Raw genomic sequence first — 72,089 nt, 5'->3', positions numbered from 1 at the left:
GCTTATCCAGAAATATCACAGAAACCACCAAGTGACAGTGGTAACTTGTATCCCATGGCAAGTCCACACCTTCCCACTACTGACAGGAAAAGGCATCAGGGTGGCTAGCACAAACCCAGCAGCGGCAGCAGACAAGGAAGTGATGAGAAAGACTTCACCTCAGGCTGACTGTAGTTCTTTTATTTGATATTTTCCCCCATTTTCCTTCAGCTGGCCTCTGATTTGCTCCTCAGTTGGACCTGAGGTGACCTGTCATTTCCAGGCTGCAAAGACAAGAAAATGTACACTGCTTAATCACACTTCTAAATGGACCTTGTCACTTTGCTGAATTGGTGCATTGAAGGTGTCTCACTGTTGTAGCTAATTCCCTCCACAACACAAACAGCTCACGCCAGCTGGCCAATGTTCATAACTACCTAACATTCATCCCATCTAATTCCTAAAATGAAAACAACTTTGCAGTTAGTGCAGATCACTACCAGTTCATTTCTAGCAGAACAGCTCATCTAAGTGCTAATAGAAGCTGTCTTTGATCACCAGTATAGTCATGGAGATTTAGACTCCAGTTGAAGTAATTATTTCCTTGACCAGTATAGACAAAATGAAATGGTGCTGAAGATTGAAAATGCATGGAAGAATATTTTCATTAAAAACTGAATATAACCATTTAGCAATTTTAATTAGAGTGGCATCATTTGCATTGCTCTAGTTAAAGCTTTACTGGTATTTCTAGTATGAGTAGACTTCCATTTATCATAAAATCTCAATATACATTTGCAGGGGTGAGATAAAACTTGACAGAGTGTATTAGCTTGGTTTTAATATGTTTTTTAATGCTTATTTAATATATATTCAGAGTAGGTAGAAATTTAAACCCAGCTTTGTGAGGAATTAAATGTCCCTCCTCTAGAGCTGTGTTGTATTAGAGAATCTTTTTAGCATTAACCAAAGGAGTTTCCTGCCCTGAAAAATATTTTCTGAGTTTTCAGGGGTTTCCCTACTTTCTAAATTATGATGAAGTCAAGATTGTGCCAAAGTTATTGACAATAAGAACTACCAATAGAAAAATTAGCATTGCCTTAAACTAGCTGGAAATGCCAGCATCTGATTCTCTCTCTTGATGGTGGCAAAAAATGTATTTCTGATTCTCTGCATCCATAGTCCATGGCTCACTACAGTATTTGGGGCTCAGTCCTCAGAACTTCTTGCACTGCTGTGTCCCTTGATGACTTCCACACCAATCCTCCCAGGGTCTCTTCTCTAGATTTGCACATGAATTTTGCCTGTGAACTGAGACCTTTTCCTGGCCTGTGGGCATTTGCCACCAGCTATGGTCCAGCTACAGCAGCTGTAGTCCAGTCTCTTCACCAAGGAGCTCTCTTCCTCATCACAGTCCTCTGAACACCTCCTGGGGGTGTTCACATACACTTTTTGGGGAAACACCTCTCTCCAAGTAGCCTTCCAAATGGATAAAAAAATTCCTATGGTACTGTCATTCTGCTCCTTTTTGTCCACTCACACATGCTGTCTAGACATCTCTCTTACTTTTTACAAGCACTAACAAGAGGCTATAACTATTTCTGAGCACTGTTATGCCAGATTGCTTGGCAGTGTCCCAGGCTACAGTGTGCAAGTGAGCAGAGGCTGTGCAGGTTCACCTATGAACTAAAGATCAAATTTTTGTGTGAGCATGGTGATGGGCAATCCCATTTCTGGTGCACAAAGGTAGTGGCTGCACAGGTGTTGTCAGCTGCAGGTGGAGAGTAGAAACTGGTCTCCATGGAGTAAAACTACATGTGCCATGCCTTCACTGAGCTTTGTGCAGAAAGGTGGGAAGAGAGCTTGCACAGAAACTGTCCCAGTGTAGAAACATTTCTGAGCTGAGGAAGGTGACATGCAAGGAGAAGCAGCAGAGAAAGACTGAGGAAGGGCAGGCTGGTCAGAAAAAATACCTCTTCTTCCTTTCACACATCTTGGCAATCAGTGTCTTCTGGTTTGCATTTAAAGAACACCTTGTTTGTAATTTTTCTATATATTTATTGGGAAAAGAAAAAACTTTGGAATTATGGCAAAAGCTCTCCTTTCATCAGACATGATAGAGTGAATGCAAATATTTTGCTCAGCTCTCCCAGTTTCTTTTCTTTGCAGGTAGCAGGGAAATAACTCCCACAGACTCAAAAGGGTCGCCTATGCTCAACTAAAGATTTGAACCAATTCCTGAGATTCCACTTAGGTTTTATCCAGGTCTTCCCCTTTTTTTGTAGATGAGACAAAAGGTGATTAAGTACAGGTTGTGCGTGCACAGAACCCTAAAGGCAAACAAAATTTGACTACTGAGATGTGTGCATCCCTTTCAGGCAGAAGGAATAGAGCTGAAGGCTGATTCTGTACTTCTGAACTCTCTGAGTTATTTATCTTACTCCAGAGATAGAGCTGTGGCACTGCCAATGCAAAGCAGCTTTCTCTTATCCATACTGACTGTCACAGAGACAAGCCCCACTTATTATCCACATCCACACTGTGGTTACATATTCCAGCACTAGGTGCTGGGAGATTATTGTGGTGTAGTTTTGATTTCCTAAGAGGTACTGTATAAGTGATTCTAGAAAGTGTCCAATAGATAATTGTGGGACAGCTGCCCTTCTACCACCAACTTCAGGTACTGAAGCTATTTTTGCCTGACCACACTGCCAGACTTGTCAGCCCTGGACACCAGTGTGTTCTTGTGGTGCCAGCTGAGTCAGCAGAATTTTGGATGTCTACCATTTGCTGAGAATGTCACCCAATGTGCAAGGGGGAGCCAGGCAAGGCAGGTTTGGGTTCTGCTCACAATTTGTGATGTTCCCCTTCCTTTCTGCCTCCTGGGGACTGACTCAGCATATCAGAGGGACCAAGGTTCTCCCAAAATTGTTCACGAGGCCCCCAGAAGTGCTGTACCTGTTGTTCATGAGGGAGTAACAGCTAAACAAGCAGCTCCTCTCTTTGTTGGAAAGTTCCCTTCTATGTTGCCATGGGTATGATGACCTCTTTGTAAAATCCTTTTTGTCCCTTTTAATGTAAGATCTCTACTATGATCCCTACATTTTGATCCATACTAAATATAATTTTAAATTAATTACTGTTCTGCATGTATCTTGTGATCACCAAACTGTTCTGCAATTTAGTTTCTTCTGATTCACCTTCTGCCAGTCATCAACCAAATCATAATGTTAAAAGCAAGGAGAAGGAAAAGCTGATTTGGCTGAGTGGGTTTTTCATTTGTTTCCTGTTTCCTTGAGAGATGTTTTAGGCCACAACAAAGAGCTGAAATGTATGTGGTGAAAATAGCCTACAACCATGTTCCCACATGCAAGTGAAAGAGATTCAGAATTTCATCAGTAATGCTGGAGAAAATTTTCCATGTTAACTCTCCAACTTATTTATTCATCAGCAGTGCTTGTTTACACAATGTATGGAAGGAACAAATTCTGGGAATAATAAAAAATACATTTGGGTAAGAAAATGAAGCCTGAACTCCAAGTATCTAAGAAGAAGTCATTGTGTGAGGGGATTATTTCTACTTTTTTGATGACTGTGATAGGTGTGTATTTACAGACCTCCTTTAGATATTTTCCTTTAGAAAATATCACCTAAGAGCACTGTTCTCCCTCTATTATTTGTTCTTGAGAGTCGCTTTTCCCTGACAACAGCTCCATTTTAGGCAACTAATGTGAAACCTCTGTGGGTGGATCTGAAGATTGAGCACATCTGCATTAGTGTCAGAGTGGCCAAAGACAACAGCAGAATCTCACTGTTGTGCTGCAGTCCCCAAAATGTTCTGCTTTTCTCTCAGCCAAGGCCTTACTCCATTTCAGACTTTGCCTTTAAGATGCACCACACCACAGTGGCAAACACCTTTACCCACAACATAAGGAGTAATTTGTTCACCATTTTTCTAGAAAGAAGATTAAAGCTGGACTCCCTATTGTTCCTATCTGGTTGAGCAGGGAGAGAAGATAAACTTGGGTTTACAATACCTTTGTCAGCAACAGAGATGAGGAGAGACATATTTTGTTTTGAAATAGTTTGTGGTTTGTCCCCCAGATGCTGCCATCCATTCCCCCTGGGCTTTGACACCATGAGGCAGCCCCCAGCATGGCAGCTTGTGGTTCTCCATTCAGGAGGTGGCATCCAGAGGACATGGTGAGGGTCATTTGGCTCCACACAAACACCTGGGACATGGGAAGTCTGAGCTGAGCACTCAGATGACTTAAATTGGTGTTTCTAGAACAAAAATCTGAACAAAGAGCAGAAGTGTGTGCAGGGGCGAGGGAGGGGGGCTGTTGTTAAAATGCTGCTGTAACTTAAAAGAAAGTAAATAGTTACAGTGCTTTGTGCACTACTATTTGCTGCATCATTAAACCTCCCCTGAAGCCTTGCTATTGGAAACTAGATTTAGCCAGGGCCCATTATGAGCCCAGACAACTGTACAAAATTGCCTGCTTTTTCATATAATGATGCCTAAAATATTTAGACCTGTGTGCCTCAAATCAGGCATCTCCCTATTTATATTCCTAAATTAGAGTCCATTTGTTATTCATGACTTGCTTACCTGTGACAAATAGATTGGGTTGTTCATACAACCCATCTTGTCCTTTCTCAGAGGAATTTATTGTCATTAAATATTCCTAATTTCCTTGCAGTGCACTGTACTTTCTGGAATGTAATCCATTCCAGAGGTTTTGACATTTCTACTTGTCTGTCTCAGGTGGCAACTAAATATGAGAAAGGCACTAGCAAGAGCTGGGTTTTAAAAAGTCCTCCTAAATATTTATCCAAATTTAATCAATTTCTATAAAAACTCAGTATTGGAATCAGTATGTGGTGTTAGCAGAAGGTCAAGTTTTGAGTTTGCTGAGAGATTACCTGACTGCATCCAAAGAGCACAGTAAAGAAAAATGCAAAACATGTAAAAGTATTGACAATATATTGAAAGCATTTAAAATGTATTTCAGAGATGAGATGTCAGGACTTTTCTGACTGATTTTTCCAGCTGATTTCTCCCAGTTACAGGCAGTCACCACTAAAAATGTACCTATAGCAAAACTTGATCTGCTTAAGCCACTTTGTTGGCAACAACATTTTTGTTGTTCACCAAATAATGACGAAGCTTTGAGGTAGAAATACATGTTTCTTGGAAGGGAGGACATATTCTATCTTCCATGGTTCTGGTGCTCCCACTGCCCTGTGTGTCCCAGAGAGCCCAGGTAAGCCATGCTGGCTGTCATCTGGATGCCTTTCCTTCACACCAGCGTGGCTAAACCATGTACAGCTGGGGAATGCATCCTTGGGCTCCCAGAGAAAATAAGTGATGGAGGATTTGCAGTGAGGGGTAGCTCTACAGTGCTGCTTCTGGGATCTGCAAATTCCCTCCTTTGTGTTTGGATAGAATAAAATCCTTCCTAAATCTCAGTATTTCCTCCCTGACCTGTGATGTCTGATACTGGGACACAGATATGCTGATCAAAAGGCCATCGCAAGCTCCTATTGCTTCTGAGGGGCTTCTCAGCTCTCTGCCAGGCACATGTCTCCCTCTCTGGGGGATGTCTGCATGAGTTCTGTTTGCAGGACTGGGGAAGCCTTCCATCTCCTCCCGGATGGACAGCCCTGCCTGAATTTCCTCCTCCCTATCATACCCAAATCTGGTGCTTCTGATACAGCTGATGTAGGCAAGCTCAGCTCTAGAAACACTTACTGCTGGTGTGGCTGAGGTGCTGTAGGGCTTACAAGGCTGTGCTCCAAAAAGTCCCCAGAATTCCCCTTTCACTTACCTGTGAATTTCAACAACTTCACAGGTATCTCTCATCTCAACCACCTGCAAAACCCAGCCATCCCTTGGGGCATCATCTGTGACTTGTGTCAGGTGCCTGTGCTGGCACCTGCCACATCCAGCAAGTGTTCTCTGTTCTCTGCTGTGCCCAGCAGTGTCCCCAGTGCTGTCCACTCAGCCAGGACTGAGCTGGAACCCCATGGCTCCCTGCAGCACTGCAGGGAGAGGGGCAGAGCTGCTCCTCCTTCCAGCAAAGCTTAGGGTGGGAAGGAAAAAGGAGATCATATGAATCCAGAAAAACACTGTTGTTCCATAAAATGAATGACACATTCCCTTCACTTGCAACAGCTGACAGCAGCAGTTTGCACAGCAGGAGCAACTCCAGGCTGCAGTACATGACCAAACACACAGGGCCAGTCGTTTCTCTTCTTGGTCAAGTACAAGCTACTGTTCATACAGGAGGCTTATTCTCCCTCCTTTGCAGCTCCACACCACTGAAACAGAAAGTATGGGCTTATAAATATTGTGTAATTGAATCTTACTCTGTGCACTGTATGCTGTCGGTGGCCTTTTCTCTCAGCCACACATCTTTCAGCACTTGCTGCTGTGATTCCACATTAATACCTCTGTCTGCTGCTGGAATGTGCACTCACTTCAGCAGCTCCTTCCAACAATAGCACTATTAAAAATAATGAAATGTCAGGTTGTGCTACTGTGCATCTAGATCCATTATGGAAATGTGCTGCAGGTTGGTAGCAGCCTGAGCCAGTCCTTCATTTGGCTTTCAGAGGGGGACATCCAGAGAAAGGCATCAGTGGTTTTAAACAGCACCTGGGTTCCTGTCCATGGCTCACCTTTGCCTGAGCAGTGCTTCTCCCAAAAGATGTACAGGGTAACACTTTAGTGGAAGAGGTGCCAAACATATCTTGCTTTTTTTACAGTCCTTCTGTTGGTAGACAGAACCCCTGCTATTTTTATCCCCCAGAAGTGTGTGAATTAAAATGAAATGAGAGCAGGTTGTAGGCTCTAGAAGGAGCAGACTGGCATAAGATTTCAGGAGATTGGCGTAAACTGAACTAATAAGGTAGGAAATTAAAATGTAATGGACACTGTACAGTCAGTTTTAACTACTGTTCACTATACTGCCAGACAGATCAATAATATTCTGTCATTACTGATTTCCACTGCAGATAGATGGAGTGTTGGGGAAGGAGCAACTAAATTATGGGAAAGGAGCAACTAAATTATGTAGAAGATGCAAGGAGCATGAAGAGTCAGGTAACTGGAATTTCCATGCAACATATGTGCTTGAATTCTCTTAAAACAGGCTAGCCTGATTGCACAGACAAGTTCATTTCCATCTATATTAATCCTCTCACTGGGAATTCTCCACCTGCTTCTTCTAAATAATCCCAGGCTAAACAAGATGAGCCTAAAGGAATGCAGACTAGGCAAAGGAAACACTGCTTGGTAGTGACAGGGTGTGAGATATCTCCAGAATTACATGCAGAAATGTTCTACCCATCCCATTTGATTTGAGCCTGTGCTGGTGTTACACAGAAAATAAACCTGGCTCTCCCTCTGTGATCCCACAGCATCTCTTGTGACAAGGATGCCTGGGCTGTGTCACCTACCTCTGTGTTGCATCAAATACTCATGGGTGCACACAGGTGGACAACAGGACCTAGCAATGGCATATAAAAGATACAAATGGCATAGACAGTGGCACATAAAGTTGTTTCTGAGCAATCTGGGATTCCAGAGGGAACCATCTTCAGATGCTTTTGTACCTCCAGGATCATGACCCCCTTACTGAATAGGGCTGACTCACTGCCCATTAACTCTTTCTGTGTGTGTTGAAGCAAAACATCAGAGCAGCATTGCCCTGCACACACACTCTCTGTATTCCCCAGCCACAGCCATGAGTAAAACAGACTGATCACATGAGGGCCATGAGAAGGAAGCAAAGCTGTCAACTTGTCAGGGATTTTGACTGAGCAACAGCCCTCAGCAGCTGGGATGCACCTGGGAGCCCATGCAGATAATCAGGCAACCACCAGCAGCAAACACAGCTCAAAGAGTGTTCCATGTGTGCTTGAGAAACACATGATCCATGAAAAGCCCCATTCCTACCAGTGACGTGGCTAAGCTGGGCTCTGTCATGTCAGAAAGTTTATAGAGAAGAGTCAGAAGAGCAGAATCACAGCAGATAAGTAACTTCTTGCATTATCTGATGGTGGTGGGAATACTTATTTAACCAACCCCAGCTGGAAGCATGGGAAGGATTTAATTGCTTGATTACTTGCAGCTGCTGTTCTAAAATATTAGAACATACATGTTCTCAAAAACTCTGTATAGCTCCTTGACCCATAATTTTTTCTGCACTGTTAGATCCTAATATATCTTCAATTTTTGGTGATAAACCCCTGAAATTTAGTGACCCTCTAACTGGGCATTGCCACCTTTGTTGTGTTTTAGGTAATGTGGAACATTACATAAACATTTATTACAGAACAGGCAGGAATAGAACACATGATGTCTGAATGGAAATGGTTGCTGCACAACTTGTTCCAAGCATGTGATCCATGATCCCTCAAACTAAGCAAGTTTTCTTATCAATTTCAGCCCTCAACATCACCAGTTAATCCTTTGATATCAGCAATGGCAGTGTTTTCAAACAGCATCTCAAATCAATGGTCCATCCCCATTACAGTCAGGCTAAGAACCACACAACATCCCCAGCTAACAGCAACCTAAGCTAATGTTACAGCAGCAGCACAAAAACACACTGTCATAAAATTTACAGGCACACCCCCAGGAAGCAGGATAGATATCATTAAAGAATTCCTGTGGGATATGGTAGCAAAAAATAAGTCCAAGTTTGGGGAAATTCTTTGGGAAAAGAGTAACAAAATGACTTCACTCATGAGGATTTTATCAACAGTAGCTATTGCCTACAGACAGCTTCAAACATGAGCTGCTTTGAGTGCTGAGTGTGAAACTGATTTTGCTTTTCACCACTTCAGCCACATTTTTTCTTTTCTGTGTAATTTCTTTGTGTTCATATTTCAAATCATAACAGAGCACTGTTATTTGCTTGATGTCTCAGCAAATGTTTGTTATTAAGCTGAGAAGATACAGGCTTCCAAGGTCTTAAGATACTGTTTCAGTTATTTCTCATCTAGAAACATGAAAATGATTTATGTGCATTTCTTTGTGGTTTGTCAGAATAACACTAAATTACAGAAAAATAAAAGAAGGGGAAATCATTCAGTCACTGTACAATAAGGGACTGAATTGCATACTTCAGTTTTTAGCAGAGAAATTCTGAATGTATTCAGAGATACTGACTGCTGTACTGGACTCTCCCCATACATGCAAAATCACTAAATAACTGATAAGAAATTTGAATGAATTCTTAACCAACTCGGAGTTTAAATATTGACTGGATAGTCATAAGCAAAGGGTTTGTAGGAGACATCCTGTTCTATTCACTTTATTGTGAGTAAAAAAAATTCCATAATTAATTTTAGGTGGCATCTAAATAAGAAGTATTTCATTTTCTGTCAAGAATAGTCTGTGTTTTGTGTTTGATCACAGTTTAATCAACACTGAGGTCTTTTACCAGTCCAGACAGGAGCCCACAACAACTCCTATGCCAGTAGTGAAATACCATTGAAAATCAAAATTAGAGGTACATTTTATGGAATTTTGAAGCCCCTTAACCACAATTGCATTTTTTAACATCTTCTTCCAAATATATATGCCAGGAAAATTTATATAATGGTTCACCAACTTGCCATCTCTTCTTTTTTTAGGAAACCCTCTAAAACAGCCAGAAGAAGTGAACACATCTTCAGTCAACATGCAGCATCTTCACACAGCATCTTTGGGTGATCTGAGCCCTGTGAAAGAAGAGGGGTCCTCAGGCAGTGCACAGTGCCTGGCAAAAAGGCACTGCAGCTCCATTGCCCCAGGGAAGCTGGGCTGAGGCAGGGTGTGACAGACACTTTGCAGAAACCACAGCTCAGAAGGTGAGATCCAGGGGAGTTGGAGCTTGTATGCTGTAGAGCACAATGCCAACCAGACAGGCTCTAAGCAAGTCAAAAGCCTGTGACAAACACCAGCCTTGGTGGAGCATTGGTTGGGATATATCACACTAAGGTGTTGCTAAAGCATTAACCAAAGCAGATTCCATACATGCTGTGAGCAGTAAATGAGATGCCTGTGCAAGAATGAGCTATTGAGGTTGGAGAGGTGCTACAACACAGCATCCTGCTAAATATGCCTGCAAAATAACCAAGGGGGAATGATGGAGCAAGGGGGACATTTGCTGAACACCTACCAGTGCCACTGAGAGAGATGGCAAGAACACACCCCGAGTAAGGCACACTCGTAAGACAATACATGATTATTTTGAGCACTGTACAAATAAACAAGTCACAAACAGACTTTGCCCCAGCACAGCAGAGCCAGAACACGCTGTGCCCATAGCATGCCACAGACATTAACAGTTTGTCTGCTGGATGTGAGTGGGTTGGAGCTCTGTCCTCTGGGCTGTGCTCCCAGACTGGCCCTTGCGGCTGAGCTGACGCTGCAGTGGCTCTGCTTGGAGCAAGAAGACATCACTGACAGCACCAAGCAGCACATCACAGCTCCAGGGTGTCTGAGTCTGCACTACTGACATGTAGACAAAAAAGGACCAGAGAACAACAGCAAACTAATGACCAACTGACTCCTTCTTGCTGAGGAGTATGATTCTGCCAAGTTCTGATTTTCAGTAGATTTATTAGGACAGCATTTTTTAAAAGGGCAGCTCTGTTTTTCCCTGCAGAAATAGCATTTGTTTATACCTCAGGGTCCTACTAATGGCCAGGGACCACCCATGAATAACATAAGCCTGAGAATATTTCTGAGAAGCTCAAACATAAAATTACACATTATTTACACTAGTATTTTTGGTATCATCTGTCAACTGTTAACTGCAGAAGTTAACCCAAATAAATGAGGATGCTGTGTTGTTAATTTGCTTATGAGAAGTAATTGCAGTGCAGTGGATTACTGGTTACTGACAGCACAACAGATCATCTTTTCAGAGGGAATTATCTCCTTAGGAAGGTAACAGAGTGTCATGCAGAGCTCAGAAAGAGGCAGTTTTGAGAAAAGGACTAAAAAGGACTATGGTGAATCTGGTGAGTCTCTCTTACAGCATCTCATCGTAGCCAGCACAAGGTGCTTCAGAGAGAGCTGCAAGAGCCCTTAAAATGGGTTTTGAATCACTCTAGTGCTGAACAAGGACCTGTTTTAGAGTGGTTCTGTAGATCCCTGTTTCTGAGCAGCCAGCCACCACGTAAAGATGGACAAGTGGGTGGGAGCAGCCACCTGCCAGTACAAAACAGCACCTCTCAAACCTGCTTGAACAACATTTCTCTATGCCCTCCTAGATTAGCATCATTCTGCTGCCCTGAGATTAGGCTGACTGATCAGCACTGCTTTTGTTTGCTAGAAATCTGCAGAAGAGCTCAGATTTGCCCCCAGCTTTAGGATTTTATAGGATATGCAGGAAAGTCTCAAAAGGTTCTCAATCTCCACTAGGTCATGGCTACCAGAATTACTCAAAAGAAGTGAGATTCATTCCACTTCACTGTACATATCCACACGTTAATCATCTTTAGCTAAGCAAGTCACCCTGGGCTCCCTTCTGACTCGGTGGAGAGAAATGGGCCCCTCCAAAGGCAGCTCATTTCATCTTCCCATAGAGGATGCCTAAGATGGATGAGATGAGTTGCCTTCTGGAGGTGTCTATTTCTCTCCATTAGCTATACAGAGAGCCTGAGGTGATGTGCTTGCACTCTGATGATTAACTCACAATGTCAGAAGCTAAAGGCAGATGAATCCCACGTGCAGTGCATCAGCATTCGAGCAGCCAGCCCTGCAGACAGAAGGGATGGGGTTACAGAGCACACTGTTGATAGCCACTCTGGTGGCTCCTTCTAGCACTGCAGAGATGTACCTGGTGACATGTCCAGTGACCACCTAGAAAAGAAATAGCAACTTAAATGCAAATAATGGATCAGGAAAGGAGAAGGACAATACGTTAAAGAAAGACGAAAAGAAATGTGCGCAGATAGCAACCAGCCCATAATTCCCTGCTGGGTGTTTTCTGCCCAAAATATCATGGCTCAGCATGACCAGTTATATCTGAATGATACAGAACTGAAGTAAGGCAAACTGTGGTTAGCCCACAAGATGGTCCACACTACTTTTCCCTGTGCATCCACAGTCCTGCCATGATGGATATTTGGTAGGCTGAACAGATGCACGCACACGTATCTGAATGCATACAAAGTCTTGTCTGAAAGGCATGTTCCTTTCCATGGCAAGACATTTGTGATATCTGAAAAGAAGCAACTCAGCAGGCTCTACATCATCTACTTACAAATATGCCCAGCAAATCACTGATCAGGTTGGAGGAGTATTGCTGGGATGCAGTAAGAGACGATCCAGTTATAGTGATTCCTCCCCACCATGAAAGCTGAGTACTCATCCCCAGTATCACTTTATAGAAATTAAAGAGTCCTCTTATCACCACTCAGAGCTGGGCAGATAAGACACAAAACTCTCTTGAGTACCAGCCTGGTGCCATAATTACTGACTAATGCTGCCTCTGTAGCCTGTCACAAGAACAGTTTTTGGCAGTCATTTCAGCTCTTTTCACAGTCACATGAAATTAATTTAATTAGTTTTTAAAATCTAAAGAATAATGGGATTTAATTGACTTAATGTGAAACTTTCTGGGCTGTCATTCCACCCAGCTTCCGATCAACTTGAAATCATTCAGCTGTGAGTGACTGATATTTGTGCCTTTCATTGAGAACACTTTGTCTCGGTTAAAATCCTTCCTTCCATGCTTAATTTTTGCATAATATTGCTTTTATTTTTCAGTCTCTGTTTTCATTGTCTGATACCCTGGATGAAGAGCTCTCCATGTGGGATTGATACAGCCAGCTCTTGCTCCTGGAAGTTTGTTTTTTACCTGTAGCTGCAGTATTTTGGGGAAAGTATTTTAGGGAACTCTACATTTTAGATATAGAGTGGCTGCCTGTGACACATGTCAGAATGGAGTCAGACAGCAAGTTGTTTTATACAACCATGCACGTATCTAAATACATATCATGGTGCTGGCCCTGCTATGAACACATATCAGCCTTATCATCCTCCTCTAATGCCCAAACAGAAGAGATGTAAGAAACTCTATGGAAAATTCAAGACAAATTTTATTCAGCACAGATGACCATAAAAATGCTTGGGAATCTCATTCCTTTGTTGTTAAAAATTTGAGAAGCGTATTATCATCATTAATGAGATCCAGAGATTGTTCTTTATCTATGTCATCTTCCACTGTCATTTTAGATCATGGACCTCTCCAGAAGTCTTGAATGCACTTCACCAGAAGGCACCAGGACAGATCTCTAATTTTTCTGTCCCTTTGGTAAAGTGTGAGAGACAGGAGCAAAGAGTTAGTGAAGAGATTTTTAAACCAACCCTCCACATTAAACACAAGTTTCTAAAGCTGTGCATAATAATACCATTTCTGATTAGTGACAACCTCATTAGAATAAAACAGAGGTTCTTTTACTTCCATTCTTCACTTCATAGCATCCCATGAATCCTTCCTTCCTTAGAAAAGTAAAAGCCTTTTAAGACTCTCCTGTGGGATTTTATCCAAATTATTTGGTATGTGGGAAAGCTTCCATCCTACCTATTTTGGTGGAAGATCTAGCATCGAAGTTGCACTTGACAAAGTTAACATTACTAGAAGAAATTATGTCATTCTCAGAGGGAATAACTACTTGATTTTGAGCCATTGATGGCCGCTAAACTCTCTCTATGGTACTTCCATAGGGTATCTATCGCTCTGTACAGTGTATACATTGCAAAACTGAGCGACTCCACTCCCGTGTGTTCGGACAGCGTGGACGCAACGCTACAATCCCAAAACAAGCTCGCAAGCCCACATGGTTCTCACTCCAGCTCCGCCTGCTCCAGGAGCGCATCTCCGGTATCGGTCAGCACCGGGTGATCAGGGACGGACTGCGAAGAGCGGGCAAGCCCCGAGCAGGCTCTCCCGGTTCCCAGACAGTCCCCGCATCAGGTACCAGCCCTCGGAAGAGCCCTGCCGCCAGCACACCTCTCTCCGTGCGGCTGCCCGCACCGGGGCGGGCTGATCTCCACCGGGAGCGGGCTGATCCAGCGCCGCAGCTGGGCTCCGGGCAGGGCGGCAGCTGCAGCCGCCCCCCGCCCCGACAGAGCCCCGACAGGGCAGCGGCAGCGGCCCCGGCACGGGCCCGGCAGCGGCCACGGCCGTGCCTGAGCAGCGGCGGCAGCCGCGGGCGGGAGCAGCGCCGGGGGCTTGGCCGAAGCGGCGGCAGCCGGGCCGGGGCAGGGTCCGCCCGCTCCCCCGCCTCGGTGCCCGGCAGTACCCAGCAGTACCCAGCAGTGCCCGGCGGTGCCCAGCTGTGCCCAGCGGGCAGGCGGGCGGGCGGGCGGAGGTGCTCCTCGGCGAGAGCAGCGGGGAGGGGGCGGTGCCGTGTTTCCACCGCCGCGGAGCGGAACGGAGCTGCTGCATCCTCATCCTCATCCTCATCCTCATCCTCATCCTCCTCCTCCTCTCCCCTCCCCCGGCGCGACCCCGCCGGCTCCCCCCGCCCAGGGGGCGGGAAGGCAGCGGGCTCTGCCCGCGGTGGCGGCGCGCCCCGAAGTGGCTCCGCACGGCGTTTCCCCCCCGCCCGCTGCCGCCCAGCGATAAATCCCGGTGCCGGGGGCAGAGCGGCACTTGGCGGCTGCCGCGCTGCGGGGAGGCGGCGGAGCTCGGCCCCCTCCCCGCGGCGGAGACCCCCAACAGGAGCAACAGCAGCCGGAGCTCAGGTGAGCGCCGGGGCTGGGGGCGGCGGGAGGAGGAAAGGGGCCGTGCAGGGGTCGCAGGGAGCTGCGGGAGTGTGCGGGACGCTTCCTCTGACACTCCCCGCTGCTGCCTCGAGGGGAGCGGCTGCGAGGGGGAACCTCGCTAGCACAGCGGCGTGCGGACAGCAAGATGCTGCCTATGGTTTCTCTGTGAACCGTGAAGTTTTCCTTCGTGAGCTTTGTTTGAGGCGGGTCCCGGAGGGCTCCTTGAGGGCTGCGGGGCTCTGCCCAGGGCTGTGGTACCGCGGGAAGCTCGGAGAGGGGGTGAGCGGCGGGCGCACCCCACCCAGCGCGGCTTCCCCCGCAGCCGGGGCTCCCGCGGTCCCGGTGAGCAGAGGGCTCTCCGGGGCTGTCCGGGCATCCCCCGTCTCTCTTCGGGGTGCTGTGAGGTCCTCTCCAAAGCGCCTCTCAATAGGTAAAAAGGTCAGTGCTCTCCCCTTGCTTTCTCACACCTGAGTGGGGGCTGAATGGTGAAATGATGCACAGAATGTGAAAATAGTTAGTCTCAGTACTGGACGAGGTAGACTGTATTCCTCGCTTCAGGAATGGACCTCCAGGGGCATGAAATGCAGGTGTTGAGCTGTTCATCTGCCTGATAGTCCTTGTGACTCAAAACGAGCAGCAGGTGGAATCGAGACCTTCATTTGGCTACAGGCTGTACAGTCCTTCAGTATCTAGAGAGATGGCGAGCAGAGGTGAGGGTTCATTTTATTGTTTGTAACCAACCTTACACTTAAAGTTTGAGTCTACAGCGACTAAAAAACATGTTCTTAACAGCATAAGGCATTTAATCTGTATTTAGTTAATTCCTGGTGGCTGGGAATCTTACAGAAAAAAGTCAGGAATATTCAGTTTCAAAGGATTGGAATTGCCATGAGATCATACATTGAAAAAATTGGGGCTCTATGGTAAGAAAAAGAAAAATGAAAAACCCACCAAATCTGCACCTCTAATGATGCACTAATTTCCCATAGAGAGACATGTAAAAATAGCATCAACCCAGTAAAGTGCTTGTTAAATTCAAGTGAGGGCTTACATACTATGAGCTTCAGTGGCATTACTCAGAAGCTAAAGGCGAGGCTGAAGGCAAATGTGCTTCTGTGATTCCCCAAACCAGGGCTTAAGTACTGTTCAATGAAGTATTCAATTGCATGAATCACACTCATTCAAAGTTCAAGGCAGACCAAATCAGGGAAAACATGGACTGAACAGCATTGTCAGCCTCTCTGCACAAGAACTAGGTAACCACCAGCCCTGTGGATTTTTCCCGGCTTTTTTAGGAAGTCTTTAAGTATAGAGTGAGCAGCTCTTGACTGTCTTGAAATGTGGATTGCAATCTCCTAGGAGCCAATATCCCTTCATGATCATGGATTGGCTTTAGCCTACCTTTGCATTTCAGTCATGTCTCAAACTTTGGGACTTGGGAGGGCACATTTTATGGTATCTGCCCAATTTAAAAAATACAAGCACACAGAAAAGCTCTTATTTCTGAAAACCATTATCTCAAATTCATTTATAAGCACCAAAAGCATAGATTGTCAGGCACAAGATACATAGATAATTTTCAGGAACCACAGCACTTGCCAGCATGGAAAAAGGACAGCATTATATAATTAAGATGTCCAAAGAGTAGCATTTATTTCTAAATATCTTCATTCTTCTGTGAGGTACTCTTGGATTCCTATGAAATTAGAGAAAATTGTACTTAACTGTTCCCTGGTTTTCCTCTGTTGACAAAGTCCTGTGCATGGTGAAATAATCTGTATCCTTAGATATCTTCCCATTCTTTTCAGGATGCACAAAAACATGCCTGTCTTAAGAACTTTAATAAATTTAAGATATATATTTGCTTGTATTGTTATTTAACAACTTCAGGAGTGTACAGACAGAGGCAGTGTTGGGTTTGCTGTTCTGAGCTTCAGCCTGTTGCTGTTGATAATGTGCCTTTGTTGATGTTGGGGGCAATTTTTCGGTTTTTCTTTTTCTTTTCTCTGTAAAACCCACTAGCTTCACCAAGTGGCCACCTAAAGACAGTGGATGTCAGCTTTAAACTTTGTGTTTCCCTGATCCTGGTATTTCTGCTGAAATCCTGGTGCCCCTTGCTGGCAATTGCATTAGTAAGTAAAGAGGAAACTGGCAGCAGCCCCTTTCTGACTGAGGGGTTTGGATTTAGCATAACCTCCCTATAAGAATGATATGTTTAAGGCATAAGGATCTCTTCCAGGACACAAAGGAAGCAGTCTCGTATATTAAAAAGGGAGGGGAAAAGTTCCCAATGCAAACAGCAAGAAAAGCCTTAAATCCAAACAGTTGAAAGCTGTTTGGAGTGTCAAACACATGGAGTACACCAGAAGAAAGAAAAAGGTCACCAGGCCAAACTCCACTCCATTTAATTACATTAAGTCTGTCAAATTAATCCCTGGCACAACTTGACTGAAAATATTTCTCTGGGTCTCCTCTGCAAAGTTACTAGAGTATTAAAAAGGCAAGCACCTATTTCTCCACATGTTCATGTAAATATGTCTGTTTATGATCAGCCCTCTCAACAGCATTTGGCCTGTGTAAAATGAAACACCTGCCCAAGATTTTACTTCTGCAAACAGCTGGTGGATTAGCCCTTCTAAACCTTTTTACACAGAAAATTTTGGGCTCTTGACAGTCCTGGCAGTAACAAATGTGGGTTCTGTGGAGGCCACTGTGGTGGGAAGTTCAGCAGGTCCAGATGAGGTCAGAATTTGAATGTAGCTGAGGTGAAGTAGAGATGTGATCTGCAGAAGTGAGTTCAGGAAGGACAGGTAGGGAGCATCATGCTGAGCTGGGAATAATCTGCTGCACAAATGTAGTATGGAAAGCAGCTTGCCTGGTAGCACTTCTGCCACTAAAAAAAAGCAGTGCTGAGAGAAAGCCAGACTTTCCACCATGCTGCACAAGGAGGATTGCAATCTACAAAGTATGTGGTGGGATTTGGTCCCACAGCTCGATGTTGGTGAGGTCTTGGCTGAAGGAGTCTGCCACTTGGGACACAGCTGTCAATTACCTGGTGAGGGTGCAGGGAAGGGCTTAAAAACATGGCCTGAGGGAGATTAATCAGGCTCTTTAACCTCAAGAGTGAACTGAAGCAAGATGTGCTTGTGGCCTCCAGATTTCTAAGTCTGCTCCCTGTGCAGCCAGGATGGACCCAAGCCCCCCTGGAACCATGGTGTTGGACCTGCTGAGAAACTTCCCACAGGGAAGCAGCAGCTGTACTCCTATCCAGGCAAGGAAACACCCTGAAAGAGTGACAGGGTATATCCTTAGATATCCTGGGCTTGGGTACCCTTGGCAAGGGTGCTTTTGTAACAGGGAGCTACTCCTACAAAGGGGTGTTTTTCTTTAGTCCCACAGGCAGCAAAGTCATCTTGGGCAAAACAAAGTTTGGGTGTCTACATTATTTAGAAACAGAATAAGCACCAACATCCACCCCAACACCTAACTCCTCTGCTCACATGGAACTACCCTTTTCCTTACTGTTTCCTCAAATCCAGAATGGGATCAAGGAGCCAATATGCTGAAAGTAAGGCCACCCTATTGAAGACAAAGCTTAATCTTACAAATGGCATTTGCCAAGGCTGTGGCTGATGCACAGGGCTTTCTAAATGCCAGTTGTCTTTGCTGGCTGGATCCTTTTGCCCAGCTGGCAGCTTCTGGCAATATATAATCTGCCTGCTCTCCCTGGAACTGCAGGGAAATGCCTCACCAGGTGACTGCTGGGGGCAGGGGACATGTCCACTCCTGCCTCTGCTCTGGATACCACCCACACTGCCAGTTTCCTTCTCCATCCCCTATAAGCACCCATTGCTGGGCACTTCCCTTCCCAAAGGGCCTGTGGGACATGGGGTACAGCTTCTTCCTGCCCAGCCCCATTCCTGCAGAAAGGCACAGAGGGACGTCTCTTTTGGGAGCAGGCAAATCAAGTATTTGTCTGTTGCAGAAGCTCATAACAAAATTGCCTTTCAGGGTCACCCATGCTCTCCCAGGGGTCTGTCTGGGATCTTAAAAAATGGAGTTCTTGGTAGCACCCAAACCATCATTCACTCTCTGTGGCACTATCAAAATATACACAGTGGTACCATACCAGCAGCTCATCAAATACAATTTAAAATGTTCGGGGGGCAGTGTATTGCAAGTCCCCAGCATTGTCACCTGGTTACTACCACTGGAAACCCTGTTCCTTTACACTTCTGGCCAAATGCTGTGGCATCAGCCTGGCAGGGAACAGGATGCACTGAGACCTTTAGCACCACACTTGGAGAATTATCCCTTTTTCCTTGCAAGTACAGATATCCTGGAGGAATATCATGCTGACAGCTTCTAATTATGCTACTGGTTGATTTACCAATTTATGCTCTTTTAAGAGCTAAAAGTCAAGGAAGGCCAGGAATGATCCCTTCCCTGAGCCCACATCTCAGATGAAGTGGCATCTCTTTGGCAGAGCCTTTCAGAGCAGGGGAGGAACACACATCCAGTTCTCCAGGATGGGCAGCCCCCATTCCCAGCGTGGGCTGCCTGAGCCTTTGACTGTTTCCTGTCCCTCCAGACACCCTCTTTTTGCCTCTGAATGTTTTTGCAGCTGCCTGTGCCGTGGCAGTACCCCACAATTTTTGACAGGGCCCAAATACACTGACTAGCTCCAGATCCACCTCTTTTTTTAATCTGTTTGGAAAGATTTTGGTTTATACTTATAGCATAAGCAGCACAAAAAAGGCAAGATAGTTACAGACCTACACATTTATTTGCTTTAATGTATTCCTCCTCACAAGCTAAATTAGACAGATATTTCTATTAAGGCTTTAGTGGTTGTGGTTCACTTTGTATGTTTCTTTTTTATAATCAAGCAAGCCAGGCTATCTGCTACCCCAGACAGAGATTGCTACCTGCCCTGCTGTTCTGCTCCTTTGTCCTTTTTTTCTTTTCTTTTTTTTTAATACCCATTACAAATACTCATATAAATACCCATTTCCAACTAGGATAAGACCATACAAATGGGGTCCCACATAGCAAAATGCTCTCATGAACTGGGTCCCACAGGCTGGACACTGTGCTGCTTCTGTCTTCCAGTGTCTTTCCTGTAGGAGACAAATTTGAAGCCAAGCATAAAAACTGAAAAGCACCATTCAGAAAGATTTATGATCCTCTTTCATTAGGGATGCATATGTGGAATTATTCCCTGCCTGAAAGCACTGACTCAGAGCTCACATGTAAATTGCCAGGATAATTCCACTATTCCATGTTTCACAGAATTGAATGTTCTGTGCCTTGCTTCAAGTGTTTTGTTGATGAAAATCTTTCTATTTTCTCATAGAGAGAGTTTTGTAGTCTGTTGAGCTGTAAGTATGGTTGTCCTGACTTACAAACACACAGTGACTGCCAGTCAAATTAATATCTTAATTTTAAACTGGACAGCTTCCTATCAGCACCACTCTGTTCTTGCAGTAATGCTTTTAAGTAGTAGCATTTCTCATATGTGTGAAGTTCTGCATGAGGGGAAATACTTGGAACTTAACAAAGCCCTATCCATGTTGTGTCTTAGCTTCATATCCCAAAACATCCAAAGGTGCAAAACCTAAGTTGGCTGCCAAGCAAGACCCTGTCATGAGTGTGGGTGATCATAATACACAGGCACAATTCACATGTTTATACCACAAAAAACTTAATTTTGATCTATTTACAATGACATTTCATTAAAGGACATTAAAACAAAGTGCTTTTTAAATTGCTGAAATGGGTGAGTAGTTAGCACCTGGTTTGGAAAGTGAATGAGGTCTGAAATGGGTTACAAGAAGGCACACATTTGTTTTGTTTATTAGATATTTCCCAACTGATTCTGCCAAACTTGTTAGGATCAGAACAGTCTGACCGAAGTGAAGCAGCCCACCTGGGTACATGCTGCCCCAGCTCTGTTTGACACAGCTTGCTGTGTTAGCTGTCACTGCCCAGGTGGCTTTCCATACAATTCATGTTTCCCTGAGTCATGACAGTTAAGTGTCCACTTTTCTCTTCCTGGTGAGACTAATGCCTTTCTAGCTGTTGTATTTCAGAGGCCAACATAAAGCAGGTAAGTGCTCTGGCAGAGCAGTAAATATTTGATAAAACTGCTTTGCATGGTGTGAGTGTGAACTTCACAGTGTGGAGACAGCTTAAAATCAAATTATGCTGTGCATAATCTTCTTGAATTAAGAGCCCAGATTGTTACTGGTTTTCTTTACTGGACTGAAACAAAGATCTGAAATTCCTGAATAATTGGACAAATTATACATTTGAGCTGGTATGAATAGAAATACTCACCTGAATTACAATTGCACGTTCCTGCTCTATGTGTATCTAAGCCTTTCTCTGGGCTGCACTTCACACAGCAGCTGTTTGCTGAGCCTTAAGAGAGCTTTCAGGGGTATTGAAGCACACTGTGTTCCTCTGAAAAACAGCAATTCCTCCCATGGGTCCTCAAAAACTCACCCATTGAACACCAGGAAAGGCTGGGGGAGGCCTCATTAGCTATTTGAGCCTTTTGCTAAAAGGGAGCCTCTGGTCTCCTTTGGATATTTTCCAGTTGTCAGGTAACATATGGACGAAGAAGAAAAAGCCCCCCTCGTAACAGGAGAGAACAAAACAAACACAAAAAGTTAGTAAGAAATAGTAATAAACTCTTATTATAGTATGAGAAACAGTAGTTATCTAAGATCCTTACAATTTGTGCTTGAAGAAGACTTTCTGTGATGGGACTGTGCTGCCTGACTGAGCCTCTGTGGGGTCCAAAATGCTGTTTGGGCATACGGACTACAGTCCTAACTGCTCTTACTTGTGGAGAAGTTTGGAACAAGAAAACAGGGAAATTTCTACACAGAATTATTATTATTATTATTATTATTATTATTATTATTATTATTATTATTATTATTATTATTATTATTATTATTATTATTATTATTATTATTATTATTATTATTATTATAGAAGTGAAGCCAGCCCTGCATTTAACCTCTTAGTCATGTTGATCTCTGTCCTGAGGAGTTTGAAGCAAACACAGATTTTCTTTTTTCCCTGGTAGCTGCAGAAGTGTCTGTGAAAGACAAACAAAATGGAGACATCTTTCATGAACAGCAATTATGTCAAATATGCTCTTCATATTAAATGAAAATTGACACTTCTTAATGACTTAGTGTAGTCCAGTTGTCTCTTAGAAAGGCTACAGTATTTAGTGTCAAAATACCTGTTTTCAGTCACTGTTGGTTTTAGGCTCTGTCTTATGATTAAACATACATACTAAGCTGCTAAGAGTAAATACATATCATACAAAAGTAAAGATTCCTTGTTTCCCAAGTGTTTGATAATGGAAGAAGTGGTTGCAGACACTTCACTAAAAAAAAACAAACAAAACAAAAAACACACAGACAAAAAGAAAAAAGGAGAATACTTGTCATATTTCATAGAGGAGGAAAAAAACATGTAAAGAAAATTAGATACACCAGAGACTTAAGCACAGCTTGCTTTGAGGCAAGTTTGATATGTGGGTGGGTGATAAATATACTGGGATTTACTGGTGGAGGTATTTGTAAGTGTTTTCACTTGTTGTCAAAAAGCACAGCATGGATGTTTGGAAACTTACAATCCTGCAGTTTCTGCTGACTGTTCCTGTTAATAAGTGCTAGCAGAGAACCCTGGCCTGTGCTGATGAAGAGCAGCCAGAAGAACAAGTGAGAACATCCTGGACAAGCCTTAGGGACATCCAAGCTCAGGGAGGGAGATGAGCTTGAGGCTCATGCTGCGGCATCACTTTGCATTACCAGAAAATCTTAAATCTAGAGCGTGGCAGGTCCAGGCACCAGGGCCAGGGCAGAAGCAAGGACTTGGCCCAGTCACAGCAGTATGTTGAAAGAAGAAATCCTGCCAATTTTCTTGAGTCCCTGCTATCTCTACAAATTCACTGCACATGCTTTGGGGGTTTGTCCATGACCACTGGAGCCAACAGAGGTCTGGGAACTGCTGAGCATGTAAACGAATTTTTAATATATAATCAGATAGGGAAGAAAACTTTACTTAAATGTCTTCCACAACCTATTAAAACATTTAATTTTTTCTTAAACTCATTTGCTTTATTCTTTGGTTGTGGAGAAAGTTTTCAAAGGTAAAATTCTATTCTCCTGTCTCCTTTATAGTTTGGGGAATTCAGAAGGTGTGACTAGATCCAAGTGCAGGCTCTTCCTAAAGGTATTCATATGTACTGGAGCTTTTGCATACCCTGTGTATGAGATACCTTAAAATGGGCTGCCACACTTAAAATGATCCTGAAGCTTCTCATGGACACAGTGAGCTGACAATCATCACCATCTGCCAGCCACACTCTATACCATTCAGTAAGGCTTGTGACCAGGGGACAAGTATCTCATTCAACCCTGTCTGTGTTCACCCTGGCCATCTCTTGCCACTGATTCTGCTTGGCATCAGAGGAGGATTGGGGAAAAAATAGAGATTGAAAGGGTGGTTCCAGAGCAGCCAGACTCAAATGATGGCGAGAACCTTGAGAGTTTGCCACCTTAACTAAAGCAGTTTCCAACAAGTGAATGACATGGAGCTACATCCATGCTTTATGGCTGCCCCTGATGTGACAGCTCCTGTGTCACTGATCAGCCCCATACCGGAACATTCCTTTAAACACATCCAGGCTTGTCCCTTAAAATGCTCCTGGCTCTCCCTGCTGTGCAGCTGTGCCCTGGGACCTCCAAGTGCACCACTGCCAGCAGCAAGCAGTAGAGCTGTTACCACACAGGCTTTGGAGCTTGAACTTAGAATGGAAAATGTAAGAGTAGGTTAAAAATGCAGAGGCTAGCATTTGTCTCATCTTGTGCTTTAATTTTTACAGCACAGCTTAATTTGATGTTCTCTTTTTCATGTATAGCACATTCTAGTCAGCCATTTAATAAGAAATTCACCTAACATTAGGAGTCACAGTAATATAGTCCTTATTTACTGATAGATTTATAGCCCAGAAGCTTGCAGACAGCACTGTGTCAGCTGTGGGATGATTTTAATGTGCAGGCAGCATTTTCATGGATAAAATTTCCATTATTTCATAACCAAGCTATCGCTTTCTAACCAGGCACACAATGGGCATTATTCAAGAGGGGGAAAAAAGATATCTTTCTTTCAGAAACTATATTTTGGATGTATGTAAAATCTCTCTTCTCTGTGTGTTTAATTCATGATACTGATGATACCATGGTTTATTTTCAGAAAAATGTTTTTTGTGCTTATAAAAAAACTGGCTTATAAAATAACAGTTTTTAAATATTGTCTTCAGCAGAAAAGCATGGTAATTTTATTTTTAGTATTTTAGGCATTAAAAATTGATTCAACAACACATAGCTTAATGGAACTTTTAATGTAACAACCTTTAAACAATTTCACCATCCAGTACAGTAGTACCAACACTGATGTAATTTTGGCCCATTTTAGATAGTGTGCTTTTAAGCTGTTCCATGGGGCATGAAATCCTGCATGTGTGGCTCAAACTGTGGCAGTACAAGGCTGAGCGACTCTGCGTGATCATGAAAATCATTCTGAAAATCAACCAGTCTGAATTTCCACTTATGCTAGAATGGTTTCTGGCAGATAAAGGGCAGGGGGAGGGGAAGAAATACAAGGATGTTACAGGGTTGAAAGGAGCTTGAAGTACACAATGCATGTAAAAGTAGACCTTGGGCAGCAATTACCAACCAGTAAGAAAACCATCAGCAGGTTATGTCCACTGATAATTGCCACATCCTGGCCATCTAGCCATGCCTAAAATTATGGAGTTAAATGACCAAAATTCCTAGGTGTTTCCTTGCATTCCTGCATTGAAGTGTCAATGCACAGAGATCTAGGTAGTCGTTGGAAAGATCTAGATGGTCAGTGCTTCTTGTGGAATCAACGTTGCCTTCAGAAATGTCCCTGGACAACTGACTATTAATAGGTCTCAAAAATGATGTCTCTTTACCTAATACCATCATTCCCTCAAAAATTATATTCAATTTCTCTTATAAGCCTGTCAGATGTGCTAAAAAATACTGCCCTAAATTGCTGATTTTGTCAGCTTATTTAGGCATAAATTTTCCTTGAAACCATTTCCAGCACACTTTCTATCCTTCATATTCAATTTCAGCAGATGTGTTGATGCATCACCTACTTCCAGTTACCCTCCAGTGTTAACCTTTTTGTGCCAGCATTTATCCTTGGTTGCATTATCCTTTGCACTGAATTCACAAGTGGATGTGGATGTAACCAGCATCTTTGGAAAGAACCAGAATGTCTCTGATTATGTTGAGATCTCTACACCTTCACCTGTAGACTCTTTTTAAATCAATGTCATCCAGGCAAAGAAAACTACTTCCTATGACTCAAAAAAGCCTTACATTTTTCTGACATTTTGTGTTCCAAACGTAACCTAGCTAAGAAAAAAACCATGACTGATGGTTTCATGGGGGATGAAAAGTGAGCTCTGTTCTTTTAATGGCCTCTGCAAACTCTGTTAATGTCCTTATAAGTGAGATATATTCAACATCAGCTGTTTTTTTTAATGGCTGTTGCTTCAATTACTAGAAAGTATTGCTGTTGTTTGTACTGCTTCTGGGACTACAAAAAGAAAAGGACCTGGGTTTGGTTGAAGGAGAAATCCTGCTGGTGTACTTCAGTTGGACCAACCCTCTGGTTCTACCTTTCTTGAGGTTTCTCAATGCATCATCTTTCCAGGATGGTCAGATAGATGGCAGGGAGCTCAGCTCTGATTTTCTTCAGCCTTTCCAGAATTCTGACTTTGGTGAGACTTTCAACCACCCCAGTATTCCTGAAGGGTTGGTTTGGGGGTTTTTGTGCTTTTTTTTTTTCAATTTCCCCTAGTCCTGTCATGCTTGGCCTCTGTTTGCAAGCAGCAACACTGCTCATCCCCAGGAGGAGGGAGCTGGTCCTGACAGCCCAGCCATGGTGAGAGGAGACACAACTAGCATTCTGTCTGAAAACTGCTCATCCAGTTTCTCTCTTGTTCTTTGCAATTAGTCAGGGAATATGCACACTCCCACAAAGAAGCACTCAGGAATAGAGTAAAAATCCAGTGAGGGAATATTGCTGGAGCACTTCAGAGCTGCTGTAGTTGTGTAGATGATGTGCTAATGCCCTTCATTTCTAGCTGATGTTTTCTCTTAATATGCTCTCTCCAATGGCAGAGCATATGTACCTCTCTTGGACTTAACAGGCTGAGACACTCAAGGGAGGCAGGCAGATCCCTTCCTTTAGTCTCAGAGCCAGGACCAAACAGAAACAAGGATAGAAGCCATATGAAGCTGGAGGGAGAGCACATTGCCCCTGTCATGAGCTAGTGACAGTGAGAGAGGAGGGGAGAGAAATTTCCCTCTAGCAAGCAGAGCCTCTGAGCTCCCATTTTTAGCCCAATGCATTTCCCCAAAGCCCCACACAGGAGTGTGGGGATAGGATCCCTTGCTCCCTGTCCCAGCAGTGAATAGCCAAACCAGCAACCGCCATTACACACCAGCTTCATGGATGCTTGCTTTCTTTGACCTGCATGTTCCTTAGAACGAGCTGTTAAAGACTGTGTAGAATGTTTTTACTTGTTCTTCTGATTTAAGGACATCAAATTCTGCCACTGTTGCTTAAGTAGTGCTGGTTTTGCTATTTCCCAGCAGAAATTAGGCAGAGGATCTGGGATTCAGATGTTTGAGATTAATGGGATTGCTCAGTCGAAGCAGTGACAAAATAGAAAGTTATTCCTAGTAGAAAAAGTAATTAGTCCCCTTCAGATCTTCAGTTTGACAGTAGCACTAACATCAATTATTCTCTGTTGGGAATATTCCATTTTAACAAGGTTCACTGTAATATCATCCTTTCTCAGTAGTAATCGGAAGAAAGAAGGCCTTTTCAAATCATTGTCTTGTTACCTTGAGATTTTTAACATTTAAGCCTCCCACTTATCAGCTGATGCCTTGCATTGACTTCAGCACCTGAACAATTCCAATACTCTCAAATGTCTGGAAATGAACTCCTTTTTTCCTCCCTCTTTTTTTTTTTTTTTTCCCTGGCAAGAGAAAATCAACAGTGTTTCCAAGCTAAAAGCTATTGTAGAAAGTAAAGTTAAAATCCTCAGGGTGGAGAAAATATGTCAAAATAATCTTGCAAAGCTATGAGCCCTGGTCTCAGGGAGAAAAGGTAGCTCTACTGTACTGGTTTCAGCTTAATCACGAAGCTCCAGGTCTCAACTCTGTTCCTGCCAGTGACAGCAGTTTTTTCAAGCAGAGCATGCCATCAGCAGCTTCTTCCAAAGGTATTAAATTATCAAACTCTGAGCTCCTCAGGTGCAAAATACGCTTTTTTGAGTGGCTGCTGTCCTAGTGCACACATCCTGGGGAGCTTCACAGAGCCTGATGCAGTTTGTGCTCAGGCCAAGGAGATCCTTCCTCCAAGCCAGCATTCCTGATGAAACCTTGCAGCCCTATGCAGAAGTCACACTTTCACTTACTTTCTAACCTTGGTGCTCCCTCTCCCATTTCACCATCTCTAATCCAAAAATCCCATCTCCAATTTAGCATCATGTGTTTGAGACTGTTGAAACATGCTTTAGGAGATTTAAATGCACAGCTGTGTGACTCAATCCCCTAGATAGGTTTTATAATCAGCCTTTATGCATAGCTCCAAGTTATTTTGAATAGAGGACTGCTGAAAATAACCAGAAAAAGAATTAAAGAAATTTTAAATGATCTCTTTTCCCACACCTCCAGATTAAGATACTCTCTGGTTAAATATCTCTGAATAAAACTGTTCTAAATTAAATACCGGCTTTGGTGGTATATAAGATGAAGCTGGCAATAAAAAGTACATAATATCCCATCAAGATGCTGAAGTCTTAATCCAGAACTCATTGGGAGCAGTGTGCACTGCTGCCAGCACACCTGGCCACAGTAGCTGTCTCACAGAGTGCTGTACCCTGATGTGGCCCATTTCTGCCTGCCTAGATTTGCTGTTCAGATGTCCAGGGCAGATTGCCAGCTCCTTCCCAAATGACACCTTGGGAGGTGGTGGGACAAAATTAAATCACTATTGTGACTCAGTCAAAGAGTAGTGAGAAACCAGTGAAGGCTCTGGAGCAAAAGAGTCTTATGAAGGGTCTTATGTGGAGCAGTTGAGGGAGTTGAGAATGTTTATCTTGGAAAAAAAGGAGGCTCAGGAGACACCTTACCACTCTGTACAACTAACTACCTGAAAGGAAGGGAATGTTGGTCCCTTCACCCAAGTAATAAGCTAGAGAGCAAGAGAAAATGCCTCACATTTCGTCAGGAGAGGTTTACATTGGATGCTGGGAACAATTTCTTGACTGAAAGGGTTGTCAAGCATTGGAATGGTCTGCCTAGGGAAGTTGTGGAATTGCTATCCCTTGAAGTGCTTAAAAGTCATGTAGATGTGGCACTTAGGGACATGGTTGAGTGTTGGACTTGGCAGTGCTGGGTTAATGGTTGAAATGGATGGCCTTAAAGGGATTTTCCATTTTCCGAGGGCTAAACCATTCTGTGATTCTGTGACTGCTACAACTGGACAACATCCAGCTTCAATCCATGGGGCCTCCAGAAGGGTCACAAAGTTGGGTGGTCTTTAAGAGCTCTCAAAAACCTTTGGGTTCAGCAGGGAAGCTGTTCTGTCTCTGGAAAAGCAGAGAGCTCCTGCCAAGATGCTTGCTCCTGGCTGCTATACTGTGGAGGCAGTCCAGTTATTGTAGGGCCTTAGATGAAAATGAAAAGGCATATTTGAATCCAGTTGTGCTGAATAACTTGATAATTTGAAACATTTATATTATTCTATTGAAACCCTCATTTTAGTTGATGGGGTTGTTTTTGCAAGTAGTTCACAATTTCAGGTCACTTTTGAGATGGAAACATCTTAGAATTGGTTGTAAAAGCATTTTTAAAGTAACTTGTGGCTTATTTACTCTGTCACCAGATCATTTCATGTGCTAATGCACTGGGAATGTCAAGCTGTGCTAATAAGAACAGTTTTCCTTCTATTTGTTGTTACTCCTATGTAAATATAATTAAGGCAAAAAGTGTCTGAGGGGTGCCTGATCACATGCATTAAATTAGCTTCCTTTTTGGCTCCTAAGGCAAACACACCCAGAGCTGCAAGGTCTCTGGGAAAGACCCAGGGCTTAGGGCAGCACCTTACCTGCTAGCCCCTGAGCCCATGCCTGTGCTGGTTCTGTGCAGGAAATCATGGAGGGTGATTCACTGGGAACTAAATATGTGTCTCATCTTCAGCATGACAGCAGATCCAGCAACTGCCTCTGGAAGTACTGTCACGTTTCATGTTAGGCTTGTGCTCCAGCAAATGCATAGTCTTGGGAAAACTGAGATTGGAAGATTTGGGAGTGAGTATTCCAAAATTTGTGTGAAAATTGAGATTTTTCCGCTATCTGCCAAGAACTCTGTGTTAGTCTTATGAAAGAAAGGTATGGAGTGATCTCAAGGGCACGTGTCTGCATATCTGGAGAGCATGAGCCAATATGACAGCAAAGCTTCCATGTAGCACAAGGGTAAGTACACAAGGGCACACTGAAGACATCCAAGATGCAGAGGAAGACAATCTTAGGACACAACTATATCTTAAGGGTAAACTTTGAAACTTGCTAATTATTCTCTAAAGCATCACAGGGAACTTGCAGTATTCAGTGGGATTCTGGCTGGGCATGAGGCATCCAAAAGGTAACTTCATCCATCTGCTGGAGGCTTCCGTGTGTCAGAGACCAGGCACACAAAAGCGTGGCTTGAGCCCAGACTACCTAGCAAGCAGTCTTTTAAGGTACTCTCACCATACAGACAGTCATTTAGGCACTGGTTTGTGCATGCTGATGACCCCTAAAAAGCAGACTGGTTTTGATTAAGTACCCAAGAGTGGTTTCAGATGCCTGATATAAGACCTTTTCAGATAAGGAGCCTAGCGTGACTTGGTCAAACCACTCCATCACTACACCATATAATTTGAAGCACATAATTTGACACTGTGTAATCCATCAGAGTTCATCTATCTCAACTAAAAATGACTTTTGTACATGAATATATGAAACCCTAATGCTGTCCCATTTTCCAGTTCCCATAAATTAAATGTGTTCAGTAGAAGACTGAGAATATATAAGTGAAATGATCAAATCTCTGCCCTTTTACACTGGCAAAAGGTTGTAGCAGACTACAATTAAAAAGTAGTCATAACTTGTGCCACAAAAGAACCCTGGGGTGAACACAATTAGAAAAAGAGAAATGATGGTACGTTGCCTCCATATGACAGAACTGCAGATGGACAGTGAAGTGTCAATAACTTGAAGTGAGACTGGCTGCTGTTGTTGCTATTTTTTTTAAGCTACTCCAACATCCTGTGCCAAATAATTTCAACAGCTTCCAGCTATGAGGAAATACATTGGCAAAATTTATGGCTGTAAGCATATATTCAAGAGGAGGATGGAGTAATTCTCTGTGCTAATCACTGTGCTGTCAGCACACTGCTGAATTGTGAGTGTTTACTGGATGATGAACATAGTGTTAGGAAAAAAAACATTGTTTTTCTGTTTACATGGCTTTTTTTTATACTAGTTTCACCATCTTAACAAAATGTCAGATACAGTTGCCTCACTCTGGTTCCAGCAGAGAGATCAAGTGGAATAACCTGTCAATACAATAATGCTCACAAAGATGCAGGGATGAAGACAAACCATAGTAAGATTGGTAGTATAGCAGCATTGTTAACCTTTTTTTCTTTCCTGCACTAAATTTTCCACAGACAAGAGCGTTAGTAATTTTAACTTTGATTGAGAACTGCTATTATCCACTCACAGCATGTGGGAGCAAACAGGCACTTGGATAAATCACAAAAAAGAAAACCACTTAGCATGCTGCTTCCCTCAACAACACCTTTTTGTGAAGGTGCAAGGCCGAGTGCTGCAGTGAGAGCACGTGTGAAGACAGAAGCAAGGCTGCAAAAGCCTCCTCAATCATGCTCAAGGTCAGCCCCTCTCAAAGAAGACCAGAAGGTCACATTTGACTTAAAAGGTATTCTGATATGCTTAAAAAATTTAAGTAATTAAATAATTCAGTGAATGAAAGCCATCAGGATTCTAATGCAGTGTTAATGGGGTCTTTCAGAAATCACGAAGATGAGTTTCATGAGTGACACAACTGGAGCCATTAGCAAACTCATCCAAGAGGAATTGTCCATTGAAGGTGCAGAGGAGCATGAGGAGGAGCACAAGCATTCCTGTTTGTGATCACTGCACAGAAACACCTACAGATACCATCTGAACTGCCTCACTTTGCTCCTGCAGGCACTCAGCCCTCGGGTGTGTTTGTCACCCTTCAGCAACAGATGAAGCAGACAGTGACTCCACTAACGTGAGTATGCAAGAGGCCATCTTCTCTACAACCAGTGCTGCTCCAGGAGATTGCTGGGTGAGAAGAAAATCAGACTGATTTGAAACATGGCGTACTTCACACATGGTCATTGAGAAGAGCACAACTTGCTGGACAATCTCCACAGAACTTCAACACTCTTTTGGAATGGCGTTTCCTACCCAAGTCTGCCAACTGTGTCAGCGTGACAAAGACAGCTAGTCCTAAGGGCTACAGCTGCTCCTTTGACATGGTTGGGACAGCCTCCAGAATAAACTTTCAGCTCCTACTAGCTCTTACTGGATGTATCTTTGATGCCAAGGCCTCTGCAAAGTAACAAAATCAGAGGAAGTTTGGAACTATATCTGTGCTGTGTAGACTCCAGCAATAAATTACTCCAATACAAAGGTCGAATAGAGTTAATAGAGCATATAAAACTGTCTATTATGTGTCATCATATTTAATTTTCTGCAATAACCTGGAGATGTCCAGGTTTCAGCCTCTCTTTTGCAACCACCTCTGAGAAATGCTGTGCCAGCTGAGCAGTGTCTGTGTCACCAGCACCTCTGCAGCAACAGGCAGTGCAATGCTTCCAGAACATTTGGCTACTTCTCATCTTCCATTATGGTCCCAAGTGAAGCAGCACTATGGGGAGAGCCACAAGGGACCTATGGCCTGGTCATCCCCACAAAGAGTGGGCATGGAAGAAGGAAGACCCAGCCTTCGGCCACCCACAGATACATCCTCTTATCTAAAAAAACTTTCCTAGGTAGATAGCATTTTTATTTAAACTAGAATAAGATTAGATGGCTGGTTCCCTCTTGTATTTTCTTGTAATAAGTGTGGCAGTGGCTGTAATCATAAAAGTCATTTAGGCTGGACCTCCAGAGGTCATGTAATCCAACCTCCTTCTCCAAATGTAAAAGACAGGTTAGTTGTCGGGATCGGCGGAGGAATTGCCTCACACAATATGCGTTAACAGCAAATCCCAAAGTTTATTGATAGCTCACACATATTGATATTGGTGTTAATGAAGCTTATACATATTGCAAAAGCTGAGCTCATTATTGGTTAAAGCACACTTAGATCAACCACCCCTACTTCTATGCTCTAATGATTATTTTGTTTCTATGTTTACATTCTTATAGCTACTCTACCTAGGCTATCTTCATTTTCTGGCAAGCAATTTTCTCCCCCATCTTCCTGTTTCAGCGAAGGTCACTATGACCTTTGTCAGTGATTGGACACTGGTTGCTTAATCCCCAGCTTGTTTCCCCTATTCTTATCCAATGGTATCACATCGAAGTGGCCTTTCTCAGCTAGCCAATTATCCAAAAAGCTCTCCACAGTTAGTCACCTGCAAGTATGTTGTGCCATGTGAAGGATCACATGAAATGATTGTTCAGGAGATTAAAGGTCTCTTGGGAAGGGGCAGCAGAGACAATACCCATCTTCTCATTGGGCAGGAGTGTTGATCTGCTGCAGGGTAGGAAGGCTCTGCAGCAGGATCTGGAGAGGCTGGATCAATGGGCCAAGTCCAATTATATGGCATTCAACAAGGTCAAGTGTCAGGTCCTGCCATTCAGACACAACAACCCCACGCAGTGCTACAGGCTGGGGGAAGAGTGGCTGGAAAGCTGCCCAGTGGAAAAGAACCTTGGGGTGCTGGTCAACAGCAGCTGAACATGAACCAGTGTGTGCCCAGGTGGTGAAGAAAACCAATGGTGCCTGGCCTGGATCAGCGACAGTGTGGCCAGCACGACCAGGATGGTGGCCAGCCCCCTGCACTCAGCACTGGTGAGGCTGCACCACGACTGCTGTGTCCAGTTCTGGGGCCCTCACCTTAAAAAGGACTTCTTGATACTGGAGCAAGCTGGTGAAGGGCCGAGTCCTATGAGGAGCAGCTGAGGGAGCAGGGCTGTTCAGCTTGGAGAAAAGGAGGCTCAGGGATGACTTTATCACTCTCTACAACCTCTTTTCAGGTAGCTGTAGCCAGGTGGGTCTTGGCTTCTTTTCCTAGGGAACCCACAACAGGACAAGAGTGTCACATCCATATTTTCTGAAAAATCCCTTCACCCAGGATTTTTCTCCTGGGAAGCTGAGAAGCTGCCAATAAAAAGGAAAACAATCTTATCTCATTTGTTTCTCCTGTGTTGTGCTCACATGTGGAATGTGTTTGGAGATTGTTTATCCAACAGGTGATTGGTTTCATTGGTTTCTGCTGTGAATTATTTTGACTCATTGGCCAATTAAAAGCCAAGCTGTGTTGGGGCTTTGGAAAGAGTCACGAGTTTTCATTATTATCTTTTTAGCCTTCTGTAAGTATCCTTTCTGTATTCTTTAGTATAGTTTAGTCTAGCATTCTTTAATACAATATAGTATCGTAAAATAATAAATTAGCCTTTTGAGAACATGGAGTCAGACTCATCATTCCTTCCTGCCACAGGGCACCCCACAAATACAATACAAGAGGATATAATCTCAAGATGTTCCAGGAGTGGTTGAGACTGGACATTAGAAGGAATTTCTTCACAGAAAGGGTTGTTGACTTTGGAACAGGCTTCCTAGGAAAGTGGTGGAGTTATTGTTTCTAGAACTCCTTAAGGAAAGACTGGACACGGCACTTAGCTCCATGGTCTAGTTGACATGGTAGTGTCCAGTCAAAAGTTGGACTTAATCTCAATGGTCTTTTCTAACTAAACTATTTTGCAGCTCAGTGCTGCAGCTGGAGACAAAGGATAACAGGGAACAGCCACTACATGTCAGAGTCTGCCTCTGAACCTCTCATGTCCTTCCTCAGTGTATGAAGGTGCAGGGCCAGAACCACCTCCCCGCAGAAAGTGCCTTGGACTCACTGATGAAGTCCTCAGCAGGACAGGACAAACGGAGTGCCCTGGGCTCTGGGGTAGGTGTGCTGAGGAGATGTTCCAGCAGGGGTAGAGCACTCCTGCAAAGGCCAGTCAGAGTTCCACATTCCTTTGGACATATTCTCTTTTGGTGACTTCTGAATTGTAAATTCTGTATCATAAGTGGTACCATATAAGCCCAGAAATAAACCCAGATAACAGTGACACAGAAGCACAGCAGCTCCTTTTCTTAACCCAAAGTCTGCTCTGTTTCATTGGTACAATGTCCTAGAGACTCTGCTATATGAAGGAAGAATATTTATCTTGCACAAGTTTTGACAGAGGAGATTTTGTTCTGCCTGGTAGAGTCTTCAGGACCATCCTGTTCAGAATCTAACTCTGTTCAGTTAATGTCACCCAGGTTGGTGTTTGCTTTAGTGACAGAGAAGAAGTGTTGCCTAGTGAGCAGTGTGCACATTTCACAAAGCAGGAAGGGTGTTGGGCCTGGCAGCCTGTTCAGAAAGGATTAGAGCTGTTGTCTGTGGGGATGCTGCCCAGTATCTCCCACTGCAGGTAGTGCTGGGCTGGGTATCAGCTGCAAAGCTGACAGAACCTAGGAAGTGAGACAGCAGCAGCTCTTCCCACATGGGATGAGGAAGCCACAAATGCTGTGAAAGAGTTGTTCCAGCCCATTCTAGGGTGAACAGAGTTCATGCAGTGTTAGCTCCTTTTCTTTTGTTACCTGGGGGGCAGATGAGTCAGCACAGCTGTGGCATTCATGATTAGAATCCAAATTCTCAAACTGATGAGGATCTTCAGGTCCATGGACTTTCATTAAGTATTTAAAGAATAACATACTCGTTGTACAACTTCACAGTAATACTGTATGTACAAAGCATACACAGTGCATACATTTTTAGTGCCTCTGTGAGTTAGAGAATGTATGCTGCTTTAATGTTATAGAACTGATGAATTTTAAAACACTTTGCTATATTTACCTTTGATCCCACAATAAGTTCTATCCAAGCCTGTATCTACTCAAGCTTCCTGAAGCAGGTGTCTGGTAAAGCTAAAAAGACAAACATCTTCTATCCCCTCATCTTCCCCTTCATTTCTGAGGCAGAATAAATTGAGGCTTTGCTTGTGCTGCTGATTAAAGTATTCTGGTTTAATCCAGAAAATAATATTTCTGGATTAATAAAATTAAATTAATCCACACAGTAGGTGTGAAATATATTATGCTCTTAAAATCAGTCTTCTACCATTGAGAGAAGCACCTGGAGGAGCATTGAGGTGGAATTCTGGTTAATTCTTTTTTCCCATGATCCTGTCCTTGTTAGCATGATATTAATAGATCTTAATTGTTTTGAGTATGAACTGCTGCAGCAAAATCCAACCCAGGCCAGGACAAATGGTCACATAAGCATTTTTTGGGTTAAAAGGGCTATGATGTGCTGGTCATCATAGAATGTTATTAGCATAAACCACAGTCTTCTATATTCAGTATAATCAACTTACTACAGAAGGGGAAAGTATAAATTTGGTATATACAGTTTGCAGCTGAAAAACAGGGGCATTGCCCTTTTTCCTTCTGCATCATACACACCAACTCCTGCTATTTTAATGTATACTACTTTCAACAGACTTTGATTCATCATATTTTATTGCACCTGCTAAACGACAACTAAATCTTTGTACTGAGTGAAATTTTGTAATTATTCCATGTGTGTGTTGTATCTGTGGGTTAATTTTAGTGTGCCTATGGTTTTTGACAGCAAATTATCACTAATTCATATAATGACATGTCTGAAACAGTTGACATTGAATAGTTTTCATAATGTTTTTTGCTTATTCTGTATTTACATGATGCTCCAGATAAGTAATTAAAATGCCAGTCATGTGAGCTTATTTGCAACCAAAAGTCTCCAAAAGCAGACACATAGTTTAGTTATTCCAAGCAATGCACAGAAGTGTGCATTTTAGCTTGGTTGTGTGTATTGTAAGGGTTTCAGGGAAAAAGTACATCTTCATATGAAAGCTACAGCTAGACATGGCTATTGCTAAGGCCCTGGATTATGTAAACGCAGTGGCTATTTTATTTGGGAAACCAAAAAAATTGTTTGTATGTGCTGTCAGCTCAGCTCATGGCTTCCACTACCAACAGCAAAATTCTGGAAATAAAAGCAGGAACTCTTTTTTCATGGGATTTTTCAGGATCTACTGACCACATTTAGCTGGAAATTTTTGTTCAAGTCACAGCTCAGGACCCAATCCCTGGAGCATTTGCCCTAAGAATGCAATGCTAACATGAGTTCAGTTCAAATACAAACTTGTACTGCCATAAATGTACGGCAGCAGCTTTGGACCGTCTTCCACTGGAGAACTGAGCGTGCATCAGGCCACCATGGAAGTCAGAGCTCAGCCAGTCTAATATCTGAACGCCTCTGCCTCAGCAGGGTTTGCACCTAGGGCTTGTACAAGAAGTGTTTTCTCATACTAAACAGGAGTCTGTCCTTGACCTTTATGTTGCTGTACACCACATGTCAGTAATTCATTTCTCCTGTGCTTGCAGCAAGCACACTGCCCAGATGGAAATCCCACGCTCACAGTCCCAGGCAGCAGGCTCGTGCCATCAGCCCAGTGCTTCTCTCCAACATGAGACATTTTTCTACATGACTAAGGACCCACAGCACCTTCTGCTACAATAAAACTATTTGTTCAGTCACACAAAATATTCCTTTCAAAGCAAGTCTAGAGCCATTGTGTGAGTCATCTCCTTTATTTTATCAGTGCAAAATAGGGTGGATATTCACTAAGGCTTAATCTGAAATCTTTTTGCTCACAAAAAGATTTCTTAACTTCTCCATTGATTTCAAAGGATCTCAGATCAAGAATTACTAAGTTTTAGTCTGTCAGATTTGTTCATTTGAGGCCTTTATGAATTGCAGAGCAGTTGTGTACAGAACCAAGTCATGTGGAGATTAAATAAACTCCATTGACATCAATCTCCTGACACAGAATAGCAGCAAGAACCAAATATTGACTAGAAAAACAACGCATGTACAGTGACATTTAGCTTGTATAAAGTCATAGTCTCCACATAAATGCAAATAGCACCATTTCCCCAGAGCTGAATAAATGATATTCATCGGTAAATATTTGTGTGTCTCTGACATGTCTCTAAGCAGCAAGATGAGAAATTGAGATGGAAAATACATTCACAGGTGAGAATTCAGTGCAAATTTTTTTTTAAAGTTTTTCTCTCAATGCATTTGGGAGACCTTGAAAAGCAGATGCTTCCCTTTCTACTTAGTCAGTTAAATGCAAAGCATCAGAACTACAACAGGCCATCACAGACTCAGCTCCTGTGAGTAGTTTCCTGACCCTGCCGCTCATGCTGTGCTTCATGGCAGGACTCCAGGCCTGAGAACACTCCTCAGAAGAAACCCTAAAGCAGCTAATTAATTTAGGAGCTTCATACCGATACTCAGAAGGGATTTATGCACCTGGAAGCTATTATTTAACTATCTTTATATGAGAGTTGGGGATTTTATGGACCAGGGTTTCAGTGACCTATGTGACCTAAGCATCTTTAATTATGTAGCACCTGTATAAAGTATGTGCAGAGGCTTTATCCTCTGTATGAGGAACAGCAGCACAGCTCATCAGTGTAAGGAATGAGTGCTCAGGCTCTTCAGTTAGGAAAGAGAAGACTGGGAGGCAAAATCATTACAATAGAGGTCTTTAAAGCCACAGGTAGCACAGGTAAGGTGGCTAGGTAGTAACTGTTCACCATAGAGAATAAGTCTTCCCTACAAAGTTGCACTCTTAGAATCATATTTAGGTTTGCTTCAAACCATAAAACAATGAAGATTAAATAGGATTTCAGGCACATGCCTAGAGATGATAAACCCACTTCATGGGCAGCTTACAGTGCTGCTGAATTTCTCGAACTGACTCAGCATTCAGCCAGCAGGAGCTGCAAAAAAAGTCAATCCCACTGTCTTTACATGGTCTCCTAGTCACAAACTGCATTTGCCTCCCTAGAGGTGCTAGCAAATGAGGCAGTGGACTGTGCCTCCTGCCAGGCCTGTGTACAACATGTAAAGTATTAGGCTTGCAAACTGTGTTGGGATCTTCAACTGAAGGAAGTAAAAATAAGGATTATCAGGATGTAAGAAAACCCAACTGTTCCCACAGCAACTCTTTCAAGTTATATTGGACATAGTCCTCTTATTCTCCTCCTCAATTTTTAAGATGTTCCAGTGAGGTGCTTTAATAGTTTGCAAATGAAACAGACTTCTTTCTAATGAAGGATTCTTTTTTAAAAATAGTTTTCCCGCATGGGATTTTGCTCCAGCAAAATAGTCATGATTTACACCAATTTCACAAGCTCTGCATGATTTCTGTTCCAAAAGACCATGGGAGGAGAGTCACTACAAGGCAGTTTTGTTTCTAGTTACAAACAAATAAAACATAATTAGTTCAAAGGATACTAAACTTCAAAATAACTCATATTATTTTAAAAGTTACATAGAGGTCTATGGACCTGGAGGTACTTAGAGGTCTGGAGGTCTCTGGACAGTTCTTCCATTCTCCACATAAATGCAACCAGGGGAAGTCAAGAATTTTTTTTAAGAGTAAACATTATTTAAAATTAGTTTGAATAATGGATTTTCTTTTCATTAGCCTATTCAAAAGGAGAAACAAAGAGTTTTTACTGAAAGAGATTGCACTGTTAGTGACCAAGAGGACACTGAATTATTTTGTCCCTGGTTCCAGTTTTTAAAGTAAGACTTTTTTCAGAAGAAATAGAGTGAACCCCTCTCTTTCTGAGTCCTCCAGCACCTTTTCTGTGATTCTGTATCTCCTTCAAACACCAGGATGCTATCTCTGCTATTTGCAGCTAAGAAACAGGGGATCACTTCAACACCAGGCTTCCAGTGCTGTGACAGCGTGGTCTCTGCAGTTGGAATTACTGTGGTTTTGTTTGGAGTTTTTTAAGGTGAATGTCGCTGCTGTTTATTTTGCTTTGGCAAAATGTTTCTGGGAGCTGATGTGGATGGATCTTCATCTTAGTTGCTGCCTGGCAGGCTGAGTTGTAGCTGCAGGAAGAATTGCAGGTTTGGGGGATGGACTCACCTGCTCAGGACCTTTCAGATGCTGTGTGCCTTTACTTTACCATTAAACCTTACTAACCAGCTTCATGAATATCTGTCCCTGGGCCACTCATCAGTGAAGCACCATCCCAAGTGTTGTTTTCCTGAGGAGGGCTGTAAGTGCTGGTGATGGCACACGTTTGTCTGCCCTCTCCCCTTACCAATTACAGGGAGCAATCTCGCACTAAGTTTAGCTGCCAATGTCTGAGAGCATATCTCATTATCCAAGCTGTCCTCCTACCTGTATGTTATCTGATTGCAGGTTTTAGTCATACAGTCAATGAAGAAATAGTCTGAATGGAAGGTTGAGCAGTAGGAGGAAGGATTGTGAAGGGCCCCAGGACCCGCCAATACCCAGCGTCGATCCTCTTTTCTTTTGTGCCTGTGTGCACCTTGCTGAACCATTCAGTGGAACAAAAGGGAAGAACAGAGCAAAACAGCCAGGCCAAAAGCAGCAGTGGGTACTGGCAGCAGCACAAAACCCTGGACAAATGTCTTCCCTTGCCATAACCACCTATTCCATAGCCAGTGATTTGGGTCTGTCACCAGGTCTTTGAGGTTTTCATGTTTTCCTGAAGCATTAATAGATCCATAGCAGGGATCAGTGACATTGTCACCTTCATAGAACAGCATAGGCTAAAAAAACTTTAAAAGCTTTAAAAATTTACTTAGAGGAGAGGGAATTCTGGGGACATAGCATGTTGTAAAGATGCATGTACAAACTGAAGTAGGACCTAAAATACAGAGGAAAAGTCTTTAGTAGTGAAAAACTCAGAAATACAAAGTTCAAGAAACACAGTCTTAACCACAAGTTTTCTAAAACAAAAAATTAATCAGAGAATAATGTCTCTGTGAGAGTGACTGCTAAGCATGAAGGTTGCAAGGGTCAGTAACAGGTACAGATTGTATTTTTCTTTCCAGATGAGAGGTTAAGTGTGTAGGTTATGTGTCTTCCGGGCCTGGCTATTTACTAAACTGGGATATCACCAGGGATCAAGAGCACCTTTGCACTGAGAAAAGATCAGGTGAGAAGCACAGCTCTGGAGTGGCTAAATGCTGCCCTGGGGCAACCAAACAAGCTTGCTGCCTCTGTTAATATAGATGTCATGCATGTACCAGGGGAGAGCATGTCAGCTAACTTTAATCAGGTTGACTCCTGTAACAAGGCTGTCTAGCTGTGGGAATCAGGAACTCCATGACTGAGAATTTACAGTTCTTGGCTGGGTGAATTAACCCATTCAGCTCTCCATGCTAGTGTAACATGTTTCTGTACCCAAGCTAGCTCATTTCAGCACTTCTACAAAAGCTGTCTGCAAAACAAATGAAGGCAAATCACATCATCTTTTCATTTTCTGTTCTTTCAGACACAGATTTATAGTGAAAGAAGGTTTCTATCTCCATATATAATCTCTGGAGGAAGAATAGGTACAATATAAGGAGAAGTTCTTTCTGCCACAATGTGGTGGAAAAGGCAGCACTTACATGTTTTGACAGTGTAGGGTTATACAACTGATTACTATAAATTCTACCTCAAAAGATTTTCCAAGATCCAGCTACCCACATCTCTTGGCTCTATGGTATGGGAAATTAGAACCTCTGGTGTCCATAAGTTAAACATCTCAAGATATAAGGCAGGGCATGAAAAGGGTATGGTGAAATGAACTACCAGGAATGAGCTGAAGTTTACATGGATATTTCGTGTATAGTAAAACAAAAGAGACTTTTTACAAGTACAATGCTAAGGGTCTAAAGGGATGTGATGATGAGTTTTGAAGTTATTTTTTTTATTTGATAGTCCCCTGAAAGCAAATTATTATAAATTTAGAGTGTTATTTATTACAAAATATTGCAACTATAGTAGAGTGCTACTCTAGTTGTTTGTTTTTTTTTTTTAATGAGAAATCTGTGTGTTTCACTACCCAACAGAATTTTATTTATGTCTGATGAAAACCAGGATTCAGTCTGTATTGAGTCCTAGTTTGCATCAGGTTGCAGCTCAGCAGCATCTTGCCAGCTTTCACTGCCTCAGATTTACTAACTTTCATATTGAAAGTAGATAAAAATGAGTAATCATCTGTGAATGATAATTATACCACTGCTTGTGGGAGGGAGCATGGTTTGAAGATCATCACTAATTATTGTTTCTCATTTGCATGTGACAAGATCTTCACCACAAAAGCTCACCTCTATAGTGTAATGCTGGTGGAATTATTTCTTAAAAAACCTGCAAAAATGCACCAAGGGTTTTTGGAGGCAGCACCTCCTCTCTCCCGTCAGTTTTCCCCCAGGCTTCTAATTTGGGAAGGAAATCCTCCAGGCTGGCAAGGTTCAGTGGGAAGGAAGGTAAAATCCTTCTGATATGCAAGTGGAGATCCCCTTTCCCATCCTGAGGGAGTTGAAACATCGTGGTCACCCTGGCATTTAACCTGGGCTCTTCAGCAAAAGAGACTGAGAGCAACATCACAATATACAGTGACAAGACACAAATAACAGTGCCCAAGCACTGCTTTGCAGCTTGACATTTTAGCAACCTCCTAGACAGAATTTAGTTTTCAGTGGAAAATAAGCAGTGCCACAAGGGCTCCTGCACACACACACAGCTGGCCTGCATGAACGTTTGGTTTTGCTCTTGCAAGAGGACAAGAGGACACAGACTCACCTCTTTGCCATGAGGAAGTGATGGGTAGCTTCCAAAGCCATCAGGCCTGGTGCAGGCATCAACACAGCAGCACCAGAGTACTGCATCCCTCTGTCTCCTGGGTCCTATGCTGGCTGGGAATAACCCAGACCTCCCTGCTTCCCAACAATGGTGTCAGATTTGACTCATGTGCTCTGGTTTGAGCAACAAGTTGGGTTATTGCCCTGATTTTGGCTGTGGATGAGTAAGGCATACTCACTTTTTCCCTTGTTATCTCTTCTTCCACTTCTTTTCACCAGACTTGACACTCCCTTTCTCTATCTCAGCCTACTCCCAAAAGAACAACTCTGGCCAAATCACCTCCTACCCATCAGTCCCAGTTTTGCAGCAACCACTGAAATCTGGTTTCTTATAGAATTGATATAGGCGTGCTCAGCTTTATATGTGATTACTATTTGGGGCGACTGAGGTGCTGTGGGTTCTGCAAGGCTGTGCTCCCAAAAAGCCCCCAGTGCTCCCCTCCACTCTTCTGTGAATTTCAACCACTTCTCATGTAACTCCACCTGCAAAACCCAGCCATCCCTTGGGGCATCATCTGTGGCTACTGTCAGGTGCGTGTGCTGACACCTGCCACATCCAGCATGTTCTCTGCTCTGCCCAGTGCTGCCCACTCAGCCCATCCTCTCTGGCCAGGACTGAAGCACAGATATCCCTGTATCCCTAGAAATCTACATTACACAAAGAGAGGCTGCAGGCCACTATATCCTTGATTACAACATGCTGTACTTTGGCTGTTTATGACAGGGTCACTGCATGTATGAACATTAGTAGGATGCCCACAGATGCAAACTCACAGCTCTGCCTCCACACACCTTGCTTGCTGCTGAGTCCTTCCAACCTGTCTTTCCATCATGCTGCCTGTTTCAGTGGTGTGCACGGGGTGAATCTTAATTTGAAGGTCAATTCTATAGGTCAACTCATACAAATTTCATAGTAATTTCATTCCTGGCCTCATTCAGTCTGTGTAGGAAAAGGTTGCATCCCTAAATCTATGGCCCCATAATGCAGCTACAAATTCCTCAGACATGTTCTTGTAATATTTGGGGTTTCACACAAAAACAGCCATTTCCTTTATTGTCCTACCCCAGTTTATACTTCTGTAAGGCAACCCCAATGCACCAATAGTTTGCTTTTATTTTGCCAACAACTGGCATCAAAACATCTCATACTGTGGCTGTGATTATGAGCTGCCTGGTGAAAACAAGATTTTGTTTTGCTGACAATTTTGCCAGAGGTTTGTGTGATTCTGACCATCTCCATTTTCTCAGCTTTTGCATGCTACTTTTCCACATACAACATGTTACAAACAGCATCAGTGCCTATATAAATCCATAATGTGACCTCTGCAGCACTGACATCCTAAAAATGAAACCCAAAGCAACACCAGCATGCCAGGGTACAATACTTAGTATTTGAAAACCTATAATTTTCAGTTAAACCCAGCTGTATCCTTTGATTACCAAGGTGTCATGAAGTCCAAGATTTGTTGACTCTACAAAAGCAACACTAGAAAGTTGCAAGTGAAAGGCCTGAATTTCAGGGCTTTGTAAATAAAGTTGGAAAAGAAAACCTCTTTGAAGGAAGAGGAAGAGCACTGAAAGTTTAGCATCTTCTCATAGTTTGAAATATTAGCATTATCATAAATGTGCTAAGTCATATTTTCCATAAACTGTCTCAAAAATCATGGCACAGATTCTTGCCCTTCATAGCTCCAATCATGGAAATATTGAAAGTGAAAAGCACTCAGACCAATTCAGAGTTATCAATTCAGAGTTGACATTGCTGTCAAGGGCAGAAAGATGTAGCAGTCATACAGTACAATAATTGCTTAGAGGAAATGTAAAACCATGGATGTAAAGGAACCAACCTGCCTTGTGCATACAGGTGTGCAATGCCAGTTCCACTTGTTTGCTCCAAGTGATATTATTCCATTTGTTATGAAATGGTGGAAAGTTCAGTGGCCAAGGAGTGGGAGTCAGGCAGGCAGAAATTCAGAGTACTCTGCTACACTGTGCTCCTCTGCTGAGAAGAGGGAGATTTTTTTTTGGCATGAGGAGACATGGACATTGCCATCTCAGAGCCTCAAGTTGTCCAGTTCCTTTTAAGGAACAATTAATCAAACTCTTTCCCCTTTCTTCCGCCTAAACAGCACTCAAAGCCATTACCAATAATCAGCTACATGAAACATGATTGATTCCCATTTGGAGGAAGCCAGATGAGTTTCTTGCATCAAATGTGGGAAATTAGTCTGTGTGTGTAAAATCCTCTCTGTAGGAAATGACTGACAGCCTAAAGTGATACAGCTGCAAAACATAAACACAGTGCTCTTAGTGAGAGCACTTTAGATAACTGTTATTAATGTCCCTTCCAAGATGTCACTTAGAAAACCACAATCAATTACTATAGTGATAGCAATACTATATATAGCAATTGTATGCAAGTAATGGAGATGCTGGAAACCAGCTATTATTGCTTAGACATAGTAAAATTCTCCTTGTTAACACTCATGCTATGACCACAAACACACCTGCATTTTTAAAAGATTGATGGTAAGTAGCATTTAAATCCTGCCCTCCAAGCAAGGTCAATCACTGGCATCTCTTTGTAAATCACTTCCCAGTTTAAAACATCATTTCTTTCCTGGGCCAAAGTACTCTCTATCTGTGTCTTCTAATTCAAAAGTAGAGGGAAGACAGTTGGACAAGCAAGGACAATGGGAGAGTGGCTGGGGAGGAGGCACTGCAGTAGAGTGGACATGAGCCCCAGGAGGCAGTGCTGAGATGGCACCATGAAGCGGTCCAGCTGGAGAAGGATTGTCCTTCTCGGACGTCCCGGCTAGCTATCCAGCACCGCTAGCAGTACGGGGGCACTGTCCCGATACCCGTGGTTCAGGACAGCACCTAAGGCAACGCGCTGTGCTATGACAGCACTGCTACCTTGTGGTAGGACACGGCTTGGCTTGTGGCTACAGTCAGCAGAAATAAGAAGAATGCGCTCTCCAGCTGTGGTGAATCCAATTTACTGAGTCCCAGGGAAACCAACAGCGAAATACAGAGAGGGGGAAGTTGCAACAGCTTATAAGGAGGGAGGGAAACAAGGGAGGAGTCAGTCCTTGGACGAATAGGGTTTCAGAGGGGAGTGGGATACAAAAGGTTGACTTAGGGAGAACACCAATGGGGATAACTTGAAGGTGGGGCCCCAGCCCCTGAGCCAATCACTTGACGCTCTAGCTGGAAGTTTCTAGAGAGTTCTAGAGAGAAGGGTGGGAGCGCCAGGTGATGGACAGGGCACTGGGGAGGGATTTGAGAAAGGGTACATTGATCTCCAAGGCAACTGGGGAGGAGTTGGGATAACTGGCAGCACAAAGGAGGGAGGGGAGAGCCAGGGCAGAACCATTGCATGATAGGGGGGAACAGAACAGTCCAACTTATACAGACAGAACATAACAGCACCAGGCACCTCAGGCTGCTCTGGCACAGGAGGTGAGCTGGGAGGTGAACAGCCAGGGCTACAGTCAATTAATTGTAACTAACTAGTTATAATGCCAGTGTGTATCCTCATCATGTGGGTAAGGGAGGACAAGAGGCAAAAATTTCAGCTGTAGAAGAAGCCTTCAGCTCTCAAAAAGTGAAATTACTTTTCAGCATTTAAATATACTTCCCTAATAATACTGGCTTAGTGCTCTTATTTGGTATTTATGTTGTCTGAATTTCTAAGGGCTCATTTCCCATGAGGAACATGGGAATTAAAACTGAATTAACTCTCCAGTGATGGGTTTAGATTACCATGAGCTTGTGGGGTCTGAGGTACTACCTGCAGGCAGGGATGATGCTTTGTTTTATATTTCTCCCTGTCTTCAATTATTGCAGTGCTTTCCAGGCAAAAAAAGTTGGCCCTCCTGAGCAGTAGCAGACTTGTAAAGCCAAACTCCCCTGTGTTATCAGTGGTATCCTTTGTCTTAAAGGAAACCTGATGTTTGGATCGGATGAATTTTGTTTAAATACAAGTTAATTAAGGAAAGCAAAAAAAATTATTTTTCAGTGTATCCTTGAGGTACAGGGAACAGGTAGAGCTCTGAAAGGATTTTCCTTGGGATACATCAGTGTAGGCCATCTTGGGGAAAACCACAGCAATTCAGGTCTTACTGGATTAAACCTGTATGTAGGCAGAGAAAGTGGTGGGGACCACACAGGGTAGGGGGATGTCCCAGGGCCATGACACTTCAGGGCTCCAGAAGACAAGAAGCATCACAAGATCCCCTGTGTGTGTGCAACAGATCAACAAGTGGTTGTGGAGGAGATGTTAATTCCATGGTGTCTGCCCAGTATCTTTGAGTGTGCTTGTGAGCTGGGGTACTCTCACCAAATGATAACGCTGAGGAAAGGATATGGATTACAATTGGGTTTGGTCTGTGCTCCAGGTGTGCAGAGAGGGAGAGAAAGCCTCTTTGTTTCATCCTCTGATTAAAGCATCAGACATAATGAGGGTGCAAACTAAGGAAATGAGAATCTGGCTTGACAGAAAAGACTCCCATGAACAATTTATGAAGAAGGTTTGAGCTGATATTTTGGCTTTAGGCCTAAACAATCAAATTGACATTTCCATGTGTGGTAGCCACATGAATACTGATGGATGGATTTCCATCTGACTTCTCTAGTCAATTTTCAATAAGCAGGCCTAATATTTCCTCCAAGGCTATTCGTAGTTTAAATCTGTTTAAAGTAGTTTCTTAAGAATGGCGTATGCTTTGGGGGGAAGGCAGTTCTGCTGTTCCTTGAGCAGAATTAAAGCTCACATTTTGCTAACCCCAGAGACTACAGCAGTCCGGATCTGCTTTTCTAGAGCCTATCCACAAATAGAAGTTTTTATCTAAAGTTTCTATTTTTAATTTTTCATCATTCAGCTCATTCTGAAATGACACTCCAGTTTCTGAAGAAGAGCATATGTACACAAAGCTAAGCAGTCAACTAGCTTTAAATGCATAATTCCTCATTCAATTTCTTAATTCCTCATTAGCTTGCATGTGCAAACTCAGATCCTAATCCAGCTCCCACTGGTATCAGTGAGAATAGGTTTCACCTCTCAGATTTAGCCATCTAAAAAACAGGCATGTATTCTAAATGCAACTGTGGAAGAGCCACTTGTAGTGAAAATAGAGAAAGATCAGCATTTCCAGGATATGATTCATAGCATCTTCCTTAAGGGTTGTATTGAGAGGGGACAAGTGTATTTCCAGCAGCCACTATCTTTTTCCCCTGCTTGTAAAGGGAGCTTGTACAACTAACCTAGAAGCCTCCTTACTCCAATAAATGAAGCCAGGGGAAGGAATCTTTCTGTTTATTTCAGTGGATAAGTATTCTGACTTTCAGTTTTCCACATCCTTTATGCCAAGATAAATTACAAATGAGTAAGCAAGGTCCCAGAGGTCATCCCAAGCTGCATTTCATGGACTGTTAACTCTGGATTCAGTTAGCATTTGGGATGTATTGAAAAGACATGTGAACTTCTGAAATAAAATTAAACTTTTTGTTAATTGTTGTTCCTTGCATCACGCTGGACTCCCTGACAGGGAGCACAATTAGATGGAAATCTCAAAGCAATGGCAGAAGCTTTTTGTCTGTCTCCTCTAAAGACACTCACAGTGGGATATGTGAAATGTCAGGAATAATTAGACAAAACTATATGAGCTCCTAGCAACACTGATGTGCTGTGTAAAACCAAGCATTTTCCATAAAGCTTTAAACATTGTTGAAAACGTGCATGATAAAAGTAACTAGAATAATTTTAAAGTACCGTTTCTAATATATTAATACAGACATGGATATGAAAAAGCAGAATAGAAAGGTACGAAATGTTGGCATGCCTTTACTCAGGTAGGCTGCTCTGCTGCTTTTTTTCCAAAGGTGATTAATAAAAGTAATTGATTCTGCTCATATAGCAATTAAAATGAAGAGGCAAATTCCCTCAGCTCTTCATCTGCTGGAGTGTATTTTAACAAGCTGGAAAAGGGCTAGCTCCTGGTATCTGTATCACAAAGATCATAGACATGTTTGTGAAAAGGAACCTGTGGAGGTCCCTTAGTCCTGCCTCCTACTTTAAGTGAAATCTCCAAAATGAAGAAGGAATAACCATTTCACATCAGCAGGAAATCTGGCCCAAATTGCCCTTTAGAGAAGAAAAAAAATGAACGATGAATGCAGAGAAAAGGGGAGAGTAAAGGCAAGAGAAGAGAACGGAAAACAGACCAACATTTTATTTGAGATTATAATATTAGAAATGCAAAACTTTTTTTACCAAAAGGTGGGATTATCCTAGATTGACTCACATATGTGTTTTTTTCTTCTAGGAAAACAATGAACAATTAATTTCTTCTTTCCAGGAAGAACCCTGGAAGCTTTTTTGCTGCTCTGTTGAATATGGGATTATAAAAAAGTTTTTTAAAATTGCACATAGAGTATCTCTTTCAAATGGATAACTTCTGAGCCTGGAACTCTTCATTACCAACTTCTTGCATCCTGGAGGGGAAAATGAATTTCACAAATTGCACCACTGAAGCCAGTGAGGCTGCAAAGCCAAAGACAGTAACTGAAAAGATGCTCGTTACCCTGACCTTGGCCACAATCACAACCTTGACTATGCTGCTGAATTCTGCTGTAATTGCAGCAATCTCCACAACCAAGAAGCTCCACCAGCCGGCAAATTATCTCATATGTTCACTGGCTGTGACAGATCTCCTTGTTGCTGTTCTCGTCATGCCCTTGAGCATCACTTACATAATGATGGATAAATGGACTCTGGGATACTTCATCTGTGAGATCTGGCTCAGCGTCGACATGACCTGTTGCACATGTTCAATCCTTCATCTGTGCGTCATCGCGCTGGACAGGTACTGGGCCATCACAGACGCCATCGAGTACGCCAGGAAGAGAACAGCAAAAAGGGCTGGGCTGATGATAGTCACTGTGTGGACCATCTCCGTTTTCATATCAATGCCCCCCCTGTTTTGGAGAAACCACCACAGCATCAGTATTCCCAGCGAGTGTCGCATTCAGCATGACCATGTCATCTACACTATTTATTCCACATTTGGGGCATTTTACATCCCCTTGACTTTGATCCTGATCCTGTACTACAGAATTTACCATGCTGCAAAGAGCCTTTACCAAAAGCGGGGTTCAAGCCGCCACCTCAGCAACAGGAGCACTGACAGCCAGAACTCATTTGCCAGCTGCAAGCTCACACAGACGTTCTGTGTCTCGGACTTCTCCACATCTGACCCAACCACAGAGTTTGATAAAATCAACGCATCCGTGAGGATTCCTCCTTTTGAGAATGACTTGGACCCAGCTGGCGACCGGCAGCAGATCTCCACTACACGAGAACGAAAGGCTGCTCGCATCTTGGGGCTGATTTTAGGTGCTTTCATTTTGTCCTGGTTGCCCTTTTTCATCAAGGAATTGCTTGTGGGCCTCCACATTTGCACTGTCTCTCCAGAGGTAGCAGACTTCTTAACCTGGCTTGGGTATGTCAACTCGCTCATCAACCCTTTGCTGTACACAAGCTTTAACGAGGATTTCAAGCTGGCCTTTAGAAAGCTCATCAGGTGTCGAGAACATACTTAAAAGTACTGAGAGATGATGATGCTGGCATGACTCCTGGCCTTAAAAATGAGCAAAACTATTTGACTCTGCCACTGTTTCCCTTGATAAAGGGGATTTTTGTGTTTGCCTATTTGCTTGACTGTTCTTCAGCCTGTAATTCATTATGCCATTTTTTAATCTCTAGTGATATTCATAGTAAAGGGTTTGAAATAAATTTATTCTACAAAGGAAAAGATTTTTTAGAAATGAAACAACAAAAAAAATATTAGTAGTATTAGGTACTCATGTCTCTAAGACATTTTGTGTAATCAATGATTCAAGAAGCAAACAATATTCACTTTTATACTTTTTCCATTTAAGAATCAAACTATTACGAATCTAAATTATGTACTGTATGAACTAAACCCCATAAATACATATTCAAAAATTAATAAACACTTCATGATCATGACAGCTAAACAGCACCTCTTTACTACAGGAAAATTACAGGAGGAAAATTACCACCATTTCCACCTTGGGTTGAGGCAGAATAAACTATTCCTTTCTTCAGGAATACACTCCCAAAACAGAAAGCAAAGTTCAGTTCATTGCATCTAGAAATGATCTCATTTCATAACCCAAAGGAATTTTAATAAGTGGCTCTCTTTCTGTAATATTCCAGATTTATATTCAAGGTATTGGGCAGACAGCTGTGAGATTGTTTGGCAATTGAGAGGATGGAGCTAGCAAGTGTCATACTTGTGAAACTAACTGCACATCTGAGCAGTCACACTTCCAATACCACTAACCCTGTTTCTTCAGGCCTTGTGCCTTACTCAGTTCTGGGGTGGTACTTTTCACTTGTGCCACACTTCACCTGAATGTTGTGGTGCACAACCCCAAGGATCTATGGCTCTTACCCCCAACAACTCAGACAACTGGATATCTTCTCAGCAGGCCAGCTATATACAGAAATTCAAAAACATCAGTTAAACCTAATTATTTCTGAATATCAGGAAAAAAATAAAATAATTCACTAAAATAATTTATTTTAAATAGCAGTCTGCACATATGCCTTGTTCTCATCTCACAATTTCCAATGGCAATCTTGCCCACTTAACCTATGGTCAGGTGCTCTAGTAGGATTTCTTGCTCTGGGAGTCCTTCACAGACCTACTTCCCCTGTCCTGAGAGACAAAAAGTCCTTTGTATCCGATCTTTTCTGCTTATGGAAGTTAAAACTTTCTGATTCAAATATTGTGGAAATCAGTCTGAGAAGAGGAAAAATCAAAGCTGAGAATTTGGTATTGTCCATTTGAAACTCCTAAGCACGATTTAAATATTTATTACCATCTTGCACCCTTTTCTTCCCTGTCTATTTTTCTGGACAAATTCTTTTTGAATTACACCAATACACAACAAAGGTGACACCACATATGTCAAGCTGACATCCAATAACTGTGAAAACTATAGTATGGCGGCTCCAAATCCATCAAAACAAATACTAGAGGTAGCAAAAGTGTTGTAACAGCACTGGAAGCCATCTCTGAAAAATGTTTTGGAAATTTACAAGATGACAATCATTTTTCTTATCAAGAGTCAAGGAAGTGTAAGTAATATGTGGGTAATAAACTGCAAATGGAACTGGGAAATGACATCCTTATTGGTGAGAGAAAGCATTTGGCTGGAAAGATGCAGTGCCACAAGCTGAGTGTAAACCAAGTCTGAAGGTGACAAAAGCATGACCTGCTGCTTACCCACATGCAGTGGGATTCTTCTTACAGGACTCCCTGCCTGAGTTTGAGAGGTCCAACTCCAGCTGACCTTCTGAAGCTACTGTTGCAGTTGCCTCCAGCAGATACCTTTGGATTCCCTACTAGCAAACATTAATACCTAAAAAGAGAGGAAAATTATCTCAGCCACTAAAAATTTATTCTAGTGAGGAAGCACAGACATCCATTATGGTTTTTCTTTTTTGCAGCTTGTTGGAAGTGGAAATTGTTGATTGGAATCAGGGAAGTGTGTCCTGACCCTGCCTATCAACAAAGCTTCCAAAGCAGCTCCCCAGAGCTGATATGTTATTAAGAAAAAAGAAAAAAAACCCAAAACCAAAACAAAACAAAAGAACTGGAAATAAAAATAAAAATGTGGTATTTGTAAGAAGTGCTGCAGCATTTTTTTTTTCTTTCAGAAAGAACAACAGAATTTATTATTAAAGAACAAGGATTCGGCACAATTTCTGAAATGAGTTGTCTGTGGCAGAGAAAACAGGACACACAAGCAGTTATGGCTAGAAGAGAGTAAATTTTGGTGTCCCTTGGGTGCACAAGGGTGCCTAGCTGCTGTGATGACCAGAAAGGGAAGAGTAAAAGTGCAAGACTGCCCCAGCAGACTGTCTGAGCCACCCCAAGGAACTCAGCTGAGGCAGAAGCTGCACCCAGCCAGGTTCTTTGGGGCTGTCTCTGGCTTAGCTGTGGGGTGGGTGGGCTGCACAGGGGTCTTTGACAGGAGAAGGGAAGAGGGGGGAGTGACAGTGCTGGTGAAAGGTGTTTCAGAGTGGAAAACCAACAAAATGAGAGATGCTTCCAGCTCTGACTGCTGCTCCTAAGGGCACACAGAATAATTTAGCTCGGATGAGACCTCTGGAGGCCAGCTAGTCCTAACCCCCTACAAACAGCAAACCTCAAAGTGGGACCAGCCTCACAGCTCAGCACTGCTCTGATGTGCTGTGTGCAGTCAGTTTTCTCCTGGAAAAACAACAGCTCAGTCAACTCTGTTGCCAAGACTAACTCGTTTAAAGCCCTAAGTGTGTCTGAAGGACTGGAAATGCTGGCTGTGACCTCCACAGCAGCTGTCATAGGCAGGTAGCAGTGCTTCAGAAACAGGGATAAAAGCTGTAATATACAGGAGCTGCATCATCTTTATTTCTACTAAAGGATTCCCTTTAGTATGTGAACACTGCTATTACCACTCAACTACCAATCAGGTTGAAAGCTGTATTCAATTTTAATATTTAGAGGTAATTAACAGGAAAAAACAGATGGATGGCTAATTTCCCTGCTTTCCTGTTAAATAAAGACTCACCATTCACCGCCAGCTGACTACTGATTTTCTAATTAAGTCATTAGCTAAACACAGAGAATGTTTTCCAACAAATGCCACTAGATTGATGAAGATGTATGTTTTCCCCATGATCAGAATCAAAGTCAGGAACAATATAAAGGATTGGCTACTTAAGTCAACTTGATCAGAAATTACCAGTCTTCTCATGAAAATGGAAACTTTTGCTAGTCTGACACCACTGTTTGACAACATCTTTTTTTTTTTTTCTGTTGAGTTTTTGCTGCTTTTACAATGGGTTTGGAGACATTTCTTGACCTGTCCATGGCAACTCCCCATTCACACCTATCCTGGATCAGGCCCACCCACTCCATGTTGTGCAATAGAAGATCTTCCCAACAAGCTCTTAGTGATGTATTCAAGACCTACAGACTACCTCCATCTTCATCAACCTCTCTAAACCATCCTGCAACCTCAAAACCTTATTTTCTCAAATGGTGCCCTTGCAAAGGTGTCTTGTTATACAACCCTCACTTCCTGCCTGTCCTGCCCTCGGGTTTCTGACTCTGTCTAATCCCTAAATTTATTGTGGTCCTACTAGAGCAAGCCCCTGTTCTCCCCCCCTCTCCCTGCAGTTATCAGAATTCCCATGATTGTGGCTGTTCAAGTCTGCAAGATTTTACTGTCTTACATGTATCCAGACCATATCCAGAAGATTTTTACTCTCTGTAAGCAGCCAGTGCTTTGGAGTGAGTTCATACATTCCTGAAAACTGCATCAATCAACAAGCTGTCCTCCCCAAAACACAGACTCTTCAAATGTTATTTTACCTATTTTTTTATCTTGCTGCCTTTCTTCTGTAACCTATCCTTTTGTTCCCTTTCTTCCACATTAAAATTGACCCTCATATTGTTCTTTTATGGACCAGTATCTTTGTTTTTAGGGACCTGTCCCTGCACAGGTTGCTCAGGTTTCACTCAGCTCCTGCTCTTCTGCCTGTGCCAACCACAACTCTCTTCTCTGCAAGCTTTGTCCTCACTACCTTCATGATCTTTCCACATCTCTCCTGTTCCTTGCAGCTTCCTTCTCAAAACCATTTCTGATATGGTAAACTCCTGAAAGAAAAGCAGTCACCATGGGCAGTGGAGGAATTTGTGTGTGTGTATTGCCTGTCTTTTTTTCTCCACCTTTCCCATACAGATCATATCCTCTTCTGAGGTGAGCTATCTCTGAAGTGCACAACATACACAGGCACAGCAAAAACACATTAAGAGTTGCATATGTCCTGAGCCACTTGGATTTGGCTCACGCACAGTACTTTAAAGCTGTGGTTCCTCACCACAATGATGTACCAAGTTGTTCACAACATAAGCTAATTTTGTTGATCTTCCCGTATGGAGAAAAATGATGGGATTGAACTTCCCAAAAGGTTTAAAACAAAGCCCCTGCCTCACCAACTTTACGTAAAAGGCAGTCACTCTTCAGACTTCACTGCACCTGAGCTGTCCAGTTTTCCACAGTTATCGCTTCTTATTTCTTTTTCCTTTGCATGTGCGAGAAAGGAACAAAAAAAACCCAGAAAACCCCACAAAAACAAAAGAAAAAAACCCAAACAAACAAAAAAACAACTTTAAAAAATTGGATTTATCCAAGACAAGATATTAAAAGAATAAAGGAATCTTTTCTAAGGACTCTATTTCCACTCCTATGTTTTGAATTCCAGTTATCAAAAAGAGCATTAGAGTGTTGAGGGGAAATACACCCTTCCAGCCTAAGTTAAGAGATAGTCCTTGTGCCTGGGCATTGTTTAACCATTGCAAATATCAATAAGAGACAAGCTGGCTTATGTTAATCCTTTACACACCCAAATGACTTCTATGAAGAATTATCTCAAATTGCTTTTTTGCTTAAGTAGACACAGTAAATCTTGGGATATCTTTTATTGTTCAAGTAGTATTTCATAAGAGTCCTATGCAATATACAGTAGCCCTTTCTAATTACTGTTTTTCACTTAGAGCCTTTTTTTTTTTTTTTATTATCTGACTTTGGATAAATTCCAGGTTCATCAGCTGTAAAATTATTCTTCAGCATTCTCTATTTTACTCTATGTACATTTGCAAACATTGCTCCCTTCCTCTCTTATACTGTCAGGGGATCTTTACTTCTTCATTAATCCCATGCAGGTAATCACCTATAGATGATGTTATATGATTAAATTACTCCTTCCTACTCAGCTAATTTCTATGCTTCTATGAATCAGTGCTTAAATACAAATTTTTGATGCTGCTGCTGTGAGTAGAAGATGTAACTATGAATGAGCTGTGGGAAAAAAATCACAATTAGAAAATTATATTAACATCTTCTCAAAAACCTAAGGGAAAGAGACTCATTTCAATTTTTTACCTTAATCACTTTTCTTTCCTTCTCATTTCACTGTCTCCTGGCCTGTGAAGCCTGTTTGTTAACTTTTTCCTGTGTTTATCTTTCTCTCCTTCTTTTCCTTGGCAGCCTTCCTCACCACCACAGAGGCATCTGGTAACCTGTAGCAAGAAGCAAAGCCACAATGTGCTATGTTGATACACATCACCTAAGCATCTACTCTTGGTTTTAGGAAATCAGGCTGCAGGCTCTGTTCTATGGCACTGTTCTGCACAGCCTCTACTTCAGCTTTACTGCAGTTTTACTACAAATCATATTTCTAATGTGCATCGAGATTGTTCCAAGTGAAAGATGCTTGTATTAAACCATGGTTTCTTACATGTGTCACAATTTTTGAAAACATCTTTTTAACAATTCCCCCTCTCTTCTACTCACCCATGGGGTTTCTATCAATAAAAACTAAAGCCACAGCTAGCATGGTTTCCAGATGCAGGAAGTGGTGCTGGAAATGCCACTCCACTCCTCCCATTGCCCCTCATGTTTCACAGTCTTCCAGTTGCTTCCACTGCATACTTAAAACACATTAGCATATAGAGCAGATTTCTGAAGTTTTTGTGGGTAATTTCCTGCATGACAGGTTCTGAGCCTCGTTTCTATCTGGTGCAGGATCCCTTATCACTGGGGTACTCAAATTTTCTAATGTACTGCATCTCCCATATTCATTTTGTACACCACATGACTGCAAACTGCACACAATTCTACAAGGTGAGGCATAAAGCATCATCTCCTTGCAACTACACTTTATAAAAGATGCATGTTTTGTCAATTAAGAAATAAAACATAACTTTTGGGAAAAGGGGGGACAGAACTCCTATTCATTTGTAAATTGTTTTGTGCACAATTTGAAATGACTTCTGGATATTAGTTTTTAAAAAGAGCACCAAGAAACAAAACATAAAATCCCACGTGCATGCCTGAACAACTTGCAACATGCAGAGTGACCCTCCAGTGGATTTTACAATAAAATATTGTTTCTCTCCAAATGACATTTCCAAGGGAATAGAAAGTTCCACACAAAAGACTTTCACCTTTGTAATGCCACAAGAAATATTACCTCAGTCCTTTATAGGAGGAACCGCCCTCCAAGCTGCTAGACTGCTGGGTTAAGCCTCAACAAGCTTATTTCTTCAATAAATAGAAAAATGAGGCTAACACCTCCAGCTTGAGAGTTTTAAATTGAATTGACCACTAAAATTAAGTCTATCAGCTAGAGTTTTCCTTTTGTTCATACATATTTCGCTGCAATTCCTCATTTGTTTATTGGTAAACCTGTATATGAGAAATTAAAATAATCACTTTTTAAATTCAGAGTAACAAGAAAATACTCTCGTATTTTTCTGATTTCAAAACATTTCTGTATTATGACTGGACAGTCATGTTGAAGCTGGCAGAAAGAAAAAATTAATCTAATTAGATTCACAGAAGTTAATCTAGGACTGCAAAATTAAGCGTGGTTGTCTTGGTCTGCTGCTTGCATATACACACAAGTCACAGATCAAAATCTTTTAATTTTTCAGTACAGCAGTTTCACTACTTGCTGAAGAGCAGGTTATCTGTGGTTTTAATTAGGATCAGTAGGAGGCTGTACCCTTTCCTACCATGCATGCAGAGCAGGAAGGGGACTGAGACCTGGGCCTTTATGGCTGGCCTAGACTGTGCGCCGGGGACATGGTGCCACCACTGCTCCCTGCCTCCTCAGAGCCCAGTCTTCCCCCACACAAACCATGGCTTCCACCTTCACCCAAAGGACTCAGGGCACCTCTGACCAAACAAAAGTGAGAAGTGTGAAGGACTGACCCGTACTTCCTCCTGAGCTGTTCACTAAGCACATTTGGCTGGAATTGTGTTCCCCAATGCCATCAAACCAGCAGGTGTGTGACAGAGCAGGAGAGGCATCTGGACAGTGATAGACTGCAAATAAGCCACCTCCACAACCACTACACCCTGGGCACCTCTCAGCAAGGCACTGCCCCAAAGCAGTCGCTGTCCGTCTCCCTGCAACATGGTCCAGCACACCAAACGTGCTCCACACCTGCAGCAGGGACTCCCAGCAGAGCAGACCTGCCTGGAGCAAGAAAAGCTGCCACGTTCATCAAGCCCTTCTAGCACACAGGGCACACAGCAGCCAGGGCTCAGCACCGTCCCTCGGTGGGGTTGTGCTTGTGTGTCAGCCTTGCAAAAGCTTGGGCTGCAGCATCCTGACCAACAGTACTCTGGTTAATGCAGAAAGGACACGGTGCACATTACAGGGATGCCTTCACCTTGCCCAGCTGGGCAGCTTTCCACTGCCAAGCCCTTCTTGGTATGGCAGGTGGGCACACGGCCCTAGGGCAACACCAGACCAACTCATGGGGTAAAACAGCCACACAAGGGACAGTTTCTAAACCTCCCCATTCCCTAAAGCAGACTAACAAATTCTGACAGTCTACAGATCAATACAGTCCCAAGCAGGAGAATCAACCCTCCTGTAAAAGGAAGCATTGCTGTCCTCCACATCCAGAGGTCCTGGCTGGAAGCAAGGTGTGTCTCTCCTACCGACACTGCAGTGGCTGCTCTGGCTGGCAGTGCTGACAGTGTTACTGGGAGCAAACCTCGCTCCCACACAAAGACAGCCAAGGCACACAAAGGCACTGAGACAACTGAAAGGTTGTGTGGGCAAAACCAAGGGAAGGGCTGATAAAACCCACCATCCAGTGACAGCGTTAACCCCCAAGCTCTGTGGCTGGGATTCCTGACACCTCACACAGCAGCCACCAATGTTCCCAAAAACAACCACTGCCAAGGACTAACCAGTCATTAAGAGCCTCTTGAGGTGACAGTGACTTCTCAGTTCAGTGCCCTGTTGTATTGCACTAAATAGTTTATTTAGTTGTTGTTTTGCACTGGGTGATGGGAAATTTTTTACTGAGTATGTTAGGTCACGTGGATGGTTTTTTCCCCTCCCCCATCACATGGTCTCTCCCTCACACACCCCCCCTGTTCTACACACCTGGTGGTCTGTCCCATGGGTACCCCTCCCCTCGCCCCTCCCCAGCAGTATCCCATTGGCCATGTTCCTCTTTCCCCACCCCCATCCCTGGGTATAAAACTCCACTGAAGGGGCGGTATGGGCTCTTTTCTAGCTGGGTGGTCACTGCAGCCAGCAGTGTCCTGTCCCAAGCCAATAAACAGGATACTTGTCTCTTACTTTCTGTCCATGCAAGTCTGTGTGGGCCAGAGTCTGAGCTAGCCAGATTTGGACTCATATAACAGCCCAGAGAGCCACGGATTATTGCAGTGCCCAGCTTGAACAGCTGAGAAAATGCAATGGAAGACACCAAGTGCCCTTTTTTTTTTCCCCAGGCTGGGGAGCAATAAGCTGCTGCCACTGCAGCCCCAGAGCAACCACAAATTTGTGGCTTTGCTGCTCTCTACCCTCAGGATAGGCACAACTATGGAATAAGGAAGTTTTGGTCCCTAGAACTGATAGTTTCATTTACCCTTGAATGTGCCATGTGGCAATCACCAAGGGCAGCCTTGGCACTCAGCAAGAGTCAGCCATGTAAAAGCTCATGGAGCACAGAGAGCACTGAGCAGCTCCCACTGACTCTCCCGGCTAATTAACATCCTCTCGCTAAATGTGTTCCTTTTCCCCTCCCTCTTTTGAAAAGCAGTCATTATTGATGGATCCTGCTAAAGTCAGCACAGTCTGACATTGACACATAAGTCTAAATATCAAACCCCTCAAGGTTTGAATCAAACTTTGCAATATTTTTAAAGTAGCTATAGTGTGATTAAGCAACCGCATTGTGAACATTGTATGCTTGGCTAATCTTTTGTTTTAAGGAAGAGGGAAGACAATTCCAAGATGAATGGGCTGGCTGTCTGGAAGCCACCAGGAGTGAATTCAGCAGAACTGAGCATTAACTGAGGGAAAGGTAATTCTGGCTGTGGGAGATTGCAATCACTGACTCATTGACCATCTATTCAAAACAGACCCCAGACTCAAATGGAGGGGAATACTGCACAGGCAGGCTAATTAGCATGAGAAACAAGAGATTTAACTAGCTAATAGGGATTTGAGTACTAATTTTTTTTTTAATTATGTGATTTCTAACCAATGAATGCTGAAGCCTATGTTATGAAAACATAATAGTGTAAAGTTCTGATGCCCAGTAAACAGTTCTGAGCCTTTTGCTCACCTAGCTCCCTATTTTGCACAAATTAGAATGAAAAATGGAAATACCTCACCTTGGTGTGTAAATTGGTGCCATGCATCAGGTAATGAGCCCACATTTGGGACAACAGTCTGACACTGACACCCCAAGTCAATGGTAATGACTAATAGCACACAAAGGAGGTCCTCCGGGCCGGCTTTGGAGATTACAGTTACTTCCATACTAAAGAAACAGCTGAGGTGTCTCCTAAAGGAGAATGTTTTGAGAGGACAAAGTACTGAGAAATTCTGGAGTGTGGTGATCTGTTAGTCATGTTTGTGTTTCATATACTGTACACCCATAAAATTTTGGAAACTGGATCCAAAGTCAAAAAAACCAATGTTAGACCTAGTACTGTCCTCCACTACCTTTGAATGAGTTTCTTGGTGTGCAAAATTGGGAGCTATTTTTGAAGGCTGTTTGAAAACTTGCCTTATAATCTGCATTTTGGAGTTACAATAACCAGTAATGTCTGGATGCTGATTACCTTAGATGAGTGGCTTTTTCTCTATTTTCTCCCTCTTCCACACATTCCCCCATTATACTGTTGGATTAATATTTTACTGTGAATCATTATCTTCAACCCAGTGGATCAGTTTGACTTTGGCAGCAGCACAGAGACTGGAATGTGCTTTCCTCAAACTTTAACCAAAAGCCACAATAAACACGAGAAGCAGGATGTTAAACAGCAGCAGAGGTAGGGCATACCTTGGATGAGGGCTGACGAGCCCTCTAATATGCTCCACACTGAATTTCTTGACAATTTTGTATCTCTGCAAAGCACTCTGCACTTGGTGGCACTCTGAGATCAACCCTTCTGTCATCATAATGACAGGGGAAAACGCCAAGAAAACTGAAGAAGTGACAAGTGAAATGTATTACGCTTTCACATATATGTGCCACCATGAGGGACAGAACTGCCATCACCAGCATGAAACCCACAGGCTGCTGTCATCTGAGCCAAAAGGAGTGCTTCCCTAATGAAAAGCCTTGCCTCCTTGGCAGGCCAGTAGCTGGAGGCAGAGGGAAGATCAGGGCCCCACGCAGACCCTCAGTGCAGGAGGCAGGGAGGGGTGCCCAGCCCTGGCCCCAGCCCTGGCACTGGGCTGTCAGGGAACAGGCACTGCCCTGCCACCCCCACGGCTCTCACCCGGGATGCTCTGATTGAGCAATGACACAGCTCAAGTCTGGGTTTGATTCACACTTGCTGAGTATTGTGTTCCTCTGCACAGGAGTGTGATTGCAGGGTGGAGATAACAGCTGCAGGGAAAACAAAGGTATGGAAGTGAACCTCTTGCCAAGGACTGTTCCAGATTCACCCAGCTGCAATGGACTTTGCCATAGGGCTGTGGATCCCCGGGAATAAAGTCAATGCACCTGGTGTCTCCTGGGCTATAGGCCAGAGAAAAAGCACTTTGACCTGTATGCAGTTTGACTTTGTTTTCCTCATTTCAACAGACATCACATATTTTTAACAGCATCACTGAAGAGTTTGATTTGAAGAGGCAGCCAGGACCAACCCCTCCAGGCACAATCCCTGGGTTCAAAGGCACAGCTGCCAGCCCCCGTGCACACTGGTGTCATGGATATCACCTCTCTGACCTAGGGTAGGCAGTGGGGAGGCAGCAGCTTCATGCCCAGCACTTGCACCTGAAATTGCCTTTCTCAGGATGGCCATAAGCCATCTTCAGAAACACTCCTAAACACCCAGTCTGCTTTGTAGTGTGGACAGGTGTCTGTGTCAGAGCTCCAGTACCCTGAGGGGAGCTGTGTCTGAAAAAGGAAAGTTACTGTTTATTAAGTTAACTAGTAAGTTCTGTTTATTAGGAGGGTGTATTTCACAAGCAGGCTTCAAACATCATTTGTTAGATACGTAACTTGCCAAAATGTTATCAAAAATGAACATACACAAGCCTAATAATCAAACAGATCCTGAAAATCATTATTTTTAAAGGGAATTTTGAGCTAAGTGAAGGAAACAGCCAGGAGTGCTCAGAGATGAATCTTTCCTACAGGTTTTCATTTAGGTTGATGAACTGCCTCCATACTCCATTGTTCCCTGTTACTTTACACTGAATATTTTCCAATTGTAGTTTTCTGGCTTTTAACCTACTTAAAACACAAGTTGTTTCCACAGCTCATCAGGTCTGCTAGTCACACAGTTCTTCCATTTTCCCTGGAAATTCACCATCTCGTGATCCTTTTAACCTATCTACCACTATATGTAAGGTGATTGACAAGTAAGCATCTTGAGAAGCTACATTAATTAAAAGCAAAAATCAAATACTTCCATAGATGTAAGACCTCTCTTTGGCACTAAAGCAGCTTTGCCACTTATCTTTCAAATTCCGGCCAATGTAATTGCTACATTTTGCCTTACAAGAAGCTCATTTTCTTGCTAGCACAGGAAATGTAGTACTTGGCTTTCTTGGGATTCAAAGCTTTTTGGTGTCCAATTTGTGAATGCTTTGTTTTCCAAAGGCAAAAAAGGAAAGTTATGATCATTTCATTTATCACTTCTTCCAAAAAAGAAGAAAGCTCAGTTGCTCTTTGCCAGAGATACAAAATGTATTGAAATACCAAATCGTCAAGGCTGCATCATACCCCCAGCTTAATGAGGCTGAGACTGGGAGCACAAGAGGGATATCAGAGACTGTCTGGAATGGAGACAGATGGGACAGGACATGGCTGCTTATGAACACACAAAATTGAGATGCACAGAAACACCTATATGTGTGCTGGCTTTGTCTGCTCCCTTGACATCCAAGAGGGATTTGTCCAACATAGCATTTGGAATCAGGGGCTGTGATTCACTTCATCCTGGAAGATAGACCTGCACCCAGGCACGACACAGGCCTCACACACAGACCTGCAAAGCAATAGCAGGATACTTTAGGGCACCTCAGGAGTCAGTGGATGCCTACCTGGGGCAGTGGAGTGAAACCCTAGATTTTCAATGTCTCCAAAGGGAGCTTGGACTCCTGCAGGCAGCTGCACATCAGCTACGCTTGAACACTGAAACACAGTCATGCAAGGATAAGTTTTCTACTTTGACCTTTTAAAAACAAAGTCTTTTAAAAATGCCCCACACTCTCTGTGGAAAGCCCATTTCTTAGGTAAAAATAGTTTTCTTCTTTTTCCAGCTAAGGACTTGCTTTGCTTTGTCTTTGAATCACATACAAGAATTTTCTACTGCACATTTTCAAGTTTGTCATGTGTAGGTCAACAGGGTGCTGGGAACAGCAAGGCTAGCCAAGGAAATAAAGGTGGAAAAATATGTTCAGATGAAGGAAATGGCCACCTTTTTGTAATGAATACATGAACATGCTGGAGAAAAGGGATGCAAACAAGGCCAGTCTTTCAGGTCACCTAATTCCAAAACCTGGAGATAAGAATAAGTTTCTGCACACACACACACATACGAAAAGAGAGGCTTAAAAATAACTGTTGAAAGGTAAGACAGTACAACTTCTCTGCTCACAAGCTCATGTGATACATGTGGGGCTGTGTTAACATAATTTTTTTTAGTGTATTTTTTTATCTGATAGTGTATCTGTTTTGTTGTAATATTTGTTAATGATCTTTTGGTCTACAGGCAGAGGTAGGAAATGCAAATATGGTGGAAGCTCCTTGTCTTGACAATAGCCCTGAATCCATGTGTGAGCTCCAGCCTGCTGACCCCCAGGGCAGCCCAGTGTCCTCAGCTGCACAAGAGAGAAGCACCAGTGCCTTGGGGAGCAGCATGGTTTGGGGATTTGTCTCCAGGTCCATGGCTTCACCTGGCTCTGTCAGGTCTTCAGGACTGCATCAACACTGATGTGGTCATGAATGCATGAGGTAATCATGCACAACCACAGACAGGATAATATCATGGTAATATCAGAAGCATCCCCACAGATGTTTTTAACATTCCAGTTAGTTCCCATCTTTGTCTCATCTCCATTCAGAGGCTTGTGCCTACCCACAGGTTCCTGATCTTGCTGTGTTGGCCTCCCCACCTGCTCAAAAAGGGAGGGAAAAGCAACAGGTAGTGCTTGCATACCCCAGGTACAGGGGCATGCCACAATTCTCTGTCATCTGCAAATGTCTGCAGGTAACTGCAAATATCCCAGGGCTATTTTAGGAGCTGGAGCTCCAGCACCAGCACCAGTCAGTTTTTCACACACCAGAAGTGTGGCCCATTGATGAGAGCTGTTGCCATCAATTGTAAATCTACTATATCTTACTACTAGGGACAGCTCAAGCACCTGTTGGGAATACCCTGTACTCCTGATTCAGAGGAGTGCCAGGCTGCTCACCTGAGGATGTGGATCTTCCCAGTCCTGGGCTCAGAGCAGAGCAGCCAGCAGCTTTGTAGTGTCAGTTCACCAGTGGCCAGCCTCAATCCCTCAATACAGATACAGGTAACTGCTTTCTTCTGAAAGCTCACATCAGTAACCCATGCCCACTGCCCCATGTAGGTGCTAACCATCCTCACCACAGAAGCCACACAAGTCATCTGCTGCTTCTGCAGCTCGCTCCCCCTGTCCCAGCCCAGGCCTCACCTTCCCCTCCCATGTAAGCAGTGTGTCTGACCGGTTTGGAGCTGTTGAGCCTGGACATCCCTCCAGGATCCCTCCTGGATAACCTCCTGTGGTTATCACAATCACAATCACAATCACAATCACAATCACAATCACAATCACAATCACAATTTCTTCTTAGGCCAAGGCCTCAGCAGTCACTGCCAAATTCAGTCACAAAGCCTTTCTCAGATACAGTGCTGGCATACTCTGGAACCCCATTCTTCCTCCGACACATGTACCTATAGTGACACCTAGGGTACAGTGACGATGACACTTGCCGATTTCACCACCACTTCTGTCATCCCAGCAGTCATCATGTTCACTGGGAGACCAGCCTTGTTGCCATTTCCCAGCTGATGCTGTCAAGCACAGATTTTGGTGGCCAAAGGCCATCTGGCACTAACTACAAAACCACAGAGAACTGAGGAGGCTGCCTAGATCACTGTGACCAAACTGCAGTACACACACCCTGGGAAACTGGGGGGAGCAGATGCTGAGTGGGTGGAAGATGACTGGATACTGGGAATGTACTTGCCCAGCCAGCTGACCACCCTGGACACAGCTTTGGTCCAGGTGGCTTCTGTAGAAGACATACATCATGTCACCCTAGGCTCTGTTCAAAAATCTAGTGAGAGAAGGACAGACAGCAAGGGAAGCACAGGGAGCATGCAGGGCAAAGGCATTGTTCACCAGCAGTATCAGGAAGATGCTGTAATTCACACAGGTCTGCTGTATACCACTCAGGTTCTGAATCAAGAGTAACTCACACCTGAAAAATAATCAACCTGCCCCTCTCCTGCTCGGTTCTTTAAAAACTGTAGTGCTGTATGAGCCAGTCTGCAATATTAGAAGCAGCAAGTGCTACCTCAGACTTTTTAGAATAGGCTTCCTACATAGATTCCTTCATCCTTTACTTCATTTTAGGAAATAAACTTCAATTAAATGTGAAGCATTAAACTCATGTCTGTTAGGCTGTCTATTTGTAGTCACAGTGATCCAATAATCTGACAAACACATTGTTGTGGTGTTTACTCCAACAGACTTGTCTGAATTAGATAATCCATCTCAGAAGGAGCAGATCATAAGGCTGGAAGGGCCTCATCCATTCCCTAGCCTCAAGGCAGGGTCACCTACAGCTATGTCACTTCTGACAAATATTTGTTCAATCTGTTCTCAGAGTTCTCCAGTGATGGAGATACCTCATCTTCCTCAGACAGCCAATTTCCCTGCTTCATTTCCTTCAGCAACAGAAAGCTTTATTCACTATCTAACCTGAATCTCCTCATTTGCTACAATTGGGTCACGTTGCTTTTTATCCCATCTACCACCAACAAAGAGAAAACAAAAATGCCCTATTCTTTGCAACAGCCTCTGAACCCTTACCATCCAACAAATCTTCCTTCATATTTTGGTTATGTCTTGCCCATAAGCAGATTGCAGCTATTTGGACATTACAATATCAAAAATTTCCTTCAAAATGTCATGCATTTTAAAAGCTTCCACTGTGCAAACTGCTGCTGTGCTGCATTTGCTTCACAGACCTCCTGAGACCCCTTCTTCTCAGCTTAGCCATTGAAGGAGGCACTAATGCTCCAGTCTCTGTTGAGAGTGTTTGCTGACAGCAAACTTCAAATTTGCTTAATATTAATAATTGCTGAGTAAACTTTGGCTGCACAAAAATACATGGAAAGCGAGCCAGAAAAGTTGGCTGTAGACGGACACTTGCTGTTCAGTGGAGGAAACCATGCACTGCAAAAGATGGCATTTAACAGCAGTCTTCACTGTCACTTCCTACCTGCACCCTCATGCAGGGTCTGCCTCCTGAGATTCTCAGTAATCTCCATCTCCTGACTCATCAGCCTTCTCCTTGAGGCACCATCAACAGCCTCATCTTGTTCAGTGTCCTTCTGTCTGCCTCAGGCCCCAGGCAGTGCCACTGCTCAGGCCAAAATAGCAAGTTCAGCGCTGCTCAGCAGGGCAGATGCTGCTCTACCATCATGACATGTAGTGGTGGCAGCACTTCCAGGCTCATCTCACCAGTTAGCCAGCACTGAGGTGAGATTTATTTCACCTAGTTTTGGCCACCCAGAAAAGAGGCACTTGAGCTATGCATGAAATCTTGTTCACAACACAAGGGCAGAAATGACCCCCTGTACAGGGACATGTCTCTCTGTACTGGTTATAGAGGCAATTTAAAAAATTCCATTCCTACTGAAAAGAAATCGTTTCCTTCATCAGTGCCCAAGTCATCGGACTTCACACAGTTTCTAGCAAAATTCAAACAAGAAGCAGTGTTTGAAGAAAATACTACTATCTCACACCTAACAATGGGAGGGTCAAGGTCAGCATCAAAGCCTCACTGCATAGACAATTACTTTTTCTTCAGATGCCTGCTTTTCTGTGGATCTCAGTGCACAGGGAGCCTGAGGCCCATGAATTGCAAGTTAAAAAGATCGTCAACTTCACCTCAGGTCAAGGGGAATAGAAGACAAGAAACCAGCCTACATTCAGTAAACAGCTCAGGCACGCTTTCTTATTATTCCTCTGAAGATGGGTGCCTATTACAAGAAGTACTTGCAAGTTTGAAACACCCCATCTAACCTTCACTTAACTATCAGAGCACTCTTATTCCTGGAGATATGTATTATGGGAAGCACACAACTTAAGAAAGGATGTGTGTACCAGAAAAATAAAATCACCTTTAGCAGCAAAAGAAGTCTCTGATTCATACATCTGAGCTGCAGGCTTTACAGACAATTGTTTTTCATATGCCTCACATATATGCATGAAAAAGTTGCTTTTTTGGTGAAGTACATAAGCCCTGCACATAAAATAACCATTTATCCTCAGATGGCATTCTCCCAGGCAGGCACTGATTAGGAGAGGAGAGCACAAGTGACTCCCTGCTCAGCTAGCAGATGGGCGGCAATCCAGGTGTCCAGCAGGTCTAGGACTAACTGGTACAATAGTGTCAGCCCTTCTCATTTGAGATAGTTGTTAATTACACAGAGGTGGCTTTGACTAGTTCTTTCCATACTTGTTCAATCAGGCATGTTCAGCCTGACACAAACTTACATGTTCTATACCCATTCTCTCAATTATTTTTAGTCTATCCTTGATCATTTCTTCCCCTTTCCGATCTTAATGTGGAGAAAAGCAGAGAAAGTGCAAAAGAATCAGGACTGTCCTCGCCCCATAAATATATTCTTCTTCATGAGGGGAAGAGGAGGGGCAGGCACTGATCTGCTCTCTCTGGTGACCAGTGACAAGGACATGAGGGAAAGGCCTGAAGCTGTGTCAGGAGAATGTACTGGGTACTAGGAAAAGGTTCATCACTCAGAGGGTGGTTGGGCACTACAATAAGCTCCTCAGGAAAGTGGTCACAGCACCAAGCCTGACAGAGTTCAAGAAATGTTTGGAGAAGGTTCCAAACATTGTGTGACTCTTTGGAATGGTCCTGTGCTGGGACAGGAGTCAGCCTTTGATGATTCTTGTGGGTCCCTTCCAAATCAGGATATTCTGTGATTCTATGATTCTATGTAGCTTCTGATGTCTGATGTCCTGTGCTGGGACAGGAGTCAGCCTTTGATGATTCTTGTGGGTCCCTTCCAAATCAGGATATTCTGTGATTTTATGATTCTATGTAGCTTCTAATGTCAGATTAGTTTTGATGGCACCTGCTGGCAGACACAGGATATGCCTCTGCAAAGCAGAGAGGAGCCAGCAGACAGACACAGACTGTCAACAGGAATACATGACAGAAAGCAAAGTAAGGCAGAACTGAAAGGATAGGTCCTGGTGAAAATCATGATGTCTTGTGAGGAAATTATCTCCACCCAGCACCCAAGCTTGTTCCTGTGCTGGTGGAAACAAGACCTTAACTGTACTACTTGCAAACAGAGAGGAACGCTTCAAACAGCACAACACTACCCAGAGTCAGAAATCTGAGGAGAGGCTCCAGGCTGAAGCCCAGCTGAAAGGCAGAAAACACATCTGTGTGGCAGTAGAACAGCATGAGTCCCAATATGGCTGCACAATGTATCTGTCAGCTTCTTCAGACATGAGAACCACAGCCTCTGATTATGCAGGACTGACAGAAAAACCAGCTGCTAGGACCAGAGATCTGTGCTGCCTGCTGGTATTGCCACCATCCTGAGCACTAGCAGGACTGTCCAGGCAGGCACAAACACCACAAACATGGTACCTGTGTCAGGATTAACTCAGTGTAGCAGTCACATTCCTTCCCTGCTTCCTGAATCACCTTCCTTTACTCTTCTGCTTGGAATTGGTGGCTAACCCTGAAACTGGAGTGAGATACTGAACCCCCTGGACGGCCTGAGGAGCCAAGGGAGATGGTGGAAGGACCACAGGCAGCCTTGCCAGTCTCTGCTTGTCTCTCTCCACATGGGTGCAAGGGTACAAGGAAGGCAGGGAAGCTTAAAAGCATGGTACCACTAAGGGCTGTAAAACTAGCAAGCAAATAAACTTACAAACTATTGCTGTGCATAATTGAATTACTTTTACACTAGGTTCTTAAATTTTGAAGCTTGATCTGTGCTTATTTTTCAGCACTTTGAGAACTGCTATGAGTCCTGGTTTCTAGGAACACTGTATTCCTTGAGATATGTGGCAGATAAAAGAGAGATGTAATTTGCCTCCTCAAGAGAAGTGGATGCAAGATCCTAATGGAAAAGGCATAGGGAATATGTCTGTCAGAGCAAAGGGTAGAGAAAAATCACACCAACAGGCCTGAGTGATACCTCTTTCTTGGGGTCAGTGTTCAGGGACAGGCATACTTGGAGTGTGAATCCCAAAATGTATGCCACTGTTGCTGCAATAGCTTCCCTGAAATTTTTACCTAGGGAATTCAGTGACACTTCTGATCCCATGGTCCCCAGCCCATACCAATCCTCACAAACATGCAAATTGTTTTAAACACTCAGGATGAAATGAAAATTTATTTTGTGCCTCACTACAAAGCACAAGGACTGAGTAGCCATTAAGGCCAATGCCCAACAAAACCATAAACCGTGTCTGGGATTCAGGGGATGTTTGAGTACTATATTCTAGAAGCTCAGAACCTGTACACAAAAAGTGCAGACACTCAGCCATCTAACACCACTGGTCCTTGCTTCCAGCTCCTAAGGCGAGCTCAGGAGTTCTCTGTCCCTCTCCAAACTTTCCTTCCAAAATCAGGAACCATACTGGAACTGTCCCAGGTGTTTTCTGCTGAACCAGATCAGGTATTTGTGCTATATGGCATAAACTGACACAGTGTCCTGGGTGTGCCAGCAGGCCACCGGTATGAATGTCCAAGTAGATGGAATCTGCTCAGATAGTGTCTGACAGTAGCCAGGGAGAAGGGAATTGTTAGGTGGAAGACCATGAATATCCATTCATCTCTGCACCCCAAATCCTTGCAAGGCAACCCATGAGGAAGGTTCACAAGCCTGAGGCTTCAGAACAGGGGCTGACCCTCATTATTGGACTGATGGTTTAGCATCAGGCGAGGGCAAGAAATCTGGGCAATAATCTCACTGAAAATCAGAAGTGACTGGGCAGAGAGTGTTTTAAATTAAAAAAAACCCCAAATGTAATGAATTTTAAAGGAATGAAAATTCAGTTTTGTGGAGATGGAAGAAAGAGCACGTTCTTCCATGTTAGAAAAAACAAGAAAATGAGGATTTCATGGGGTTTCTTGTTGGTTTAGAGTGGCTTTTTGAAACTTTGTTTTTCCAGCCATTTCCTCTTTGTTCATTCTATATTGCCATCATTAAATGGCAGTGTGAGGACAAGGAAGAAACTGTGTGAGGAGAGAAAACAGTGAAAATGTGACTTTAAATTGTGGTTTAAGAGCTGAACCATGATAACTATTTGAAGAACTTCACTTATTCTATAAGTTTGTTGCTTTGGGATTTTTAATTTAAAAAAAAAACTTCAAAATATATTTCTGACTTCCAAACAAACCTGGTGTTTATTTGACAGGCTGAACTGTCTTTGTTGTTATCTGCAGTCTGTGTTTTTGTAATTGCATAGAATCAAATACTTACTGAATCCACACCATAGGAAAGGCAGGAAGTGCTATCACTTAGGTAACAATGTACTCTCAACAAGGCATATCTTGCAATCTCTGCATGTTACATTTCCAAACACCCAGATATTCCAATGCCCTGCATGGAAATAGTTAACAAAGCTGTCTCCTTCCATGGCAGCTCACGTTTTAGTTCTCTTGAGCAAGCAAATCCCAAGAGAAAATTCTGCCTTAAAAAATCATGATGAAGATGAAAAAGTCAGCCCTTTCAGTTGTTTGAAGCCTGAGCTTTAAAGCCAATTATAATTCAAATTATAAATACAGTCTATTTCTGCCTCACATTTTAAAGAACTGTGAAACACCAGATGGCTTTTCTGTCGCTGTACCCTGCCATATAAAATATATTTTTACGGTTTCTGATCTCACTACAAATAGGGCATGAGAATGATAAGCTGTTAATGTAAAAATAATTTTCCGTGTGAACTTGCCGTGTCTGGAGGCAGTTTCTCAGCAGGCTGGGAGATGCCCTGCTTTTCCACCACTGGATGGCATTCAAGGGCCATAAATACTCACACTGGGAACTGCAGCAAAAGAAAATTAAAACATAAAGTGTCCAAAGCCTCTGGATTCTTGGTAATGCTTCTGTAATGTATTCATGCTTTCAAGGTTCCTAGGAAATAAATCTGGAAAGATAAAAAAACAGTTTCGGAGGAGAAAGGAGCTTTCCTCTGAGACGAAGCTGAATATGCATGTAGGATGTGGGACAGGAGATCTGAAAGCAGCATTCCAATTAGGAGAATCCAACAGTCATATCTCGGCATCTCAGTCTACATCAACATTAACACAGGTTGGCAGGAAACAATTCGATGTGGCTTATGTTTTTCCTGCCCAATATGGACCCAACAGGGAGAGGAAAAATTGAAAAGTATTAATTTGACCTTGGGTCTACACAGACACAATGTCCCGGTCGTGCAACACCTGCACACACAAAAAGCTCTTTAAAGCGTTTCTGCCTTTGTATTCCTTCTTTAAAGCTCAGCCCCGTCCTACCGCCAGGCAGCATCATTAAATCCTCCCCATCTCACGGCTGAGCGGCTGAGAGGAGGCTGGGCTGGAGACCCCTGGGGCCCCTTCCCACCTGAGCCGCCCCGCACTTCCAGCCCTCATTAACAATAAAGACAGACTGACGTTTCTCAGGGATCAGACGAGCCCCCGGAGGGGGAGCAGCATTTGCGGGGGTAGCGCTGAGGGTCTGGGAGTGCGAGTAGGGTCGGGGTTGCCGGGGACAGCCGCTGTCCCACAGCGAGAGAGGGGGAGCGCTGCACGGACCAGGGGCTCGGCAGCGCTCAGAGAGCGCAGCTCGCTCCAGGCCGGCAGCATTCGCTGGGTTCCAGCAGGTAACACCTTGAAAGGAACACACAGTTTGCACCTCTGCGGTACAAAGGAAAGTTTGGAAGAGGAGAAACGATAGAGCCACGGCCTCTGCTGTGTAAAGAAGGAGTACGAGCAACAAAACGCTCATCAGGAAAAGCTGTGATATTCTGGGCAGCCAGTGTTGCTGCCAAGTCTGTACGTTTTGCTATGAAGTCTAGCTATGAATTTTTGTTCCCTCTTTAATTTTTTAAGTCTGCCTTGGGAAACCAGCCTTGCTGCCACTTGCTGAGAGTGTGGTTGGTGGTGGTTCTGGCCTCACTTGCCCAGAAGTGTTTGTATTCCTCAGGCTGTGCTGCCTGGAGTGCTGGTCACGGTGTTTGTGGTGATGTGCCCAGGACTCTTTGCTGCAGTTTAATTCCATTTGGGGTATGATGGCAACAGGATATGTTTCCTTCTAATGAGGATTTAACTCAGGGGATAGGTGCCTGCAGGTAAAAAGGGGTGAGGTCCAAGGATACCTAGGTTAAATTGGGACCTTCTCTAGCTGTTATACAGAGTGTTTCACAGCAAAAAGTAGTTGATGTGGCTTAATCTTCCTATTGCGGTGAATGTGTCTGTAGTATTCCAGTATCTCATAAATATATATATATACTCTATAATAAATACATTATATAGTGTTTAATAAAGATATAAACATATATGATGTTATATATTTAAATATTCATGTCCCTAAAGATGTGTCCTTTGTTCAGAGAAGATCCCCAGTGGCATGTGGGGTAAAGTCCTCACAACAGCCTGGTGGAACCTTAGCACCCAGCTACAGACAGCTTTTAGGGGTGCTTGGTTGCTGGTTGTCTGGAGAGGCTCACATGGGTCCCTGGTTCTGATATGATAATGTGTAGTTTTCTCTCTAATGTAGTTTA

The 72,089-nt window shown here is 43.2% G+C and overlaps 1 protein-coding gene across 1 annotated transcript; it reads left to right on the top strand.

Annotated features, from left to right (window-relative positions):
* The first annotated feature begins 14,631 nt into the window (after positions 1 to 14,631).
* Positions 14,632 to 51,875, top strand: HTR1E (5-hydroxytryptamine receptor 1E). Its single transcript, XM_066545890.1, has 2 exons — positions 14,632 to 14,737; positions 48,268 to 51,875. The coding sequence occupies exon 2, from the start codon at positions 48,449 to 48,451 to the stop codon at positions 49,541 to 49,543; it is 1,095 nt and encodes a 364-aa protein (XP_066401987.1). The 5' UTR covers positions 14,632 to 14,737; positions 48,268 to 48,448; the 3' UTR covers positions 49,544 to 51,875.
* Positions 51,876 to 72,089: the final 20,214 nt, after the last annotated feature.

The sequence above is a fragment of the Molothrus aeneus genome, chromosome 3, assembly GCF_037042795.1.
Source record: "Molothrus aeneus isolate 106 chromosome 3, BPBGC_Maene_1.0, whole genome shotgun sequence".
Classification (NCBI taxonomy): domain Eukaryota; kingdom Metazoa; phylum Chordata; class Aves; order Passeriformes; family Icteridae; genus Molothrus; species Molothrus aeneus.
The sequence above is the reverse complement of the archived record's forward strand: the minus strand, read 5'-3'. Positions and strand labels throughout refer to the sequence as shown.

Bases quoted from the DNA above. Each gene is read 5' to 3' on its own strand.
- HTR1E (XM_066545890.1), top strand. From the start codon at position 48,449: ATGAATTTCACAAATTGCACCACTGAAGCCAGTGAGGCTGCAAAGCCA.